Source organism: Taudactylus pleione, unplaced genomic scaffold (assembly GCF_031769625.1).
Source record: "Taudactylus pleione unplaced genomic scaffold, aTauple2 ptg001956l, whole genome shotgun sequence".
In the NCBI taxonomy this organism is placed as follows: Eukaryota; Metazoa; Chordata; class Amphibia; order Anura; family Myobatrachidae; genus Taudactylus; species Taudactylus pleione.
Window position 1 is genome coordinate 5,844,290 of NW_028286352.1, and position 72,089 is coordinate 5,916,378.

General features: G+C 42.6%; 1 protein-coding gene across 1 annotated transcript; it reads right to left on the reverse strand.

Moving 5' to 3' along the window:
* Positions 1-4,497: 4,497 nt before the first annotated feature.
* On the reverse strand, positions 4,498-25,528 carry LOC148436139 (embryonic protein UVS.2-like). Its single transcript, XM_088465281.1, has 11 exons — positions 25,460-25,528; positions 24,155-24,182; positions 22,025-22,084; positions 21,124-21,258; positions 20,913-21,030; positions 15,897-16,075; positions 15,702-15,783; positions 15,406-15,533; positions 12,509-12,624; positions 5,525-5,750; positions 4,498-4,568 (listed from the first exon to the last, which is right to left on the reverse strand). Exons 1-11 carry the CDS (start codon positions 25,526-25,528, stop codon positions 4,498-4,500), a joined length of 1,212 nt encoding a protein of 403 aa, XP_088321407.1.
* Positions 25,529-72,089: the final 46,561 nt, after the last annotated feature.

Consider the following 72,089-nt stretch of genomic DNA (forward strand, 5'->3'; position numbering starts at 1 on the left):
CTCCATTTATGTTATATTCATATATACGTGCGGCTAAGGCGCACACAAACACAGAAAATATTTTTTTATTTTTGTTGGAGACTAGTGCACTTTGTGGGTTACACCACCCTTTAAGAAATGAGCCAGCCGGCCCTTTACTTATGGGACACAGGCGCACGCTTGGCACTGCTCCTTTGTTGATGCACATGCAGCCACAGTGCAGACAATTCACAAACACAGAAAATATATATTTTTTTTGTTTGGAGTGTACTTTGGGGGTTACAGCACCCTTTAATGGTCAAGCCAGCCGGCCTTTTACTTATGACACAGGCGCACGCTTGGCGCTACTTTGTTGATGCACGTGCGGCTACTGCGCACACCATTCACAAACACAGAAAAAATATTTATTTTGTTTGCACTTGGGGGGAGCACCCCTGATGGACTGAGCACCCCCTGGACAACACTACAGCACCCCTTTAGGCCTGGGACACTACACAGGACTCTGGAGTGGACACAGCCCCTATGGACAACTGACTGCACAACACAGTCCAGCCAGCCCCTATAGACTTTGGAGGAGTGGACACAGCCCCTATGGACAACAGCAGCACAGCACAACATAGCCAGCCCCTATGGACTTTGGAGGAGTGGACACAGCCCCTATGGACAACAGCAGCGCAGCACAGCACAACACTACACTGCACTACACAGCCCAGCGAGCCCTAACTCCCACCCTCCCTCTTCACTGTCCACAGCCGAGTGAGAAAATGGCGCAGACGCGGGTACCTTATATAGAATCCAAAACCTGCGAGACCCGGAAGGCGGGATGATGACGTTTTGCCTCAATTTCAGATCCGAGTCAGGCGGGAAAAATCGAGCCTGACTCGGATCGGGGGGGTTCGGATTTCAGAAATCCGAACCCGCTCACCCCTAATATATATATATTAGTGTCAGAAATACATAAATCTTTCAAAACTCATGTCAATGGGTAGACAAAACCTTACTCCCTATTATACTCCTGCGGTTCCAACCACATCACAGAGCACAGTTAATTGATGCTGTTATCATCACGGTAGTATTTTGTAATTTACAAAGTGAATTCTGGGATGTGAAACTCGAAAACCATTACTTTTACCAAACTTCTTTTACATCTCTGTGAAATGGCCTATTCAAATGAAAGTCAGTTTGATTGGTTACCTTTTCTTCAGCCAAAATGGTCCAACCTTTTACAATGACTAAATGCAACCACCATGGATAAGCAACCGATACAAGGATGTGACAAAAATGTTTACGAGAGACCACTGGTATATCAAAACAAAAACACCAGAAATCCAGCCCCAAACTCACCACTTGAATAATCCTGTTGTAGTCATGGAATATTAAAGATGGTGCTTTAATATAATATCACACACAGGTATATAATATACATTTTTATTGATTTCCACATACTCGACTGACTTTGCTTTTACAGTTTACCAAGATGTAAAATACATTACAATTCATAATAAGAGACATACAAATAACATTTCCAATGTGGAATACATTACATTATACATGGGGAGTAAAGTGTTTTACTTTTTAGTTCTTTTTTAAACTTTTAAAGTCCTCTGACACATCCCAAAGTGAAAAGTAATTATACTAATAATTTGGCCACAAATGTGATTTGGCTCCAGTTGTGATGTCAGTTTGTTTCCAAAATTAGTGATTTTTCTATCCTTTCTTGTACGCAACAATTTTCTTCAAAATTACTGTAGTGAAAGAGTAATAAACAGAACAATTATGAGATACAATCTATAATAGCAAAAAAAGTATCTTGTAATAGCAGTCAACATAGATCATGTTTTATATGTGACAGTTGCAATGTACGTATTTGCAGCAAACATATGGAATGCTATCCCCTTAAAATACGGTACATTTACTCAGGGACATATTTACTCAGGGACATATTTGAAACCTAAAGTGACTCTGGAAAAAAAATCTGGAAGTGGCCTCCTATGGGCGGGACCAAATCAACTGTAGGCAGAGTAAACCAAAGGTAGTTGGGCAAAATTACAGTAACACAAGCTTACAGTATAATGCTAGGCAGGTCACATGCCCCTAAATGCCATCAGACCCATCCACATACCCTCTACGACATTAAATACCTTTTATGTCATCAGATCCATCCATGTGTGCCCATTATGCCATGATGTAAAACACTAAAATGATTTGGATCTAAAAAAATAGTAATGTTGAGTCATGTCTGTGTTCCTATGTGAGAATGTCCAGTTACAGTCCAGGTGGAAATGTTATTGAAATGCGTAGGACTCTACATTGCCCATACATTTGTATATTTTTTTATCTTTATGCCATTGTATAATTATTTTTATCTTTATGCCCCTTCACATGCTTCTTATATGCCACCAGACCCATCCACAGGTCCTTTATATGTAATTAGACCCATCCGCATGTCTCTTGAATGTCACCAGAACCATCTACATACTTTTTATGTCATTAAACCCCTGCACATGCCTTTTACATGCCATCAGACCCCTCCACATGCCCCTTTTATGCATGCAGACCTCTCCACATGCCACTTGTATCAGACCCCTTCAAATGACCATTTTATGCAATCAGACCCCTTCAAATGACAATTTAATGCCATCAGACCCCTCTACATGCCCATTTTATGCTGTATTATACAGCTATTCCTATGCGAGAATGCCCAGTTACCGTCCAGTTATACACCCACTGTCACAAAATTGAGATGTGATTAAAATGTGTACAACTCTACATTACCCATACTTATGTACTCTTAGATCCAGAGCATGCACAGAAAACATGCAAGATATGCTCTGCAATCAGGCTTACATAAACTCTGTACGCAAAGGTTTAGTAGTTGGGAAATACAGATAAAAACACTAATAATTATGCGAACTGCAAAATATGCCACTGAAATAATGAAACCACTTATATAATACAATATATAACTTAGAATTATGCCCCCTATATACTGCAGCGAAGTTATGCATCAAGTTAAATATATTAATGTGGCAAATGCTCAGTTGATGGTGGCCACCGTCTCTATTAAACTACATAAAATAAAAAATATTTAGCAAAAATCAGCTCACACATAAAATGCTGTATATGTAGCAGACATTAAGAAACCTTTAGCCCCATATGCGTGCGCAGAATCCGGCACAGGTGCTGCCACTTCAGCATAACCAACCCAAACTGCGGGGTCATGGTCTACCCCATCCCTCCACCCTCCTGGACTTACACTACTCACCTGCACTCACCTGGCCACCAAGGTGTGTAGTCTATGTACCGGTGGGAGGGGAGACAGGGTAATCCATGATCCAGTGTTGGCTTCTGCAAACGCCTATGTTTAGCCCTCTAACTTTTTGCAACTACATCCCTGTGGAGCCACAATAACTGAGATCCTTACAGTAGGTTGCCTACCTTTGCTGTACAGTTCCTTATGATTAATACATGCAACTTTTATGGGCTGATGGAGGAACAGGAAATGTTTCCCCTATATGATTTTTTAGCTTCACCTGAACAGTGCTTCTCCCAACCCCATACTGATCTGTGGAGTGCAGTGCTTCTCCCAACCCCATACTGATCAGTGCAGTGCTTCTCCCAACCCCTTACTGATCTGTGCAGTGCTTCACCCAACCCCATACTGATCTGTGCAGTGCTTCTCCCAACCCCATACTGATCTGGGAAGTGCTTCTCCCAACCCCATACTGATCTGTGCAGTGCTTCTCCCAACTCCTTACTGATCTGTGCAGTGCAGTGCTTCTCCCAACCCCATACTGATCTGTGCAGTGCAGTGCTTCTCCCAACCCCATACTGATCTGTGCAGTGCAGTGCTACTCCCAACCCCATACTGATCTGTGCAGTGCTTCTCCCAACCCCATACTGATCTGTGCAGTGCTTCTCCCAACCCAATACTGATCTGTGCAGTGCTTCTCCCAACCCCTACTGATCTGTGCAGTGCTTATCCCAACCCCATACTGATCTGTGCAGAGTAGTGCTTATCCCAACCCCATACTGATTTGTGCAGTGCAGTGCTTCTCCCAACCCCATACTGATCTGTGCAGTGCAGTGCTTCTCCCAACCCCATACTGATCTGTGCAGTGCTTCTCCCAACCCCACACTGATCTGTGCAGTGCTTCTCCCAACCCCATACTGATCTGTGCAGTGCTTCTCCCAACCCCATGCTAATCTGTGCAGTGCTTCTCCCAACCCCATACTAATCTGTGCAGGGCTTCTCCCAACCCCATACTGATATGTACAGTGCAGTGCTTCTCCCAACCCCATACTGATCTGTGCAGAGCAGTGCTTCTCCCAACCCCATACTGATCTGTGCAGAGCAGTGCTTCTCCCAACCCCATACTGAGCTGTGCAGAGCAGTGCTTCTCCCAACCCTCCCTGCCACAGGCAGGTTCATTTCTTGGGCAGATTTTCTGTCAATTTGCGGTCAGTTTATGGTCATTTTTAAAACTGTCCATTAATAAGATCATAGGTCTGATGTACTCAAGTCAGCTTTTTGGTCTGTCTTCTGTCGAATGTGTCTTTACTAGTATATGTTTGCTTTGTAAAACCGACTGAAAGTCACCCAAAAAGCCAAAGCTGACCTTGGTAAATCTGCCCTTGAATCTTTTGCACGGAAAGTGAACACACCTATGTAGATCTATTCAGACATCATGTTTCAAACCTTACAACTGGAGAGGTGGAGTCATTTATCGCCATTTTGTTACCAGCTCTGTATTAGAACCAAAATCTCTACAGTAAATGGCACCATAGGACTAAGTAGAGAATTTAGGGCCTGATTCAGACCCACTCGCGAGCGGCTGTCCGCTCGCAAGTGGGTCGATGTTCTGGACTGAGCATGCGCACGACGGAGGGAGCTCCGTCGTGCGCATGCGCCAGACGTGACGAGCGAAGGAAAGTCCTTCGCTCGTTGTGTCCGATCAAAGGGGGCGTGCTGTCAATGTTGATTGACAGCACGCCCCCTTTGGTAGGCGTGCCGGGGGCGTGCCTCCCTGACGGGGGCGTTCCCACGGGAACGCCTCCCGTCAAAAGCCGGCCCACTGACATCACTAGTGATGTCAGTGGGAGTGATTTTGGCTCTGATAGAGCCAAAATCACTCCGGAGCTTGCGGTTGAAAACCTCAACCGCAGGCTCCGGCTCGCAATTTCGATGGTCGCGATGGTCGAGACCATCGCGGCCATCAAAATGCACGCTCGTATAGCCTGTGGGTGGTGACCCACAGCTATACGAGCGTCCAGAAGGACGCTCCATTTTCATGGAGGCCGGCCCTCATTCAGAGCGTGCGCTCTGCTCAGAGCGTACGGCTCTGAATGAGGGCCTTAGTCTTCTGTGACATCTCTATCTAGTTTAGCTGAAAATTCCATGTTCTAGTTATTTGCTAAAATTACATTATGCTGGGCCATGCCATTCAATGCAAGATATATTGGTGCATTTGTAGAATATTACGTAGGATTAGACCGTGGAAAACCATAATATTAAGCATTTCTATAACTTACAATAGTACAGTACCTGGGCCATATGTAGCTATGAAGTTGACCCCTGTATCGCTGCGGTCACTGACAAGTTCTACCAGCATCTGGTTAGTGGAAGCAATGATTACAGGGATTACTGCTGTCCCACAAGTTCTGTCCAGCAAAACAGGAGACGTCTTACTGGGACCATCATATATCTTGATGTAGTCAGAAGCACAATCTGGTGAGGACCGGACATTAAAGCCAATAAATGTCAGGTTAACCTAAATATAAAAAAGATGCATCAGAAAGTCAGCAATAGATGGAAATATTTCTACTTTTAGTTTCAGAAATAACAGAGTCAGAGGTGGCCGAAGGAGCAGTAGCAGCTGCAATTTTTATGCTAATGCCACAGCCGATGGGAGTCCTACTGAGAAGCCAACTGGCTGTGGCTCTAATCTGCTGCCGTGAATTGACAGTTGCACCATTGAGAGGACATCGGCCGCACCATATGACATTAAAGCAACCATTTGCTTGTTCAGACTGTCCAGCGGTACATGGCCATCGATGGCAGTGGATCTGCAGCTTTTGACGCAGTCCCTGACACTAGTGTGCCCATGACAAGTCCACCGATGAAGTCACCATCCAGGAATGCTTGGATGGATGCATGTCAACATTTTGCATTTGTCGACATTCTGACATGTTGACTTCAACAATGTCAACATTGGGGAGTCAATATTATGAATGTCAACATTGCTATTGTCAACCAATGGCTGCATCCCTACCAGTCCTATTTGTGGTGCAAGAGATATATCTGAAAACAGGTGTATCTTTGCATTCATACTACTCTATGGAATCGTTATGGAATCCCGGTGGCTGAATAGCCACCGGATCAAATACTGACAGTGGAAGACCAACGGATCAAAATCCCGACTGGGGCTAGTAAGCACCCTAACCCTCCCCTCTCCCTACCCTAACCCTCCCTTAGTGGTGCCTAACCCTAGCCTTCCCACGTCGGTGCCTAACCATAACCCCTCCTTCCTGCACCCTAAACCTAACCCTCCCAGGTGGTGCCTAACAGTAACCTCTCCCTAGTGGTGCCTAACCCTATCCCCTCCCTTCCCTAGCCTAACCCTCCTGGGGGGTGCCTAACTCTAACCCTCCCCCCCCCGCAGCTACAACCTAAGACACCCGGGTTACCTTCCTTTGTAGGTATACAGGGAGCCGTGATTTATGCGTGGGGCTAATGATAGGCATCAGGATTTTGTCACCTATCTTTAGTCCCATGTCGGTCTTTCACTGTCGGGTAACTTGCCTACATCCCTACTCTATATTGCCTGAAATTACATTGACTTGCTTTTGTTAAACACATTCTTCTATATGGAAACATCCTCACTCCACTTACTAAAGTTACTCCCCTCCAGCCACAAGTGGAAATGCGACTAAATTGCTGATGAAGCGGAATTACTGTACCTATAGATGTGTACACAGTCCCAGTGCATGGTAAGTGCAAAAACACACAAGATCCATACGCAAAGCTGACTTGTATTCAACTCTGCATCAGACTCTATATTGGTATCGAGTAGGAACACTTGGTCTTCCACTTCACATACCAGTAGGGCTTATTTACTAACAAAGCATTTTCTAAAAAATTGTTCTAAAACCGATCCACAATTCTCTTTTCAGTACAAATTTTGCTCTTTAAAGCACAGCTAGTAAGAGAAGCATATCTCATATCCATACTATTAGTAAGCATTATTTACAGTGTGCTCCAAAGGCATTGTATACAGTATACAGATACAGTGCACACAAATTGGATATAAAGGGGCTGATTCACTACGGATCGCAGCTATGATTATGCATGGAGGTCTGCTGTGAAAAGATGCTAATGACTGCAATCGCACAGCCAGCATAGAGACGCCCACTGCCGCTGTCTCCCATACATAATACCTTGCAGTCCTGCGTATACATCATCGGTAACATCGGCCCCTCATGCGGAATTACGGCAGCCCTGACCTTATTCAGAAATCGCTAACATCATTGCCCGCAGTGAGTACTCAAGCTGCGTATATCATCGCAGTGGCTAATTTATGCATACCCATGCAATGGCGTTCAAACGGACAGGCACGCCTGTGTTTCACCGACAACCCCCCCGTCACCCCCCCCCAAACGCTGACCTCCCGTCACTCGCTCTGTGACGGCTTTCTTTCTGTGTGAGTGATCGCAGAGTGATTGCAATGCCAACTCACTCTCTCTTACTGCAGTGCATATGCATGCGCAGGACGGACCATAGATCAATCTGTGTATCTGCGTACGCTGTTGCATTTGCAATCCATGATGAATCAGGCCCAAAGTGCATAATCTTAACATGTAAACAAGTTACTTAACAAATAATTGTGCATAAACAGTCATACTGAAAACAAAATCAGCACTGCGTGAAACTTGTACCATAGTTGATGGATGCAACAGACAGGTTGACAGCTACTATAGAACAAAAGGGGTGGCTATATTAAGGAGATCTGAAACACTTGGTAAAGAATTTAGTTTTGAGAGTATGATAGAAGTTTTGCAGAGAAGTGGACAGCAAGATAGGGAGAGGGAGTGAGTTCCAGTGGTAGGAAGCAGCACAGGTGAAATCCTAAACATGAAGATAGGTAAGATATGTAAGGTAAGACAGGTGAAGGTCAGTGGGTGAGACTCGTGAGTGTGTAGTTGGGTGAGATCAAAGATGTATTGGGGAGAGGATTGGGTGAGCACTTTATAGGCGAGTGGGAGATGTTTAAATTAGACTCTGTAGGGCAGGGATGGGGAACCTTTTTTCTGCGAGGGCCATTTTGATAAATAGAACATTATTTGCGGGCCCTGTACAGGCCATGCCCCCTCCTTGTGACATCATGCGGGGCGGGGCCACAATTGCTGATGATTACAGTAATGCTCGGAGCATCCTAAGGATGCTCAAGGGAGCTGTAAGGGCAGCTATGTGACCGTCTGAAGCTACCTAAGGACGCTCCAGGTGGCACTGCTGCATAGATTCTGGCTGCAGAGTGCCATTCTAGGCCCCCTGCTAGCCAGATGAGGCTAGCAGAAAAAAGCTCAGAGGGCCATACCAAATGGGTCCGCGGGCCTTATACGGCCCCCGGGCCTGAGGTTCCCCATCCCTGCTGTAGGGGAAGGAGATTGCGTTATTGAAATATTTTTTCCAGTATGCTTATGTAATTTCAATTTACTGTGCAAGTAACTATTTATGATATGATGTAAACTCATTTAGATAATTGTTATTTTTAATCCAAAGGTTGTGATAAGATTATGAGTTTCATCACCATCAGTTTTAATAACGTTGCTTGCCACATACGGAGTCTGTATGAAATCCCTGCGGTTCAAATACTGACACCAGAAGCCTGATTGTACAGGATCCCGACAGCGGTGGTACACCCTAACCCCCTCTCCATCCCCTAACCCTAACCCTCTCTTTGTGGTGGCTAACCCTAACCTCCCCGAGGGGTGCCTTACCCTAACCACCCCCACCAGTTGTGCCTAACACTAACCCCCCCTTCCCGCACACTAAACCTAAGCCTCCTTGGGGGATGCCTAACACTAACCTCCTCCCAATGGTGACTAACCCTTACCCCTCACACCCATAGCCTAACCCTAACATTCCCCGGGGGGTGCCTAACCCTGATCTCCCCCCAGGGGTGCCTAAACCTAACCTCCACCATCCCTGGGTATCATATTTACCCATCTTCTTACCTTCGGGATGGTGGGGGTCAGGATGCCAACGTCGGTATCCCTATCCTTATCTGGACATCAGTGTCGGAATTATACCTGGCGCCGGGATTCTGGCTGCCGGCATATTAAACGTATACCGTCATATACTTTTTAAATAAATGAAAATAGGTATAACTTATTGAACATATACAGATTTTGCCGACATCCTGTCTCCTTTCCAAACTATTCTCTACTACGGACAACTTACACCATACAGTTTTCTCCATGATTCCTTCTCACCTCTGGTGCTACATTACTCTATTTCATTCGCTAAATGTATCTATATATAGCTATTTTTGGATTCTTGTCATGATGTAATGCATATTGAACAGTGGGCAAGAGAGAAAAGAGAAAAAAGTACTGTCTCTTTGTTGGCGCACAAATAGAGAAATATGAATAAAATATAACTTTTAATATGTAAATATTTAAAATTCACTTAACCTCATTAGTGAAATATTCCATGTGAATAAAATGTGAAACACACATATATAAGTATAATTTATTGGTATTAAATAATAATATTGTGTTTATTTCGTGTCCTTATTCCGTTGTGTTATTTAATCATTCAATTTTATACATTGGATTACGTTGTCCTCATTAATAATATTGCACTCCCAGCTGCATCATTTCCAATAAGGAGCCCATAAGTGTGAGTAAATAATAATTGCTATCAGTTGACCTCATACGGTAAAAAGGTTTTTTTCCGATATATTGCTTCTATGCTTGATCAAAACAATATGTTCATACACATCTCCAATGGTATACTGCCATCTGTTGAATGTAATGTGTAATAAGATCTGTATGATATTGACTGACCTAAATTTTAATATTCACAGCGCCCTCTATAGGGGAGTATCTCTTCAGTTACAGAAATATGTCACATGGGAACATGCATCCATATTCTATTATAAGGTACTGTGCCCCCTATTGGGATAAAGTATAGTCAGCCATATAGTTATATTTGTACAATGATTGCTTAGTAATAGAAATTATGCCCTTTGTAGGAATAGATGAATCAAAATTGCTATAGCTCCCCCTGTAGGGTTATAGAATTATTAGACAAATACTATACAGAGTCCAGATAGTTGTCATATCAGTATAGAGTTAATTAATATTCCCCATTTCCTTATAGGTGCACCTGTAATTGTATACTAGTAATTACGTCCTCTATAGGAATAAATAAATTAAATATAAATCAAAATGGACCTGGTATTCCCATGTGGTCTCCCTTATTGTAGCTCCCCCTGTAGGATTATACAATTATTGCATAAGTACTGTGTAAATTCCAGATAGTTGCCATGTTAGTATAGTGTTAATCAGTATATTTGCAGGAGCATTTAAATTATATTACTCCAAAATAAATATTATGGCTCTCATGGACAGAACACGCGGCAATAGTCGCAAATGCTGTCCTCTATAGCAATAAATGATTTAATCAAAATGGTTATTATAGCTCCCCCTATAGGATTATAGAATTCTTACATAGGTACTATGCAAATTCCAAATAGTTGCCATGTCAGTATAGGGTTAATCAATATTCCCCATATACTTGTAGGAGCATTTAAATTATATCATTCCAAAATAAATATTATGGCTCTTCCTATAGGGCTATAAGGATTATTCACAATCATATATCAAACACACATAGATGTTACATTAGAACTGTTTTAGTCAGTGTATTTCCCCAAATTACTTGGGTTTAGCATTATCAAGCACAAGATATTAATTGGGTGGTAGTGATGTCCCAGCCACCATTTCAACTTATGCAGATTTTCCAATATCCTATTAGTTGGGTGCAAAATAGTGCGGACAGTCTCCCTATTGATCTTGTCACAACATGTACAGAACACGCGGCAATGGCCGCAAACGCCGACGTATATGTTTCACTAAGTTTTCTCAAGGCAACCCGATTGTGCCATCCGAGACGGCTTTATTGCGGTTCAGGAGCCAATCAGAATGCTGTAGCATCAACATGTGAGCCGCCCAGCCAATCACTGATCACCTCTATATTATCCAGTCAGAGCGCATCAACATCGTCATGCACGCTGCTGGACCAATTGATAGACCGCTCGGCAATCAGCCTCCTCATTTTGCATCACTGCTTAGATTAGCCAAACTAAGACTGGAGTCCCGAACACACCTTTCCACTATCTTATTATCATATATAAACAAACATTACGATCTGAGGCTCTCAGTATTCACATTTAAATCAGTATCCGTAATACAAAGCTTCTTAAAAACACATAAGCGGATATCTATCTACATTATATAGAAAACTAAATATAAAAATAAGTGTAAACACGATCTATACTTTAATAAATATTAAATTGACCAAAATTCAAATCATCCCATAATTTATATACACCAATTTTATATCTATACTCAAAAGTGAAAAATCAAAATTAAGAGAGATATTAATAAATCAAAATATCTCATTGTACGCAATCTTAATTTACTGATGAAATAAATGTGAAGTGAAAGTGAGGTTATTGAGTAATTAATGTGGTTTTAAATATACATAAAATCATATATAATTAATTATGCATGTTGGATATGTGAAAATATATGCAAAAAATAAATTAAGTGAAAAATTTAACTAAGTGAGTAACAATGAATACAAATAAATATAAAGTGAATGTGATGTGTGAAAAAATATGTGAGTGTAGATAATTAATGAATAATAACACCAATATTGTATTATTAACTATCATAAAAACCATAGTCAATTGGTATTGGTCCATCTTATGTGATTAGAGCCCAATTATAGTATATTAATTAATGGTAATATTATTTGTATTCCCAATACTGTTCAAACTAGCTGGAGAAGGTAAAAAAATCTGAAAGACCACCTAGTGCAGAGTCATTTACCATCTATGAAAAAATCAAGCTATCCAGTTAAGGGCTCATATAGTTGCAAAAATTGCAAAGCCAAAAATTGAACCAAGTACTGACTCGGATCACTTTTGGGGTTCTAAGTAGTACAGAATCCTGGCTCGAGTCTTCCCGCAAGTCAGATCTTGGATTTAAAAAACAGGATCTTGCAGGTTTTTGAATGCATGTAAATCCCTCTCTTGTGATTTCAAGTGCCAAATTTGGTCAAAATTGACTAGAAATTACTGTTAATGTTGTTAATACTGTAGGAACAAAAAGAGGTCCATGTTTCATGATTTTAGCTGTTTTTATCAATTTTTTATAGAAATCCAATACAATACCCCCAAAGTAACAGATTATAAATGTGTAATCTATTATCTGTGTTTGCACTACTCCCTTACTGTACCTGCCCAGACGGGGTCCTGATCAACCAAACACAGCTGGCACCATTGGGATTATCTGAGGGATAGTTGGCTGAGTTTACAGTTCCATTCTTATCATTCAGCAAATAAGCACAAACATCTAAAAAGGAAAAAACAATAATAAAAATCAATGACTATAGAAGTGATAAAGTGTATGTAGTTATTATGTCAGTAGGATGTTTACACAAGCCCTATCCCTGGTGCAAGAGGATTGAATATCAAAAGTGGTTGCAACATTTAGTTTTTTTCATGCACAGGGTGGGATGTATCATGCACAAGGCATATGCTATGCGATACATCCCGCCCCTTATCGCTTGCATGATAGCGTTTATTAATGCCGTATGCATGATTACTTATGCTCGGTTCAGATATTCTGATAAGAACAGTCTTTTGCAAAATTGTGACTTCCAGGATTATGACCCGAGGGTCCTATTGCACATGCATTGCCATCGGACAGTGCATGCTCAAGCTATGGTGGGAAGGAGAGGGATCCTTTGGGTCCCTCTCTGGGGATTTCTGCAGAAAGAATGCTACAGGCAATGCCATCTATATATGGCATTGCCTATTCGGCACAAGATCTGGAAAGTTTCTCTTTTCTTGTTGCATTTGGGCAATTTGCAGCCCCATAAAATTCTATGGGGACTGCTGTGATAGCGGTCCACAGCAGATACTGTAGCTCCGATATCTAATACATATGAGGAATCATATGTGTTGCGAAAAAACTACAAAAACAGCAGTTTTGGGAGGTTTGACCCAAATTTTTGTGCTTAGTAAATCCCACCCACAGACAGAATACTATGTGCTCTATAAGATTGTATGTGGTGAACAGTGCTCTGCATTTAAGCACATACAGTATTTGGATACCTGCCAGGACTGTGCATATTGGCTGACCTTGCAACATTAGCACAATACAAAACTGTGCAACAACATACAGTATAAAGGATGTATAGTTTATAACAACCTTAGTGCTACTCTCAGTCTCTATGTGAGTGGTGGAATGTATTACGAAGTGCCATAGGAATTAATCAGCACTAGGGATGGCCATCGGAGTGGCCTCCATTGATGGTGAAAGTGGCAAGAACCTTTGATGGTAACAAACTATGTGGTTCTGTGCCATTGATGGTTCACGCATGCACAAATGAGATAGCCCGTGCGGCTGGGCAGTTTCCTTGCACATGCATGGTGGCTGGGCAACTTCAATATGAGATATAGGGGTCTATTTACTAAGCAGTGTTAGGAGACAGAGTGAAAAGTGATAAGGTGCCAGCCAATCAGCTCCCAACTGTCATTTTTCAAACACAGCCTGTGAGATGGTAGTTGGGAGCTGATTGGCAGGCACCTTATCACTTTTCACTCTGACTCCTAACACTGCTTAGTACATAGACCCGTAGCTTAACAATTTCTGCCTCTGGGGTGGGGCCTGGGGGAGTAGTCTCTGTTCTCGGCCAGCACCCTAGCACACTGTATGTGTGTAAGAGCTGGGGGTGGTATTTGGCTGCTGACTGACAGCTGAGCCTGTCATGCCAAGTCATCTATAGAGCGAGGCAGGCCATCGGCATCCTGGCACACTGTATGCTTCAGACACATAGAGTATGCCAAAATGCAGATAGCCCGCCATCCTTTATAGTTGATATGACAGGCGCAGCTGGCCTGCACCAGCCCTGGATTCCTCTTACACACAACGGGGGTAACTGTAAGCACTGTAAGGGGGAAAAAACAACGGGCCCATGGCTGCCATCAATTGTGAGAAACCGGCTTATGCTCCACAATCAATGGTAAAACAATCTAACAATGATGGATGACCATTGATGGCTTCTAACCATCAATAGTCGATGGCCATCCCTAATCAGCACTACCAGTATATAGACCAACATTTATCAGTAACTATTATATTATACCAGGCACATTGTAGAGGAAGTACATAATAGGACAATTGAATAAAAGCCACAAAACTCATCTTTTAATAGTTTTTATAGATTTATCATTTATCAGCCCCATTTATATTTTGCAGCTTATAATTTGAGACACATCTGAATGGCTGGCGGACTTTAAGGAGTATATTTACTAAAGGGCAAGTTTTTAGAACTGGGATTGTTGCCCATAGCAACCAATCAGATTCTGCTTATTATTTATCCAGCATCTTCTGGAAGATAAATGCTAGAATCTGATTGGTTGCTAGGGCAACATTTCCACATCTAAAAACCGCACTTTAGTAAATATACCCCTATGGGGTCTATTTACTAAGCTGTGTTAGGAGATAAAGTGAATGGAGGTAAGGTACCAGCCAATCAGCTCCTAACCGCCATGTCACAGGCTGTGTTTGAAAAATGACAGTTAGGAGCTGATTGGCTTGTACCTTATCTCTGTTCACTTTGTCTCCTAACACAGCTTAGTAAAAAGACCCCTAAATCACTAGTTCACCTGGTTCTAATCTGCCACAGAACCTGTGTAATTCATGTGTCCTGAATTGATATGACGGGCGGGATGTAATCGAGTTCGAGTCTGCCGGAGGTTTGGGATGCAGACTGATCTCGATCGTTTTTTTAAAGTTGCAACTGCCTTGTAAATGACTGCAACTTTAAAAAAACGATTGAGATCAGTCTGCATCCCAAACCTCCGGCAGACTTGACCTCGATTACATCCCGCCCGGCAAGTCTAAATATACTGTAAGTATGTATGTATGTATGTATATTCCACTCCAGGGAGCATGTCAAACTTTAATCAAATTTAATGAGATATAATATGATTTGCTGTATCTTGGATGTTCTAAATGGGAAGCAGAGTTTTGTTTTATATATACCTAATTTTGCTGCATGTGCGGTCTATCAACATTTACATGTGTTCAACTCTTATTCAATTTCTATATATCTACAATACTTACTACACTGATACAGCCGGTTAATTTTAGAAACATCCAGGATGCTCAGTCCATTCCTCTGTCCAATGGGCACAGTTGGGTCAGGCTTGGGTACAATGGAGGGTTGTTTTGAAGTGTTAGAGTATGCATACCTGCCACATACAGTAGACGAGAGACATAACAGTATGAACAGGTTACTGGTACAATACAGAAATATACATTATACAATGGAATATCTGGCACCAATTAAATCTAATGACTTTCCAGCACCATAACCTATCATTTAATAACACTCCTCATGGCAAAATGCAACAACTTACTTGTCGTAATGCATCACTGAACCATAGTCATAAGCCAGACCCAGGTTGTTAGTATCCTGTGTGACAAAATTTATCATTTTATCTGAAACAGGAAATTTCTGATTACTACATGCAAATGCCACATTTTCGTATAACTCACCATTTTCTTTAAGAAACCAAATACCATATATTAGTGTCATTGTTTTGTGTTTGTACCTGGGGAGATGTACTGTGACATGATGTTGACATAGTCATCACGGTCACTCCTTGCATGCTCATGGTAAAATCCCAGGGCGTGATCTAGTTCATGTTGTATAATCCCTCTGGACATGCAGTCATAATTATCTAATCCAACCATCTGAGCTCCTCCTGTTCGTCCAACATATGAGGTACAGCTGGGAGAAGAGAGGAAGGTGTATCAGTCTGTTCAATGGTTTCAGCACATTTGTTACAGTCAAAAAGAGATACTTTTGAATATTAGGTTTAAAGTGTATTGTACTTAAATTACCTGTGTTTCATCCTAAAATGCAGATGAGATGTTTTCTTTTCTGGACCAGGGAAATAAACTACTTAAAAATTAAAATACCAGCATTTCTAAAGTAAGGTTTGCAGAGACTCAAGAACAGAATAACAATATTTTGTTATTAGAATCGTGATTGCAATCACGGGTGTAAATGAAGCCAACTTAGTCCAAAATAGAAGTTGGGGTACCAGCAGGCCCCATAATGCCCCACATACTTGTACTTGTGGTTCTCCAAGTACCAACATGTAAAAGACAATAGTTGTTTTATTCTAATTTTTACACCTATCAACACCGCACCCACCAGCCAGGGGTGCAGGGGATAGCCCCAGGCTTCATCCCCTGCCTGGGGTACCCTGGAGAGAAGGAACCCCTTTATTGGGGGTCTCCACCTCCCCAGGGATCTCTGGCCTGGGCTAACTAGTTGGGGGTGTGAGTGCTTTTGCCGAGGGACCACGTGAAGTGTGTCCCCTGGCTGTGGAATTACACCCCCACTAGTTGAGCCCAGTGCTGGCTCTAAAAATATGTGGAACCCCTACACAAATTTTTCCCAGTACTTTTAAAACCAGGACTGACTCACAGAGCCTGGTGCTGGTTAACTAAATGAGTGGGACACCTGCACATTTAGATCCCCATATTTTATGAACCAGGAAAAGCTCAAAGAGGCCGGTGCTGGTTATGTTCGACCCCATGTCATTTTACAGTTTTCCCACTTACATTTTACACAGTACACACATGTAGCCTGCACGTATCTCACTGATATGTGCAGGCTGCATGTTCGGGTGTGTTTGGCTGGAAACTCGGGTAGGAAACACAATCACGTATACCATCGAAAAACACAATTCAGCAGAACATGATTCTTGGTAGATTTGAGTGTTTCAGCTGACAAAAGTCTCCTGTGTCTCTGCTTCTATTCTGGACAGCCACTCCAGACTTCATAGAGATGGTCAATTTCATCAACAGTCTTGACTTTCCTATCAAATCCAAACACCAATGTTACAAGGTTGAGATTATGTTTCTTAATGTGACATAATATCACACACACACACGCCCTTCAATTAAGCAGTTTCTCAAATATTATGGTCGATAATCAACCGTGACACTAAGTTGCCATCCCATAAAGATAAATCTATCTTGACATGCTATCGCAGGGGCCATAACATTAGAAACTGACTGGTACACATGATGTGACATCTCTGAAATGATAGAAATGTTAGGCTGCATGATATGCAGCTATAAGGGCAGCACCAACCACTTCCTACATCCACATTCCGGTACAAAGTATTGACCTGTTACAGCAGTAATGTTATTTACATGATCACTTATCCATATGATTTATGGGGATGTAGTCAGCATCCCGGCATGCGGGATTCTGATGGGTGAAATACCTGTGCCGAAATCCCGACAGCCGGATCCCAACTGACGGCATCCAGAAGGTAAATTTAGGCATTAGGAGGGGATTAGGGTTAGGCACTAGCGGGGACGGTTAGGTCTAGGGTGCGGGGAGTGGGAGGTTAGGTTTAGGCACTAGAGAGGACTGTTAGGGTTAGGCACCAGGGAGGGTTAGGGGTAGGGGTACCTTCTTTCCTTATAGGTGTCGGGATTCTGACTGTCGGGATGTAGCTGTCAGAATTCTGACCGCCGGGATCTCATACCCAACCCGATTTATGCTACATTGGAAAAACTACATGTATGTTCATGGATCATAGGGCAATGCATCATCCAGCTATCTGTGCAGTGCTGGAGGGAAAGGATGCTGAAAAGCAAGATCCACACTCTCCTCAATAAAAAAAAAAACTGGTAAGTTTTGCCACCTCCAGTACAGTATTCCCTTAAGGCGCACATCCACTAGCAGATGAGACAATGACAGTACAATGACGACATCGTAATTGTCCTGTCATTCCCCATCCCCTGCAGTGCCTATACTGAAATATTAGTCGTTCAGTGTAGGCACCCTCCATCATCCCTGAACATGGTCAATCTGTTGTTATCAGCAGATTGACTGGCATGTTTGGGTGATGATTGATGTCGGAAACAACCAGCACCACCCTTAAATGCTGTTTGTGATCACACTGGACCTGTTCTGCACATACGATAATCAGGAATCAGCATTGCACATATGTTATATTAGTCCCAATGATCAATGATATAAGGGGGGAATGTGAAAGGGTCCAAGTTTGTGAAACTCATGTTTTTAGCGAGATTGTAGCCGCCATATATAAAAGAATGCAAACACAGCCTACTGTAACTTGCCAGAATCTTGACCCAACTTTTTTCATTGCTTCCCAAAATGCCCTCCAAGGGGTATATTCACTAAAGGTTTGCTTTTGTGTTTCTGGGGTTAAATCACATATTTACAAACCTAAAAAAAATAAAAAAATGTTTGTTAGCTAATGTGTGATTTAGCCACAGAAACACAACGTCAATAAAGATTGATTAAAATTGATCAAAATTGATTGACTTTTGGTAAATATACCCCTATATGTCTCTAATGTGAAACATACAAGATGCCGGGGGCAATAGCCTGCGAGTCGTAAAATAGCTGGAATACACCAGAATAACTTGCAAGACAATAAATGTGCCAGTGGGCAGCGAGATATCTGCTAATGCAGCTAGTTTGTTCTGCTTCATATGTCTAGATAGTGTTAAACATAAATAATGAAAATAAAAATACTGACACAGACACACACACACACTAAGTTAAACCAGTACTAGCACTTGTGCCTAGGCTGGTATTTTCCTTTACCAGCACTAGGCTTGCCCGGCCATGGCTAGTGGAACCATAAAGGGTATACTCACAATGTGAGAGTCCTAAACGATGATTACATCAGCACTGGGCTGGTTTCCCCAGTGGAGTGGGGCTCACAAAGAAAAAACTTTGGAGCTCCTCCCTTCCTCCTGGGTCCAGCCAGCCTAGTGCCGATAGCACTAGGGATCTTTTCTGTACCCCGGGTGCCGACTACAGAGATAACTGTTCATTTTAGAATTTTATTATTTCTTATATTTATTGGATTGATACATTTTTTTTATTGGTGAATTATTGTCCCCTTCTAGGCTGCCAGGGCATGAGGACACCAAGTGCCAGCATGTTTGGGAATCAAGAACTCGCTGCCACTTATAGTCCACCTATAAAAGATATATTGAACTGATTAAAGAACACTGTAGAAAATATGTTGTATTAAATAATTACACCCACTTGTTACTCACTCAGTCCAATTGGATGAATACTTGACAAAAAAAAAACCAAAACGTATATACTACGCAAATTGTCCCTTTTAGGAAACAGTCACTAATGAGTGGTCACTAAATCCTACATAATTCAATCTATATTAGAGTAGTTGAGAATAGCACAGTACTTTACCCTACCTGCCTGGCTGCTGTTCTTCCCTGAGATCTGGATCCTCGGTCTCTGTCTCACTCAGCCAGACTCTGCCTTGGCCTGCCCCTGCCTGTCCCTCTGCTCCTCGCTAGGTGCCGCTGGTGCGTGCTGCTGATGGCAAGCTGCAAGCCTGGCAGTCAGTGGCAGAGGCTGCTGTGCTGGGGGTGGGCTGGAGCTGGATGGGGCTGGTCGGAGGACCCGGTGACCCTCCTCCTCCCTCTTATGCACAGTCACTCTGTGAAAGTGCAGACAGCGGCGCTGCAGCGGGACCCTGGGAGTATAAGCGGGTCTTCGTGACATCATGATGTCACGCTCTTCTGGGATCATTTCGACTGGTCAGATTTCTTGGGAAAAAGGGGCCCATGTAGGGCCCCGCGAGTTAAAAGGGGCCCATCCATGGGCCCCTTGGGACTCGCGGGGCCCTAGGCAAGCGCCTAGGTTGCCTTGTTGGAAATCCGGGCCTGGATGGGCTGCCCGATCATCACGGCTAGCAGTGATTAAGGCATACTGGTGGTGGAGTCTCTGATATAAGCGGCTGCTGCACGATTAGCTTCCGGCAGCTGCCTATTGTGGTTTTCTGATTGGTTGCATCAGATGCAACCATGTCAGGAAAAGCTTAGGGGTCTATTTACTAAGCTGTGTTAGGAGATAAATTGAACGGTGATAAGGCACCAGCCAATCAGCTCCTAACTGCCATTTTTGCAAACACAGCTTGTGAGATGGCAGTTAGGAGCTGATTGACTGGTACCTTATCACAGTTCACTTTATCGCCTAACAGCTTAGTAAATAGACCCCTAGTCTGACGTGATGCATCTTATGCGACCATGTCTGGCAAGTGGTTAGTGGAGATAGAAGAGTTTTGGAGTTAAAATACATCAGATAAGGTTTTCTTTTTCTTTTATAAGTACGTATATTACTTCATTTTAAGATACATTGACAAAAAATGGGGAGATTCCTGCACAAGGCCTGTTATTCATAAAGACAAGACCGTTTATAATAAAGCAGCTGAAAACTGCTATAATGAGGGTCCAACGTCTCATTTAAAATAATTTGCATAAACAACAAAATCTCTGGTGGTGCACACTTGGAGTAAGGAGGTATCAATAGAGAAATGTATTTTGAGAAAAAGATTCCTGCGGTGGCACTCTTGAAATTAATGATAGTTTGTATATAAAATAAATGATGTATAAATATCTATTTATTGTTTATACGTGTGTATATCTGTGTGTGTGTACTGTGTACACATATTTATGCAATATAGGCAATCTCCAAATTATGCTATCACCTGTACTCTTAATAAACATCCTTTATGACATACAGAGCAAGAACATACCCACGTGAGGAGACGATGTTAAGGAAATCCTTCTCTGTTTTTCGTGGTACAAACCTCACACACGTCAATGTCTCAAACTCCTGCATAGAAGTTGTGAACAGACTGACATCACTGGCACCTGTGGAGAAGTTACATTTCATATTTATTACACTACGATGAAACATAGATAGCCTTGCTATATTAGTATAACATAAATGAAGAGGAAACTCACTATAATCGGAGGATAAATTGTACGGCACATAGACCATCCCATCCGGAGATTTGGCCCAAAGGCATTTTTTACAGTTGATGGCGCTGCGTCCAAAGCTTATCAATATGTCGCCTCCCTCTACAGGCACCATAATATCTACATTAATCCGGAAAAGGAGGTGAGACATTCATGTTAGTGTACTGTGGGTATGATCCGGTTAAAACATTTTAGGTCTATTGTAATTCTATCTTAATTTATCCCTAAAGCACCAGTCTATCCACTCAAAAATATTACATATACTATTTTTACAAGATAATTACTGTGTTTAAATCGCACAGTAATTTACAATGCAGAAAGCTACTATCTATCGATTTTATATATATATATATATATATATACATATATATGTGTACATTTAGAATCCACGTGGCGGCACTCCGTAATGAATTTCATTACGGAGAGCCGCCACGCAATACTATGTTTGGTCCGCCTAGGGCTGACTACGGAGGGCACCCGGCTTCTTTTGCTGTGTTCTCATTGAGTACCGGACTATGGACATATATATATGTAATGCTGCTCCTCACCTCTGAGAAGGCAATTCAAGTGAGTTTCGCACCGGCAGCCATAAGATGGCGCCAAACGGAGCAATTCAATTGTTGCACCATTTGGGCGTGCACATCCCTAGGCGCTGACATTTCTACTAGTAGCCCCCCGAGCTGGCGAGCAGAAATTACTGAAGAGTGAGCCGTTGGAGCACTCAAACGGGAGTTTTCGCAGGTGCAACAATGCCCTGTCATTTTGATGGGCTGCTAACTAGTTTCACATAAGCAACTGAAAGTACTATTCTTACAGATATAGCGTTGTGAACCTAACTTTAATTTGTATTTTAGCATTAACTGTATACATAGTAATAGACATATACCTTTGTTGGCTTCAATAATGCTGCTGAAGATGTTATACAGGTCTTGTGTATCTGTATCTTCTGTAAATATAAGCGCACATACAAAGTGATTACAGGTATATATCATTTATCGGTGTAGTCTCCTGAGTGCTGTTGTACAGTGGACAGATCTCTATCATTTGCATCACCTTACTGGGAATGGTCACCAGGTGCATATTTACTGTACATGTCAGTGCCCACATTCCATCATATCTTACACTTGTGACTCCTTACAACTGGAACCGATTACAGCAGGAGAGAATATTCCCAGTTGATTAATAAAAAGTAATAACAAACATTTATATTTTAATTCAACTTTACTACATTTTGTTTAATTTGTATTTGTTTTTGTATTTATTTATATTTTAAATGGTTAATGCTACTTTTGCGTTTATCAGTAACACGGTCAAGATACTAGTCTCTGTTCTGTACAGTATATGACACTTCACTTCATTATTCTATTGTGTACAAATAGGGTAATGTCACTTTTACATATAATACTAATATTTCCAAGCCACAATATAGCACTTCCCTGACTTATTTTCTGCTTCCAGGGTGATGCGCTTAGGGAGATATTTTTGGAATGCAAGGAGAATAAATCATGGTCATTGGACTATCATGTCAAAGATTGTGGCAGTGAGAATGAAATGTATAATCTCATCTAAAATCAGCAGCAACTAAGAAATAATTTTTACTTATACCTGTACCTATTCATATTATTAGTGTTTTATATCTACATTATTTTTGTTTAGTAGTCATATAGTGGTATATGTTTAACCAATGTAACAACAATTACTGTATTGCCTTTTTAAATAAATTAAAATAAAATGCAGGTGCACTCTAAGCACTCAGGGGTAAATCTACTAAGATGGAAGTTCTATTTAAGAATTCTCAGATTCTACTTCTCATTTATCTAGCACCTTCTAGAAGATAATACCTGTAATCTGATTGGTTGCTATGGGCAACATCACTTCTTAACAAAACTCCCATCTCTGTAAATTTACCCCTAAGAATACCCAATTTAGAGGGGTATTCAATATGAAACGTAAACTTCGCTGTCGAAGTTTACGTTTCATATCGGAGATTTTCCTGCGCCCGCTTTATCCCCGTATTCAATATAAAATCACTATGGGTACCCCCGTTTTAGCCTGCAAATGAAAGTCGGGGATTTAAATAGCTGCGGCAGGTGCTTTTTTCCCGACATTGAAAAAGTGATGCAGAAGAGCACTTAGGTTATTTTTTCGTTTTTTTAAGTGGTCCCATCAAATTTGGGGTACATAAAAATGGGTACTAGCATATTTTTATGTCCCTAAAGGAATTTTAAAAAAATTCTGCAACTGTGCACCTGCCGCTATTAATCTATTCTAGAATACACCTGACGCATAATAGTCCTGAACCAATTTCCCTATTTTTAAACAATTTTTTCCCTTTTTTTTTTTTTCACCCCAATTTTTAAATACATTTTTTGGGGTGTCCCAATTTTTATTTTTTTTTGACACATTTATTTTTAAAATGTCATTCCCAGGGGTGCAGGCTATTTTTAAGCCTGCACCCCTAAACCCCAATTCTGCACTTTTTTTCGACACCTATCAGTGGTGAAAAGTTATCCCCGTTTTTTTCAAAGACTTTTCGAACCTGCGAAAAGTATTTGAAATTGAACACAGTTTAAAACCAAAACCTGCGATAATTACGTCATAGGTGCGAAAACATCGCAAAAACTGAGTTTTCGACCCATATTGAATACCCCTATTAATCTCCATATTTATTGTTAGAATTTATGTATAATTGTTTTGATCATCAGTATTCTTAGGGTTTAGAGTGTGCACCTGCATTTTATTTATGTTTTTCTGCATGGCACTACAAGTCTCAGCATGGTAACATCTCTTAATATGTTTAAAATTAGGGTATGCAGTCCAGATTCCCCCCTCTTTTTTGTTTTCATTTTTTAAATAAATGCCAGAAAATAAGGAGCTTTTAAACTGTCAAGATATATAAAATTTCTAATGCAAGTGAATAAATAAGGTATACAAATTGAATGACGAAGTGGAAAGCAAAGAGAAAATCACAGGGGACATGAAATAAGTTAAAAAAAAAAATTAAAATGCTACTTACCAGAGTCATTCATGTCAGATGGGGAAAGCTGAAAAATAAATATTTTTTTATTTTTTTAATTTATACAAATTTTGCAAAATGTATTCACTGATCACACAAACAGTGCTGTTTTGGTTAGTTACTTTGTCAGTATTATTATCATTATTATGAATTTGTGTTACACTATGGGTCTCATGAAGTAAGAGCACTGTGTCACTTGTTGAGGTTATCTTGGTTATTTTGCACTGGCCATATTTAGAGTCTACAAACAGTATATACCACTTTTATACCAAAGTTCCAGGTCTGACCCGGGGTTGGAACAGGGTTCCAATCCGGAATTTACCCCTTTAGACTGCGGCGCCGACCCAGGATATTCCTGAGTTGGCGCCGTATACACTGGAGCCGGGTCTGCAGTGACCCGGCTCTTCCGGTGTTGCAGTGGATGATTGGAGATGATGTCATCTCCAAGCCCCACTGAAGCTGTCCAATCGGGTCACATGCGGCACAACCCGGTTTGCGCCGTTTACCCAGCAGGGTGGCACGGGAACAACCCATGGCCAACCCTGCAAAGTACCCAAGTTGGACCTTTGGGTTCCTGGACCCGGGTGGCTCCATTTACACTATATATGGCTGCAAAATACTCTAATTTTGAGAACAACTCTACACCAGCTTCGATGTGAGAAGCACAATGTCTGAGAAGTATATTTATTAAAGGGAGATAGGCCATACATATAGTGAAAGCCCCTGTTTGTTTCAAATTTGAAGCTTATTTCCCTATTTAACAAGCCCCCTGCTGGGGATTACTTTTTGCTAGCTTCCTCCCTATTTAACAAACACCCATACCAGCAGTAGCTGTTGCTGGTTATCAGGGCCACCACCATAAATGGTGGGGTCCGGCACTGACAATATAGGCAGGGCTCTCCTGGGAGGGAGGCACAGGGCAGGAAAGACTGTATGGGGGGGGGGCACAGGACAGGGAAGGCTGGAGTAGGGGGAGGAACAGGGCAGGGAATGCTGGCTTGAGTAGGGGGGAGGCACAGGGCATGGGAAGGCTGGCTAGACTTGAGGGGAGGGCGTAGGGAAGGCTAGCTGCACTAGGTGGAGGGGCACAGGGCAGGGACATTGTACTTACCAGGCTATCTGGTTTCTTCAGCTGGTCCAGAGACAGCGGGGGCCTGGGTGGCGGCGGTGCGGCGAGTACGCTGAGGTTTACTCAGCTGGCTGGTGGCCCAGTGCCATAGTGTGTACAGATGTGGAATTATAGATAAAATTAAAAATGATCTAAACAGGGTTAAATTCTAAGGTAATATATCCTCAGTGTCTCACCTGTAATGGCATACTTGCAATAGACCCAATCAGGCAGGCCAGGAAAAATACAACACCGTTTCCATCCATCTTGATCTGTAGTCTGTTATTAAAGCACTTGCAGTATTCAGTCTCTCACTACCTGTTTTCCCTTATATGAAGAAACAGACTAGACTATTAACCAATCAGCTACCAGAACAACATATTCTATAGAAAGTAAACATTTCCTCAGGGTATTTTTAGTCAAACAGGAATAGATAGATGGACAACCCAGTGATTATCTCAGTTGGAAATGACACGTTCTGAATGTAAAGTATCTCTATTGTCTCATTTAATTAGTCATTTAGGGGGAGATATATCAAAGCTTGGAGAGAGCTAAAATACCAGCCAATCATCTCCTGTGATTTTCCAAAAACAGCCTGTAAAATGACAGTTAGGAGCTGATTGTTTGGTGCTTTATCGATCTTCACTTTATCACTCTCAAAGCTTTGATAAATCTCCCCCTAAATTACAAACTAAATGAGACAATAAAGACACTTTACATTCAAAATTTGGAAGTCTCCCCCTTAGGGTCGTATTCAATTAGCCGCAAAAAGTCGGAAAGGTTTTGCCTGACGTACTTTTTGCCTACATTGCGTGTTTTGGCCGCGGAAACTTATCGGGCGCACCCCCGCTATTCGACGTATTCAATTCCAGAGGACGCGAAAACGCATCCCGGCGAAGCTCAAACAGGCGAAAAGTGCTGTAAAAAATGGGGAAATCTGCCTGACCCCCTGCCAAAGTATGCACTAACATTGGGGATCTAACATTGGGGATCAATACAGATGTCCCTGAATAGCCCTGCTGAAGCTATTTGGGGTACTTAAGTGCTGTCAATAGCTTCTAATTAGCGTCTTTGCACAAGTGGTGAAGAATAGCACTAAGCTGGGTTTTTTTTAAAGAAAATATGTAGTCCTGTCAAATTTGTGGTACTTGAAAATGGGTACAAGCATGGTTAAAAATCGCTAATGTGAAGTTTTAAAAATCATAAAAAAACCGCATCTTTAGCACCCACCTGTAATCAGAAAACCACCTCCTCCATACTTGCAGAACCTCCAAAAGTCTATTCCACTAGTTTTGTATGACGTTGATGCAAAACCTGCGCTTGTTGGTTGGTATAGGATAACGGTAGCTGCTGGCACTATGGAGATAATCCCAGATCTCCTACAGACAATGATAATATATATAGTTATAGTGCCTGCGCTACAGTAGTTTGCGTAATTCTGTAGGTGCCTAATGTGACAACCAATATGTGTATGTAGATCTAATAATACTAGGCACACAGGGATAATAGTTAGGTGGTTTTAATGGATCTAGTACATACTACAACAAATCAATTGAGAAGTCACAATGCTCTCTAATTTGAGGAGTAATGTATGCAGGATATGGTATAGGGAATGGGTAGTGTATAAGTATATGGTCACAATGAACGTAGAAAAAATGGGGGGGATAAAATAATAAACAGTGTCCTTTAAATATAGGAAAACATTTTAAATAATATATATTGCAGAAGGAATTAATGTCCTGGGGGGGTTGCGCTCTTGAGGGACGGCGTCCTGTGCCCTCCGGTCCGACAACTTACCCTTCTTCTTGCTGTTGATGTTAATCCTTGTGTGAAAGGTTCTTTCAGGTACACAGTCTCTCTGCCTCCGTTGGAATGTGTGCCAAGTTACACACTCTCTATAGGTCCCGTTGATTCACCAGACGCAGCGAGAGCACAGGGACCACGATCATAGTTTATCACGTGGTCACCGGCTATCGATCGCTGTGGCTGGCTGCTCTACCCACCGGGTGGTGGGGAGACTAGGTCCGTACGGAGGCAGTTACGGTGTGTGCCGTGTGCACACTTCCTGGATACTCTGGTTGGTCTTTCGCTTCCTGAATTTGAGCGAATCTTTGCGAGATCTTGCAGGATATCAGGGAACAGTTATTTTTGTTAGGAACACTTACCGGAGTAAGCACTATGTCAGCGTGTGTTCCAGAGATGGATTGAATGTTGTCCAGTGCGTTGCAGCCTTCCTCCTTCCTCAGGGACATGGATGATGGATGTGTCTTAATCAGGTTTAAATAGGCTGCTTCACCTACAGAATTATGCAAAATAGCGCAGGCACTATAACTATATATATATTTCACTAGTTTACAAGTTTGTACCCCCACTTTGCACTTTTTTGGCCCCATTTTCAAAGTCCGTTTTGGAGGTGTTCCTCTTTTTTTTGGTGGGGTGGTTAGACGCAGTTATGCTTTGAGGGGCTGTCCCAGCGGTGCAGAGTGGCTTCCTGATGTTTGCACCCCAAAACCGCAATTCTGCACTTTTTTTCACCACCTAAAATCTTTTTTGCCTATTGCATTGCGTTTTCGCGTATGCAAAAACTATTTGGAATTGAATACGGCAAAAAATTTGCGCCTGTCGAAATGACGTCATCCGATACTTTTTTGCAGAAAATGGCTTTTCGCGTCTAATTCAATACGGCCCTTAATCTTTTAAATAATTCAACAATTATACATACATGTATAGCCCACCATGTAATACCATAGGCCTATATTCCAAAACAGAAACTGTTACATGAGGATTTTCAGTATATGTTTAATTTATATAGTTTGTTAAACTTCTTTTATGTTGAAGAAGTAATTTTAGTTAACATACACAGATAGCAATATCTAAACACCAGCCTATAGCGCCAAAAACATTTGTGTACACTATTTATTTTTCCATTTATTCAGTAATCACCAGTATCAATTCATTTGGCTCAATGTTGGGCTCCTAAAAAAATACTAAGAGACATTAAAAAATATTTTAAAAGAAGTGTAGGTTAAGATTCCATGACATGCTGTGCACATGAGCACAATTACATTAGTTGGGGAAATCAACTAGTCTAGAATTACGTTTTCTGCAAAACTACCAGAATCCATTCAGGTGGCAGGTCATGGGTAATTGAATCATCCCCATAGTATGAGTCGAAACTTTTTGTCATATGAGCATGAGAGTATATTTGTACTTTGCAATAAAATTATATTATGTATAACAATTGTCTTGCTATTGTCTTAAAAAATGTCAGGTAAAAATTGGATTTAGTTGCAGAGTACAGTTACAGCAAAAATTACGAAGAGAGATTGCAAATATATCAGGAATGTTTGAGAGCTAGGAGTAAATCCAAATTGAAAATTATTCTCTTTGGTAAATCCCAGTTGAGCTGCACAGGGTGTGTTAAATTATGCAGGCAGACTTGCAAGGGAGGTGGTGCACATCTACACAATCACATCAGCAAATCAAAAGTGCCCTGTATTTGTGTGCATCATTCAAAAGAAGGTAGTATTTTAATTGCAATTAAAAAGAAAAGAGAAACTATTTTATCTTTTGCATTACAACATATAAATCCATCACACCACACCGGCATCAAGAAGTGCCACTAACTGACATTTTACTGATACAGCTGACTTTTTGGATCCTCAGCAGATTTTGTTGCATACTGTAGCTGGTCTTATATTGATAATAGATTCAAAGAAAGTCACAATACATTCAAAGTATTTTTTAATTATTGAAAGTCATTAATACATTTTATATGTTTAATTTCTAACTATTGTTCTTTATGATAGCTGAGTTTTAGCCGTAATAGTGTCCTTTGATGATACTTGTTTTAAAGCCATTACACATACAGTAATTAAGCAATACATAATATTGTAATCCTATCCGAATATGATACCTCACTGTCCTTGTCTCCAACATACCCCCACTCACTCAGCAGCACGGATCCTGTCTGTTCGCCTTCCCAAGGTACTGGGTCACTGACTGCTATTGTCATGCTCCAATGGATTGAATTTATTGTTATTTCCCTGTACGATGCTATGGACACTTTATGACACATTATACTGTAAATAAAAGATAATAATAATAATAATAATGCCCATATCTCTGGAAAATTAGTGTTGGTGCTATTGTCCCAGTGATTTCTCCATCAGCGGCCATAAGGTAAGCATCAGTGGTGACTCCAGGGTTGGGGCTGCAGCGCAGTCCAAAATTCAAATAGGGGAACCACACCAACAGCCCTACCCTTGGACCCATCACTGGTAAGCATATTAAATTAGTACAGGGTACGCAGTGTTGGCCCCCTTGTGTCAGGGGCCCATGTGCACCACACACTCTGCACACAATATGCCAGTGTCCTGCACCTTCCTTGGCATAAGTACATCTATTTATTATACAGGTAATTACATGGTCTTTCAGGAAAAATGGCTGGGTCTTCAATCCAAAGGCTTTTACCTTAGAAAGAAAAAAAATGAGGCTGATCTAGAGCCGTCTATAGATGATGCAGGAGTGCAAAAATCAACATTTTGCTTTTTGGATGACGAAAAGACTAAGATGTATAAAGATAAAGGGGAATAAATGGTACATTGGCAGAGAAATTCCCAGGTGTGCTGGATGGGATGTAGTTGGCATCTCGGGGCGTGGGATGCCGATGGTCGAAATACCGGCGCCGAAATCCAAACTGTGTTGGGATCCTGGCATCAGAACCCCAAACATCGACATCCCGAAGGTAAGTATCAGGGGTAATAGGAGGATTAGGCTTGGGCACCGGGCAGAGGTGGTTAGGGTTAGGCACTAAGACGGGAAGTTAGGGTTAGGTTCTTAGCAGGGAGGGTTAGGCACCGATGAGGGGGAAGTTTGGATTAGGCACTAAGGAGGGAGGTTAGGGTTAGGCACAAGGAAGGGAGGGTTAGAGTTAGGCACCAATGAGAGGGAGGTTTGGATTATTGACTTAGCAGGGAGGGTTAGGTAGCGATGAGGGGGAGGTTTGGATTAGGCACTAAGGGGGGAGGTTATGGTTAGGCAACAGGGAGGGAGGGTTTGGGGTAGGGGTAAGGGTTAGTCTTAAATTACTTAACTAAAAGTGTCAGGATTATGACTGTTGGGATGCCGCTGTCGGTATTCTGACCAGCGACATCCCGACGACACGGGGATCCCATACTCAACCCGTGCTGGATGACAGATAACCTTTGTCTCTCCACAAAAGGACATGATCTTTCCACCACCTCAAAGGTGTTGGAAATCAGGTCTTGTACTATACTGTGTTTTTAATGGTATCGTCCAGTTGCACGTCTGCAGAAAGACTAGGTAGGTGCACTTTGACCAATATAATATCAATGTAATACAAACATTCAAAAACACAATAACAGTCCTGGGGGGTATATTTACGAAAGTGCGGGTTTTTAGAAGTGGAGATGTTGCCCATAGCAACCAGATTCTAGCTATTATCTTCTAGAAGGTGCTAGATAAATGTTAATTACAATCTGATTGGTTGCAAAGGCCAACATTTCCACTTCTAAAAACCTGCATTTTATTACATATACCCCTGATGGGTCTTTGGTTTCATGGTTAAACAAAGGCTACACTGAGCAGTGTTTTATGGTAGAAGTGAAAAATGTTTAAACAAATAAAGGGAGTTGGCTCTAAAGTGTGTCATCATACACAAAGCATCAATACACCATACGGCGCAAGACGCCACTCGAAGTGTACTAGAGACGCTGGGCTGTGACTTTACAAATGTCGCACATCAGACTGATCAGTGCATTCTAGCCAAGTAGATTTGTTGCTTTAATTTTAAACAAGAAAGACACTCGGCATGGCCGAGTCGCCCAGGACCTGGTGTGCCGAGAGGGGCTGTTTTTGGCACGACTGATGTCAGAGTGTCGAATATACGTCTGTATGTTGTACGACCATTCCACTCTATTTTTCAATGCTCAAATGTAGGCACAAATTGATAGTTCCAAGGACCAGGAAGTGTGCACCATGAGTTGCTCTAGGCAGACAAGTAGGAACACACGTACATACAGTATAAAGAAGCAGTGTCAGTTTGATCTTTTGCAGTTTAAGTGATCCTTAGTATTGATCCTCCTTTTACCACTATAATTTCCTGTTAATTAGACACTTCAGGCAAAATAATGCATATCAGCGTAACAAATGCCTTCTGTTTATATCCATGGCATCAGATACAGTAGCAGAGGACTGCAGTTTAACATATGAAAAGGACTGGTGAAACTGCACATTAGTAGCAGTAGTCCCATTGTAGTGTCATTAAGTGGCTCTACTTTCATGAATTACTGTGGTTAGATGAACAAGTTAAGCAAGTTAAAGCAAAATCCTCTTTTGTTTCTTGAGCTGTTGATTTTCTAGTTGCTGTCTTGTTTTAAGCCAGGTGATCGCAAATCCTGTCCTCAGGAATCCCCAGCTGGTCATGTTCTGATGATTTATGGAAAACAGGTGGGATTACTGACCAGTGCAAACTAGAATAACTGACCAGTGCACAAAACAGGACCTGTCAGTGGTGCTCAATGACTAGCATTGGGAACTTCTGTGATGGAGAGCTAGCAGCACTGGAACTGTCTGGTTTTGCATTATAACATTCAATTAATCTATGATAAATTATACCCCTTTTACACCGGAGCTAAAACCCAGGTTATTGCAGGGTTAACCCGGGCAGCTCCTTGGTGTAAAAGGGGAGAGAGTTGGATCGCTGGGTCGAGTGACCCAGCAATCCAACCCAGGTAAATAGCAGGGTTTAACACGGGCTTAGCCCGTGAAACCCTGCTGTGTGTACGGCGCACTCTGGGTCACGATGACCTGGAGTGCGCCGCTAGCCGGCCGATTGGTCCGGCTTCAGTGGCGCTTGGAGATGACGTCATCTCCAAGCGTCCACTTTCACTCCACAAAAGCCGGGTCTATGCAGACTCTACTGCAGTGTGAGCGGCGCTGACTCGGGAATATCCAGAGTCGGCGCCGGCTAAATTCCTGGTCTGATCCTGATAGGAACCCTGTTCCAACTCCGGGTCAGACCCGGAATTTTGGTGGAAAAGGGGTATTACAGTTTCTTTCACAGTATATTGGCAGTTTTTGTTTCTGATTCTGAGTTGCATGCTTCTGCAACCGTATTAGTGCCTGTTGCTGTAGGCTTGAGTGTGACTTTATGCTCCTGCTAATATGAGCCACTCCTCTGATGTACAGCCATTCGTCTGAATGTGAAAAGAATAAGGGCCTGATTCAGAGTTGGGAATAGAGTGAGATCTCTCTCTCTCAACTGATCATCTTGGTGAAACCATACTGCACTGCAGGTGGGGCAGATTTAAAATGTGCCGAGAGAATTAGATTTAGGAGGGAGGTGTCCAAACTGACATCTAAATTGTAGAGTAATAATAAAGTTGTGCAGTATTTGTGGGCTACATGTAAAAGCAGCCAGTATTTACCTACATGCAAAAAAAAAATAAAAATATGTATTTACACCCCTTGCATTGCAATATGGTTTGTCTGGGTACACAGTTAAGTGCTATCTCTCTCTTTATTCCCAACTCTGAATCAGGCCCTAAGAGCACATACACAGGACGATATTGACATGATTTGGCCAAATTAGAATGACAAATCGGGCGTATCGTGCAGTGTGTGCCCGATTTGCGCGCTCCCGTGATCGCATGCGATATGGTGTGAATGGCCGTGCTGCACGGTCAATCACACCATATCGCATATTAATGAAGGACGGAGCAGTGATCATTCCATCTTCCATTAAATCTTTTAAGTGTGTACCTGCAATAATGCGATGTCCAGGGTGAAGGCAAATCGCCCTGAACATCGGCACGATTGCTGGTCGTTTAGGTGTGTACCCACCCTAAGATGCCCGCTTTGAGCATCTTTAGACGATAAAATTGTGCTTGTTACGCCACCTTCGACACTTGCAACAGCTCCCTGCAAATTGCAAATCTCCGCCAGAGTATGGCCTCCAACGTGAGTGATGAAGAGGTCTATTTACTAAGCCTTGGATGGAGGTAAGGTACCAACCAACCAGCTCCTAACTGTCATTTTTCAAGCACAGCCTGTGACATGGTAGTTAGGAGCTGATTGGCTGGTACTGTATCTCCATCCAAGGCTTAGTAAATAGGCCCCTAAGTGCCTGAGTTGGCAACCAGTTCAGTGACACTTCCATGACACTCATAACACTGTACATCTCCATGCCTGCATAATCATTTCCCAGTCATTGCTCGGGAATGCCCAGTATATCTCCAATATATTTCATACACCGCGCATCTCAATCAGTTCTGCGACTCTGTGCGTACACACATAGTGTAACGCATGCGCCGAATGAATTTTTAGGGATTTTTGCACATGTGCAGTAGCAAAAATAATCGCATAATTCCGTGAATATTAGCAAAGTGTGGGACGTTAAAACAGATGCCATTGATGGAGAGGGCAAATGGCTTGTATACAGATTATCACATACATCCTTTGTCTCCATCATCCCCATATGATACAACTTTTCAAACCTTTTCTGAAAATGAATTGCCTAATATAATATTATTTTTGAGACCTTGGGGTAAATGTACTAAAATGAGAGTTTTTAAAAGTGGAGATGTTGCCCATAGCAATCATATTCTAGCTATTTTCTTCTAGATGGTGTTAGTTAAATGTTAAGTAGAATCTGATTGGTTGCTATGGGCAACATCTCCATTTCTGAAAACTCTCACCTTTTTAAAATTACCCCCTTGTCTCCACAATCTGATAAACAATGATTTCTCTGTGTTTTACACAATTGAGAAATGTTCACTACAGATTATATTTTTGAACATTCAAAGTTTGATGAGGATGCAACAGTGGTTCTTTCTTAATTTATTTAATACCCCATATAGAAGGTTGTTTCTATCTTTGTACTATTATCTTAGATGTAGGGTTGTCTGATTCAGTGAAGATGCCCATCTCCATGCACTTGTTCAATTATATAATCAATGGGGAATGGGTACGATATGCCCATAGGCAAATGCAGGGGGGTTTCCATCTGCCTGGAAACCCCCCTCCCCAGCACACACCATGACCATGCATGTTCTTCTCAGTATCACAAATTAAATTATTAGCACCACTTGTGGATCTTTTAAAATGTGTCAGCTAGTAATAAATATACCTGTGCACCAACTAGGACATGTAGAAAACATGCACTGTTAGGGGTGCACTGCTATAGACCATCAATAGGGTTAATTATTAATACTGTATAATAATACACTATCCAGTACATAAGGAGACCAATATCTACATATATATGTCCAGGGCAGTACCAGGTTCTTCTGCCGCTCCCCAGACTCCCGGACTTGCTCCAATGCAATGATGGCCACATCTGAAGAAAACCATTCAGCTCAGGCAGGATGGCCCTACTGCCGCATCTAATGGCTTACTGTGATCGGTGGTCCTGTATATGCTGGAATTATGACACACAATACACTTTGTATGATGCATATTAAAGCTGGTTAAGTACTAAGTCTACCCACTTCATGGACTTGTCACACTCGCTCTAAAATCAAGCATTTGGAAACCCCCCTCTAGAAATCCTGCATTTGCCACTGATGCCGGCGGATGTATTGCCGGGTATTCAAATCCCGACGCTGGAATCCTGATGGTGAAGTATGCTGACAGGGGCAGGTAAATACCCTAACCCTCCCCTCTCCCCCCCTAACCCTTCCTTGGTGGTGCCTATCCTTAACCTTCCCTGGTGGTGCCTAATCCTAACCCCCCCTTCCCGCACCCTAAACCTAACCCTCCCCGGGGGGTGCCTATCCTCCTCCCGGTGGTGCCTAACCCTAACTCACCCTCACCACAGCCTAACCCTACCCCTTCCCGGGGGATGCCTAACCCTAACCCTCCCAGGAATGTTCCTAAACCTAACCTATCCCCGGGCTAAGTGTAATACCCGCAAACTTACGTTCGGGATGCCGGCAGTCAGGATGTCAGACGTCGGTATCCTGATGTATTCGGGATGGCGGCATCAGCATTATTCCGGGTGTCGGGAATCCGGTGTCGGGATATCGACTTCCAGTATCCCGTCTGCTGGTATCTTGAATGCCTCTCAAAAAATGGAAATAAGAGGAGGATCAGATGAAGATTGGATTGGTTCCTTTGTGCAAATTACTGATTTGTCTATAATATGCTACTTGAGATGTTAATATATTGCTTGAGTATTACTACACTTAAATAGCAAATACCATAAGCGACAAGTGCAGGTGCAATACAATATGTTTATTGTGATTTATTTATTTTTTCAAATGTCCATCTGTTAAAATAGAAAAAAATATATATTGCCTTGGTAGTTGAAAACAATCTATGGGATAAAATAGCTTAAAAAAGACATGTATATTTAAAAACCTTTGAAGTGCACCTTTATGGTAGCTGCCTATTATGGCAAAATGAAATTGAGAATCGAAATGGAAATATGATGTTTCCGTTGTTCTCTGTATGACGCTCCCCATACTAGTGTATAGGGACGCAATTCTAACACTAAACAAGGGAACCGCTGGGCAATCTTAAACTTCTCCACGGTGTACCCCTTCCTGAATACCAGGGTGAAAAGCCCAGTTTTCTGCAGTGCTTTATGAAACAGGGCTTTTTGTTAGGGATGCGCGCCAATCCCCGTGTTTGGGTTTTGGTATTGGATCTGGATTTTTTAAAATAAAAAATAGATAAAAAGTTTTAAAAACAGCTAAAATCATGTAATTGATGCAATTTAAAATCCGAATTCCGAACTGCAAAAAAGATCAGAACTGCGACCCGGATTTACCTGGATCTGCTCAGGAGATTAGAAACGCGATTCGGAGTTATACGGATTCACAAAATTCGGGTGGATTTGGATTTCTGGAGAACCGAACCGCACATCTCTACTTTTTACTACTGCAGGAATAGACCCCATACAGGGGCGTAACTAGATAATTGAAGGCCCCATAGCAAAAGTTTGTAAGGACCCCCTTGTACAGATGTGTCCTGCTACATATTTGCCGATCGAACTACAAACGTGTGCACACATCGCGCCACACGATTACCCATAGCAGCATATGCTATGCTTTGGCACGCACTGTGATCGCACATGTATCCCTATGTGCCTAACAGTCCAGGTTTTAAGGATATCCTTGGTTGAGCACAGATAACTAAATCAAAAGACTGAGATACTGTTTAAGTCACCAGTGCCCAGCATGGTTATCCTTAAAACTTGGACCGTTAGGGTGCCTTGATGACCGAGTTTGGGAACCTAGTGCCTGCTTCAGACCCGCTCGCAAGCGGGTCGATGGCCGGGCAGTGTGCACGCGCGAGCCCCGGTGCGGGAGACAAATCACTAGCTCCGGAGCTCACAGCAAAATGGGGCGGCTGTCGATGTGTATCGACAGCTCGCCCCATTTTGTTGGCGGGGAGGGGGTGGTGACTGGCCAAACGGAGGCATTCCCGAGGAACGCCTGCCATTTGAGGGCGGCCTTACTGACATCACCAGTGATGTCAGTAGTGAGCTTCCGGCTCTATTGCGGCAGACGAGACCCTACCATAAGGGTCTCGTCGCAAGCCCAATGGTCGCGATGGTCATGACCATCGCGACCATCACCTGGCCACTCACAAAAGCTGAGGGTGGTCACCCACAGCTTAGCGAGCGGCCAGAAGGCCAGACCTAAAAAAAAAAAAAAAACGCTCTTCAAACCTGCGTGCTGCCTCCGAATCAGGGCCCTAGTGCTCAGTGTGGTTGCTAATTACTCAATTCACTGTTTTTATTTTTAAGTCCCTCCACCTAAGCTTTGATAATATGGGCTAGCTTAAGACACACAAATGAACTGCTATAGTCAGTTATTAGCTTAGCTACTGTGACAGTAATGTTTGTTGCATATCATGGATCAATAATGTTGATTCAAATCAATATACATTGAATACAAACCAACCACCTGTTACTTCTCTCCACAGACTTCCATCGATGATGCTCTTCTCATTCCCTAAGGTAAATACTACACCCAATTGCCTGTAGGTTAACACTTTGTATTCAAATATGTTATAAATACAGATGAAGCATATTGGGATAAAGGGTCTGATTCAGAGCTGGACGCTATTTGCGTTCGCTCGTCCAGAAAAAGGGGCTGGCTATTCAAATTGACCGTTCGCTCTTTGCGGTCTATTGACGCCTCTAGGTCTGAATGAGCAAACAAAACATGTGGACGTTTTTTTTTTTAAAAACGCACCCTGGCCGCTCGCATCATATGTCATCTCCGCTATTTATTAGATTAATCGAGTACATCGAAAGGCGAATGAACTGCTCGCTATTCTTGTGGTTGCATTTTCCTACCACAATCATGCGAGCAGTTCTGGCTAAAAGACAACCAAGTGACGTGGTCGATGACGCTGCTTTGTTAATTATGCACACCCATAAAACGCCCGTTTTGACCATTTGGCACCCCTGCGTTCGGATCTCCACTCCCCGTTTTCAAGCACCTTCCCCTGTTACCACCCACAAACGCCTCACTCTGTCACTCAAATTAGCAGGCATTCGCTATATTGCGAGCACACGATTTCTGACCGCACTGACTGGTTCGCGCATGCGTACTTAAACCCATACGCATGTGCAGATGTGCGAACATCACTCGGAACGAACGAGCGGCCGCTTACGAGCGGCTCTGAATCAGGCCCAAAGTTCAATACATATATAACACTCAGTTACTTCCATATGCAAATGGAATAATAATTAGTGTAACAATCACAGGATAGTATCTTATCGCTAATAATTATGCACAGTGCTTTGGTTTCTGCACAAAAGTCTGTTAATGTAGCAGATAAGGGTCCTTAAAATGTCCACAACATCTCGGCAATAATTCTAGTGTCACTTAGAGGCGCAAAAGACAGTACAAATCCCCTCAAATTTCAATACTGACTTTCTTAGTAGTGCTGATGTAAATTACATTCAAATACACTGACAAAAGTTATAATCCTTACATATTAAATCTTAAGAGGTAAAGCCAGTGCTATATTATACAGCTTATGGATGCTGCTTTCCTTTGTGTTGTAAGTAGGATATCAAATCCAATATCACTAGTCTATGTTATCCAAAAGGTAAGAGGCTCAATTTCTGTTGATATTTGTATCCTTTCTTCTAATACACAGCTTTAGCTATATTCCATAGAAAGGAAATAAATATTTCACTGAGTGCTTTTAATACTCCAGGGCAGTGGTTCCCAAACTGTGAGCCGCGACACTCTGGGGTGCCTCAGGTTGGTGGTCCAGCACCAAATCAAATTCTTTATGGTCAGTGTAATGTAAATATCTGCACGAACAGAAGCACAAACCTGTCCACCACTATATAACCAAACCTAAGGATGACAGATAAGCACAATTTACTTCACTATATTTGCTTCTGAATTTCTCAATAACAAACTTTTCTTTCATAGGGGTGTCGAGAAAACACTGCTGATACTAAAGGGCGCCGTGATTCAAGGAAGTTTGGGAACCAATGCTCCTGGGGGTAAATTTACTAAGAATCGAGTTTGGGAGAGTTAGCATTCTCTGGAGAGTTTGGGCATTTTTTTACACTCGTAAATTTACTAATGTTAAACTCGGGAGAGAGATCTCCTTTGCTACGAGAAAATACTGGAGAGTAAGCAAACTCTCTTCAATTCACCATCGGTTAAATTCAAGGAACTTTTCACTAGTGAAGATAGGATTCGGGAATTTACCCAGCAGAGAGTTTCTAAACTTTCATCAGATGGGACAACTCTCCTGTAAAAATTTGGGAAATAAATACACCTGTCTGTGATATGAGAGTTTGGCAGAAACATAAACAGATCGCTGTGATCCATGTATGTTTCTGCCTGTAAATAGAAAAAAAAAGGGTTGATTTTTATAGAAAATGCAGTGACTAACCTATTGGTGAGTATCTCTTTCTCAGTGACTGGTAACTGAGATTGTGCTTCATTTTTGGAAAGTAAATGTGTTTGTTTGTTTTATTACTACTTATGTGCACCCAGGTCAAATTTCCTATCAGGAGGTGAAGCCTCTCTGGCAAAGCCCAATGGTTGGCCCAAGGTCACAAACAGTATCCATCTATCTGTGTTTACTTGTGGGTATTGCAGAGAATGATTCTTTATTTACTTTGTTGCACTTTTTTATATTTGCATTTAAAGACAAAGCTTCATTCAAATTTGACTTTTTGTAATCACACTTGGGTTTGTTAAATGTGGTGCATTTTTACAGTATTTAGAGTTTGCACATTTGTGTTTACATTGTCAAACTAATTAGCAACTTAAGCCTATGTGTGCAGCATTTGTCTACCCATTTTTCAAGTATTCTTTACATTTTTTGTCTAGTTCAGTTTTCATACTATTATTTTGATATCTTTTCACTTAATATGTAACCGTTTATTGATCCACAAGTTTTTGCATGTGTGTTTTATATTTTACTGGTTTTTGTTTTTACATTTAGGTAGACACTTTTTCTTCCTTATCAAGAATTGTTCATTATGTTATTTGAAAGTTTTAATTCTCATACATTTATTTTGCTTTTTGAAATTTTTATTAGTTCTGCCACTGCCTGGACATTACCCATTCATACTTCACTACAGTTTCTAGTCATCACTTCCCTATCTATATTCTAGACTTTATATTACCTGTGTACATGTCTTCAAGTTCGCCCATTAAAAAAAACACTTTTCAGTTTAAATCTGTTCAGGTGTCTGCCCCTGTTACCACTCCGGGTCCCCAACAAACCCAGATCCTAACACCTGGTTCTAAAAATATGGTGGGAAAAACCTGTAGGGTTCCCCTGTATTTTAGGAACCAGAACTGGGCTCCCAGAACAGTCCTGATTTTAAAAAATGGTGAGGGGTTCTCCCTATTTTTAAAACACTGGCACTGAACTCAAATCTTGCCAGGGTATAATACCACAGCCAGGTGACCCTTTCACCTGGTCTCCCCGGCCAAAGCATGAACACCCCCAAGCTAGTTAGCACAAGCCGGGGATCTCAGGGGAGGTGAGGACCCTCCCAATAAAGGGGTCCCTCCTTTTCTGAGCACCCTAGGCTTACGCTGAAGCCCGGGGCTCTTCCCTGCACCCCTGGCCGGTGGGTGCAGGAGTAATAGTGTGAAATATAGATTGGTACTATTGTTTTTTACAGTGGAACTACAGGTGCCAACGTGCCTGCCCCTTTAGCACTTGTGGAACTACAAGTGCCAGCAGGCGGTCGGCACCCATACCCCCACTGTAAAATAAAAAGTAAAATAAAGACAGTACACACACACTGGAAATGTTTTAAACTTTATTACATACCTAACACACTCACACATACTTACCTGCTGCCAGTTGTTCAGTCCTCTTCTCCAATTAGAATTCCCTCATTTTACCTGTGAATAAGAAATCCAATACTCACCTACCTCCTCTGTCCCCTTCTCCAGTAGTCTTCACGGGTCTTGTAATAAAAACAAAATGCCATCGGACATGTAGAGATGCATGTGTTCACATATGCAGCTTTATCTCGGTCAATGACAGATACCGCTTGGTTTCTGTCATTAGCCGGGCCCACCAGCCAATCAGAGGCCACTCTACAGTTAGCGGCCGCTGCTTGGCTGTGACCCTCGTTGCTGTTGATTGTGTATCTTATACAGTGTGAAGAGATTCATAGGTTTTATAAATCTGCCTAGTAACTGATAAAGTATAAGAAAGAGTGTATAAACACTATTGGGGGTCGCTTCTTCATTTTAGAGCTGTCCTCATACCCAATGAACCTAGGCCCTGATTCAGAGCCGGACGCTCTGACCAGAGCGCTCGCTCTGAATCAGGGCCCACCTCCATTAATATGGAGCGTCCTCCTGGATGCTCGTATAGCTGTGGGTCTCCACCCACAGCATATACGAGCGTGCAGGATGATGGTCGCGATGGTCTTGACCATCACGACCATCGAAACTGCGAGCAAAAGCCTGCGGTTGGGTTTTTCAACCGCAAGGCCTGGAGTGATTTTGGCTCTATCAGATCCAAAATCACTCCCACTGACATCACTAGTGATGTCAGTGGGGCTGGCTTCTGACGGTAGGAATTCCTTTGGGAACGCCTACATCTGGCAGGCACGCCCCCAGCACGCCCACCAAAGGGGGCGTGCTGACAATCAACATCGACAGCACGCCCCCTTTGATGAGACACTCCGAGCGAAGGAAAGTCCTTCGCTCGTTGGGTCTTGCGCATGCGCACGACGGAGCTCCCTCCGTCGTGCGCATGCGCAGTGGGGACCATCAACCCACTTGTGAGCGGACAGCCGCTCGCGAGTGGGTCTGAATGAGGGCACTGATTATAATTGGATTAATTGAGATTTCTGTATCACACCTCTCCTAGGTGTTACCACTAACCTCCAGCACTGATGACACATGCAGGGAATTACCTATCCACCAACCACTATAAAAGCCGCCTCAGTGTATAAGTATCAGTTGTGTTTTCATAGATGCTCCTGCTTCAGAACTATACTTTCCAGTAATGTTTGAGCTCCGGTTTTCGGTCTCCACGACTGCAGCACATCCATACCTGCATGTCCATCACTGGTGTTTCCAGGCAGAGTCCTCATATCACTAAGTACTCTGTTGCCTTCATGATGGGAACCAACTACACTGGGCCATGACCTGGGTCCTCACTGAGTAAAGTCCATATCCTATTGCAGGGAATCCTGGTGAAGTCCGGTGGGGATCTTAGACTCTGCACCTGGGTATTTGGTTGTGCCAATTTCATCTGTTTTGCATTTATGATCTATGTGCATGTGTGTACACTGATACACTTACTGTCTGGTTTTGTGCTCGAGGGCTATTGCATCTACTCTAAGTATCTCATTGCATGCTACACCCTGTTCCCATAGTGCCAACACATCCAGGCCTTTCATTGCACTTTTTACGCGCTGTTCCCAAAGTGCCAACACATCCATACCTCTCATTGCATGTTACGCACTGTGCCCACATCTGGGCCTTTCATTGCACATAATGCACTGTGCCCACAGTGCCAACACATCCAGCCTCTCATTGCAAGCTATGCACTGTTCCTACAGTGCCAACACCTTCGTGTACCTTATTGCCACTACGCAATGTACAAACAGTGCCAACGAACACGTGTTCTGTATTGCATACTACCAAGCTACCAGCTCTTGGAGGATCCCAGCTATACCCCTTTCGGAGTGTTACCCCCTATAGAAGCAAAATCCCAAGGCTTCACTGAATACTCAGACCTAACTAAATATTTTTTCCCTTTATTAGTAGGGATCACATTTGCCTTTAGTAACAAGCATACACTTGTATAAATCATTTGTAAATAAAAGTAATTTTGTACCCACTGCTGCCTTCGCAAATCCACCCAACATCATGCACCAGCGTAAACATCGGTAACATTGACGCAGATCGGGCAGCCATGCATCATATGCGACGAGTCTGATCTGTCTCACTGCAGCTCTCCTGACACACAGAGAGCTCTCATGTGCGAAGGAGATAGCAGCGGCTAATTTATCCACGCCCATAAAATGGCGTCACTTTCCAATTGAATCCTCTGTGTGAGCAAAGTCTCAAAACAATCCCTGCACATGCACAATGGCAAACTATTGCTCGATTTGTGTAAATAGCGATATTACGTACATCTCTGAATCAAGCCCACTATACGATGTATCATATGTTATATCATTCCAACGAGGATAGGAACAATATATCATACACATTGTATAGTGGGCCTGATTCAGACCTGGTCGCTAGATGCGGATGCTCGCTCCCAGCATATGCAAATTCAGCTAAGTGACGTCAAGGCAGGCGATCGCACGGCAAGGCATAAGCACGCCCACTATGTCTTGGCATGCGATCACTTTGTGTATGCAGGCGCCCACCAGCCTGTCTTTAGCCGCCCACTAGCGCACGCCATCTCCAGGAAGTGTATGCAACCACCGGTACATCGGGTTCCATCGGAAGTGACTGCAGCGCTTGCGGTTGACTGTACCCTACCACAAGCACTGCGATCACTTCTGTGTGAAATATAACCAGGTGACGTGTACTATGACGCTGCCTGTTAATTATGCACGCCTCTGAAACGGCGTTAAGATGCTCAGGCATGCCTGCCTTTGCACCTCCACGTCTCCGTTTCCAGTGGCCTACCCATGTTACCACCCACAAACAGCTACTCCTGTCACTCATTCAGCTGGGCTCTCTCTGCTGGGCGAGCGATTGCTCTGACTAGTTCGCACACGCGCACTGCAATGCATACGCATGCGCACTTTACAAAACATTGCTCGCTATGAGCGGGTCTGAATCAAGCCCAGTGTGTATGGCCGGTCCGTCATTCACGACGGTCGTCCATCGCATCGTCGTATCTGCTGTTCTGCACAGCAGATGGGATGAAGCAATGAACGACACAGTGCTGACAAATCACTGTCGTACACTGGATCAAGCAGTGTGTAAGATCTATCGTCACATTGCATTGCACCATCGCTGGGTCACACATCGTACAGTACAGAGTGAACCCAGCTAATCTCAAACCATGGTTGCCGACTTTCTGGCTGCCCCTTCCGGGAGGGAGCAGCCAGATCGGCAGGGCAGGGGGGGCATGGTCAGGCACAAGGGGGCGTGGCCAGATAGATGATGGTCATTTGTGGGCGGAGCGTGGGTTAGGCCACGTGATCGCGTAATTTTGGCCCTGCTATACATGGCCGATATTACAGGCATTGTGAAGCAGGGGGTAGAGCCAAAAATTACACGATTCACGCTGAATCGCGCCATTTTGGCCCCGCCCCCTGCCACGGGGGTTTCACAGGTAGTTGCGGGGGGGTCGGGAGGCTTGCCTGCCTTTCCGGGGGGCCAGGAGCTCGGCACCCAATTTTTGGGAGGCTACCAGCCGAATTGGGAGGGTAGGCAAGTATGTCTCAAACTGACAATGCAACTCTGATACTGACTAGGTAAAATACCGTACCAAAAAGGAATTTAACTTTTCTTTAACAACTTGTTATTTTAAACTTGTCTACTAACAACATGCAGAACTGTGGCATTTGCTTCGCACGCAATAAACTAATTCGTCCTAGAAATATATTATAGAAAGACCTAATGATATAAAATAAAAATTGTATATGTTTAACATGCAAATGTATTAAGTTTTATGAAATACATATCTGTACATGATTTGTAAATTCAAATAATGATATAGGAGGTATGAAAATATACTCTTTATTTAAAGTGACTAAAAAAATTTGACAGCCGTAAAAAAAACAATTATACATGTATAAATACAAGAGATGGAATAAATACTCTGCATCCATATTACAGGTCTTTTTTGGCTTTTATTTCATTTTAATGTGTAAATATGTAGTAACCCACAGTGCCAACACATTCATCCCTCATTGCCCTCTATGCACTCTTCCTACAGTGCCAATGTCTCCATGTACCTTATTGATGTTACGCGTTGTACAAATAGTGGCAACAAATTTGTGTACTCTATTGCATGCTACCAAACTACCACCCACACTCTTTCACTATAAGATTATGGTTATCTCTTCACTTACCTTTTCATCATCCTCTTTTGATTATAACATTAAAAATCTTTTTATATGACTTTTTATGATTCTTAGGGGTATATTTGCTCAAGGTCGATTTTAATCAATTTAAAATCGATAACAATCGATTAATATCGATGTTGTATTTCTGGGGCTAAATCACACATTTACAAATTATTATTAAAAAAAAAAATAAAAATTGTAGTAGCTCCAGAAACACAACATTGATGTTAATCGAATTGATGTTAGCAAATATACCCATTACACCAGAGGTTTTCAAACTCGTTCCTCAGGACCCCACCAGTCACATTTTTCAGGTCACCCAGCAGCTGCACAGGTGTAGCCATTACTCACTGACAGAACGATAGGGGGAGATAATTATTTCACTTGTGATTCTGTGAGGAGACCTGGAAAACATGCACTGTTTGGGGTCCTGAGGACCGAGGGCCTGTTTCAGACCCGGATGCTATTTGCGGCCGCTCGCTGGCTAAAAGGGGCCGGCTGTTTAAATCATGCGCTCGCACTGCGTCGTGTAAAGCCGCCCACTAGGTAATGGCGAGCGACCGCACTATGCGCTCGCACCTGTATAAAGATGCCACTTTGCCACTTGCAACACACGTCATCTCCGGCAGTTGTAGGATTAATCGGGAGCATCGAGAGCCATCAGAGCTGCTCGCAGCACTTGTTGTAGCCTTTTCCCACCGCAACATTGTGAGCAGTTCTGGCTAAAATATTAATTATTAATTAATATTAATTATATATAATTATGCATACCCATTGAACGCCGTTCTGACGGTCGGGAACGCCTGCGTTCGCACATCCACACCCCCGTTTACAAGCACCTTCCCCTGTTACCACCCACAAACGGCACTATCTGTCACTCAAAATAGTGGCCCGACTGCGGGCTACGGGCGAGCACTTTACCATCGCACTGACTGGTTCGTGCATGCACCATGTGACTCATACGCATGAGCAGATTGCGAAAAATTGCTCAATGAGAGCGAGCGCAGCATAGCGTCCGGGTCTAAATCAGGCCCTGAGTTATACAACCTGTGCCTTAGACTACGCTTTGTGAATTTACCCAGCTCATGAAGATGCTAAGAGTAGTCTAAGGGGTATATTTGCTAAAGGTCAATTTTAATCGATCAAAATTGCTTAAAATCGATGTTGTGTTTCTGGGGCTAAATCACACATTTACTAATTATAAAAAAAAAAAAAAAAAAATGTGTGATTTAGCTCCAGAAACACAACATCTTTGTTAATCAATTTTGATCGATTTAAAAAAATCTGGACTTGCATTTAACAAAACTCTACAATAGCAGTGGTGTAAGTAGCAAAGATGATCTGTTTCTTTGTTCTGTAGAAGTAAATACAGGTAATGATATCTTGCAGATATCAGACACTGCAGCTCATTAGAGCGACATCGAGACAGTGCCTAAAAAGCTTTACTGTCCGGCTAAAATGTGGTTGGGAGGTAAGCCCACAGGGCTGTGATATTCAACATGCAGCCCTTCTGCTACTGTGGAACTATATATCCAAGCATGCCCTGCCACAGTTTGTCTGTGCGGCAGCACCCAACGGTCACACAGCCCTTCTGTAGATTGCTAGTGTATGGTAATGAACAGCTGATTTGCCAACCGTTACTAGCAAAAATCTAATATAGTAAATAGTGACATAGTTGCTATAGTTTATAATCAAATTCTAGAAATGATTCTCTGTAAGCAAATTCTTCTGTTATTTCCCAAACTCATCAAATACCAGCTGATAAACACAAAGACACTCCTGAAAATAAACCAATTACAATGACTGCACAGACCACGTACAGAAAGAAAAAAAACTCTGTAGAGGAGAAAAAGCGACAACATCCCAAGAAATACAATAGTGAATATGAATTGAAAAATGTAAGTAAAATCTATATTAAAAAAATCAAGTGCTGATGAAGCACATTTGCAAGTCCACCAACACCTCCTAAACAAACATAAAATAAAATAATTACATATTATGTCCGGATGGAAGATCGACAGTCAATGGGTCGACACCAGATGGTCGACAGATAATAGGTCAACATAGTCAAAAGGTCAACAGGTTGAAATGGTCAACACACAAATGGTCGACACAAAAATAGTCGACATGTATTTTCCCCGTTTATAGGGTGAGGGATTGGCACTTGAGAGAGGTTTAGGTTTAGGCTGCTGGAGAAGACAGTTGGGGATAGGACAGAGTTAGGCTGATGCACCAGTGGGTTGGTTAGAGTTAGACACCAGGGGGAGGGTTAGTGTTGAACATTTGAACATGTCGACCGTTTAACCCTGTCAACCTTCTGCACTGTTGACCATTTGTCAATTGACCTTTTGACCATGTCGACCTATTGCCTGTCAACCATTTGGTGCTGACCCATTGAATATCGATCTACAGTATTATCCATACCCCATTAGATTTGCAATGCACACACATATTGGCTAATGCAGTTAGACAGTTTAAGCTATTCAGGCGGGATACCTTCTAGATCTATCAACTGAAAACCCTATCTCCATATGGATTGAACATTGACATCGACCCCCCGTGCATTTCTATAACCATGTCTTGCCCATGCATCACTAACCCATTTTTACCCTTGATTTTTAGGTCTTTGAATTTTTTTCATTTTTTTAAAACTTATTATTATTTATTATTTATCACTATATGATAAGCTTTTTCACCGTTTGTGAGTTCAACTTATTTTAGTTTTTTCCAGAATACGCCATTTTTGCTTTTATTTTCAGTTGGCAATTTATCATCTCTACTACATTCTGCTGTTTTTTTACGATGTCTGTTTATTAATAGATTCACGTTTGTGACATTAATATACTGTAGCTTTACTAACTGTCTATTATTATAATTTATTATACATGTATTCATGAACATATTGGTCATGTATGATTTACTACACTATATAAGGTGCAATTCTACATTCAGTTACATATTATCACTGTGTGCACATAAAATTCTCCAGCTTCACAGACCATGTACACATATATATATTTCACTTAATTTACATTATTTTATATATTTTGTTATCCACAATTTACATGTAGGGTTTCATATATTACTCTGTCCAAATTCTTTATTTACATCCTATATAAGGTGTATGCCTACAAAGAACACAAACCTTATGTTTATCCCTCTGTCATTATTTTATCCTTTCAGTTACATCACTTTATTGATAATCTCACAATCTAAATCACAGCTATGTATAATGATCCATTTCAAACCCCCTCCCCCTCTTCTTTGTTTGGTCCGCACTTAGCAACCATATCACCAATTCACGGCTAATGGTGCATACACACGGTACGATTTTAATGAACGTTAATTATATCGATCAACAATAAATCATTCATATCATTCATTTTTATGCAGCAAATGATCAACGAACGACTAACAATGCGCTTTCCCGCATGGACGATAACGATATCTGTGGTCATCCGTACATGCAGGCCAACTTGGACGATTTCAACACAATTTGCATGTTAAGAGATGATGTCACTGAAATATCTATCATAGATATCTATCAGTGGAGATCAGTATGTTTTACCACTTGCCGTATGGCGGTTCAAATCCTGAAGCCGGAAGCCTGGCAGGGGTGAAGATGCCAACAAGGAATTTCAGTAAGTAATATTATCCCTACCCCACCCTAACCCTCCCTTAGTGGTGCCTAACCCTAACCTCCCCTCCTAGTCCCTAACCCTAACCCCCCCTAAACCTTACCCCCTGTCCCCGCAGCCTAAACCTTAAGTCTCCTGGGGGGATTGCCTAACCCTAACCTCCCACTGATGGTGCCTAATCTTAACCACCCTTCCCCTAGCCTAACCCTAACCCTCCGGGGGAGGGTGCCTAACCCTAAGTCTCCCCCAGGAGCCCCTAACCTAACCCTCTCCCCCCCCGTGGCTGTCCGTGCTGGCCACCCGACTTACCTTCAGTCGGTATGCCAGGCGTTGGGCTCCTGGCGTAGAGATAATGATAGGCGTCAGGATTTGGATGCCTATCATTAGACCCCTGCTGGGATTAGACAGTCAGGAAGCCAGTGGTCGGCATTTCGACCATCGGCTTCCTGACTGCATCCCCTATCAGTGTGTACACCCAAAATCGTTTGCCCTGCACTACAGAAAGTTGAAGGGAAATCTATCAGCGATATCGTTGGTTGTGCAGGTTCCACCGTGTGTATGCACCATAAGTGTTATAAGCTATTTGGCCCCAACCCCTTTTGTTTAGGTATCATAACCATGCAGCCATCTCCCCAATCACAATGTCTACCGGCGCATCACTATTCTGTCTTTATCATTTTGACTAGGAGCCTGACTCTTGTCATCTTGACAGCAGTTGACTAACTATGGAGCAGAGCAACACTAAGCCTGCTTCAGCCCCCATTTCCTTGTCCACAGATTAGCATTTTCACACTGGATGTGTATAAGATGAGTTGCTGTCAGTCAGAAATCAGTACAGCCATCCCTGCGGTTCCATTGTTATTAGGGTAAAAGTCCTCTTTTTTTCATTAGAGGAATGGTCTAACGTATTGATTTCAATTCATTTATGTCACATTTGCACAAAAACATTTTTTTTTTCATTATAGACATATTAATCTTTCTCCTGTTTTTTTCATTTCTGTTTATTATTATTATTATTATTATTATTATTATTTTTATTATCATTTGCACAAATTTGTTTTGCATTATAGACATATTTATCTTTTCTCCTGTTTTTTATTATTTCTAATTATTGTTATTATTATTATTATTATTATTATTGTTTTTTTTTAATATACATACAATATATGTAATTTGTTTGTGTGTATATGAAAGCATCTGTGTGAATATAGTTATTTATATACTGTATAAAACTTTTTTCCCTACTCTTAAATCATGAATTGAAAATAATTTAATTTATATCTTAAATATTTTTTTCTCAATTTTATATATGGATTTCAATATGTGCTAGTTTCACTTTTGATTATGACTACTGGTACTAATTCCATGTTTATGAAAAGAGGAGGAAAAAGACAGAGTAGATGGAGAGAAGGGAAGAGTGGAAAAGAAAAAGAAAACAACGGGAATGTGTCAGTAGGAGAAAAATAAATAGACAGGGAGGGGAGTGAGATAAAAAAGAGCTGGGCACAGTGAAGAGAGAGAGGAGGAAAGAGAGATACAGGAGGAGAGCTACAGGGAGAAGAACTCAGGCAGTGCCGGGGACAACAGATAGTTTAAAAATAAATGTGACCAAGACTAAAATATTGGAATTTTTTATATCCTCAAAACTTAAAAAAATTACTGAAACTTAAATAACCCTTTAAATGGCATAGCTCTGAAATAAAAAAAAACTTAATAATTAATATCCCGGATGCTAATACTTAGCACATCCACAGAAACTGTGAACACTGGGCCTGATTGAGCAGTATACCAAGTGGATCGTAGATTCCCAAGTATGGGGAGTCCGCGCATGCACAGGATCCATTCTGCGAGTGGGCAGAATGGGTCCTACGTAGATGCATACAGACCCTTCAATGCCTCTGTCTGATTGACAGGCAGAGGCATTTAAGGGGTGGTGCGGGGTGGGATCGGCTGACCTTTCTGGAAACTAGGGCATTTCTGCCATGTTTTCCGGGAGTGGCAAGCCCAGGATCTGCACCAATCAACTCAGTGTCCTTGGCTCGAAAGCTGGCCAGCCTGAGTAAACTGAGGCACCATCCACCATAGCAACCGTCGACCACCAATGGTCGCGATTGCGATCCCAGCCTGCGACCTCCATCACAGTGCTGGGTGTCATACACCTCCTAAATAACCCTTAATTAAATAACCCTTTAAATGGCATAGCTCTGAAATAATAAAAAAACTTAATAATTAATATCCCGGATGCTAATACTTAGCACATCCACAGAAACTGTGAACACTGGGCCTGATTGAGCAGTATACCAAGTGGATCGTAGATTCCCAAGTATGGGGAGTCCGCGCATGCACAGGATCCATTCTGCGAGTGGGCAGAATGGGTCCTACGTAGACGCATACAGACCCTTCAATGCCTCTGTATGATTGACAGTCAGAGGCATTTAAGGGGTGGTGCGGGGTGGGTTCGGCTGACCTTTCTGGAAACTAGGGCATTTCTGCCATGTTTTCCGGGAGTGGCAAGCCCAGGATCTGCACCAATCAACTCAGTGTCCTTGGCTCGAAAGCTGGCCAGCCTTAGTAAACTGAGGCACCATCCACCATAGCAACCTTCGACCACCAATGGTCGCGATGGCGATCCCAGCCTGCGACCTCCATCACAGTGCTGGGTGTCATACACCTCCTGCTGAATTTGCATATCAGCAAGGATGTAATTGAAAAGCTGCCTGTGTGCATACATCATATCTATAGCCTGCGAGCATACATCATATCAGCTTTGCAATTTCCATCCTTGCAGAATCACCCCCACTAGTTGGAATATCCTACTTGCATCCAAACAGCGTACCAAGAAAAAAGACATTTACCCTGTTTTGAGCACCGCATACAATTATCTGACGCCATGTTGTACTGTACATAGAGGGCTTAATTCGGAGGTGTGTGCAATTAAAACACAACACCATTGTTCACGTAGTTGAGGGATTATTTGCTACTAAGCATGCACGAAGAGCCCTGATTACCCCTGTGATGCATGCGTTACACAGAGTGTACGCTCAATTATTCTATTTCGATCAGGAGAGACTGTATCAGAAATGGGCAGGCAAAGTGATGGGCTTTCCTGGTGGTGGCCTGTAGTGAACAGAAAAGACATATGTTTCATGGTCTTGTTATGGAAGTGTCAGAGGCCTCGTTCAGATGGAGAGACTGGTGCAAGTATCGATGATGGGAGTGATGGTGTGCCAATGGTTGCAGTTTTACAGGGTGCAGAAAGTTGGCATTTCAGGGTTTGCACAAGGGGAAGGCTGACACTAGTATTTGCATATTATTGCTGCCGTGCCTCAGCAAACAGACACAAGCTTACGCAGCAGTGCTCCCTTCTGACCCAGAGTGCAACTGCTCTTTCATGCAGGCAGCACTACAGTAGTTAAAAATCAGGTGCGCAATATAGTCTGTGTGAGAATTTAGTTGTGCTACTAAGCAGCCATCAAAGTGGGATCTGCAACCCACTATAAATATAGAAAAAAGAAAGAAAGTGTAGCGCTGGTAGACAACAATAATAAATTTAATTGACACAATTAGACATACGTGCACATAGAATAGTACATAAACAGAATTGAACCTGACCAATGCCTATTGTAATTAGCCAAGCTGCTGTAATTAAAAGTTGTTGGGGAGGTTCTTGCAATATGTTTCCTGACACAAATCAGTCCAGGATTAGAAACAATAATGATTAGAATTGTCTCACCCAAATGTAGAGGCTCTGAAATGTCTTATCCACAGGGCACAAGGGAGAGAGTTCCCAATGATCTCTACCTGTACAACACAATGGAGTCCGTGTGGCTCACCTCAACCAAAGTACTGCAATAGTGTTTAGAATATCCTTCTTATACCTGAGCGCTATGACAACATGCTGTGTAATATCAAAATAATTATTATGTTAATTGTCATGGGTTTAGCCTAATTCAATCATTTCAGTCTGATCCGTAAACACTAAAGCTGCATACACACACAACGATTTTTTTTAATGATTATCGTTAAACGATATCGTTTAACGATAATTGATGGCAAAAATCGTTCACTTTCTGAGTCAAACGATGAACGATTATCGCTCATGCGCGTTCACGTTTGTAGTTTGTCGTTTGTAGTTTGTCGTTCAGTCAGACTTGTCAACTCAACGATTTTCATTAAGGGAATATGCAAAAATCGTTTGTAGTTCATAAAAATCGTTCATGACATTTAGTAAATGAACAACTTTAGTAAACGATTTTAGTAAATTTTTTCAAGGGAAAAAATCGTTTACTCAAATCGTTCATTAAAAAAATCGTTGTGTGTGTATGCAGCTTAAGACATTATTTTCCAGAGCAGGCAGAATGACTGGGAATAAAACATATTTTAAAAAGATCTTGGATGAGGATACTGGAATCTAAATATATTGTAATTTGCATTTTAGTACATCAGATTTCATTCCCATATCACATAGCATAGTACAAATGTCACATGAAAATATACAGGTAGCAGATGTCTACTTCAAACTACACTTGGGCCAGTGAATGCAAACAACTTCTACAGTCTATTCAAACAAGTTGTCTTCCTATTCATTCATCTTTGTTGGTTATGCTGATAGGGCTATGTTTTTGCTTTCTGCCCCAGGAAACATGCAGCTTTAATATGCTTTTTATTTTTGTTGCAGACTATCCCGTCCTGCAAAATCTGGCTTTCTACCTGGCCCTGTGTGCACGTCTGTATAAAATTGTGCACATTAATCAAAGATGTTACACTCGCCTACAGAAAATGTTTCCCAAAACATTTAAATGGATTCTGATTTCAGCTGTCCTGATATCATCTGTGATCAGTGGAGCTCATTCAGAGCCGCTCGCTAGATGCATACGCTCGCACCCAGCGTATGCAAATTCAGCTAAGTGACGGCATGGCAGGCGATCGCACGCTAAGGCATAAACACGCCCACTATGTCTTGGCGTGCGATTGCTTTTTGTATGTACATGCCCACCAGCCTGTCTTAAGATGCCCACTTGCGCACGTCATCTCCAGGAAGTGTATGCAACGACCGGTAAATCGGGTACCATCGGAAGCGAACACAGCGCTTGAGATTCACAATACCCTACCTCAAGCACTACGAGCACTTTAGTGTGAAATACAACCAGGTGACGTGTACAATGATGCTGCCTGTTAATTATGCACATCTCTGAAACGGCGTTGAGACGCTCAGGCACACCTGTGTTCACACCTCCACTCCCCCGTTCCTAGCAGCCAGCCACTGTCACAACCCACAAACGGCTTCTCCTGTCACTCACTCTGCTGGGCAGTCTATGCGCAACGAGCGACCACTTTGCGATCTCTCTCACTGGTTCGCGCACTGCGATGCATACGCATGCACAGATTGCGACAATCGGCCAGCTACATGCGAACGCATCCTATAGAGCGGCTCTGAATCAGGTCCGGTGTCTCTTCTGTGTGGGGCTGTCCTATACTTACTACATGTAATATCAGTGACTATGATCTACCAGCATATGAAAAACGTTTATCTTCAACTGTATTGTGTAGTGTGACTTTTTCTGTGTCCTTTGTAATTTTATTTACTTCAGCTCTGACAAATATCATCTCTATAGACACATGAATAGGATACAAGACAATGCTGAAGGCTCCAGTACACCTAATGTGGACGCCCTTGTTCGGGCTGCTAGAACCATTCGCTCTCTCAGTTGCCTTGATAAAGCAGCCAGGCGAAATGTGCATCTGCATTTCTATACAATCTTCACTGGTTACACCTAAAATTATATTGGGATGGCTGGGTTTATGATATAAAAATTTACCAGCTCGCAGCACTGTGGTAGTGAGGACAATGGACTTCATTCAGAGTCTCTCGCAAGCACTGTATGCTCGCAAGCGGCCCAATGGTTTGTGAACGCGCATGCTTCATTCTGCGCATGCACAAACTACTCTGTGCGATCGCAGCCCGCTCGCTCACCCAGCAAAGACAGCCCAGTGAAATGAGTGACAGAAGAGGCTGTTTGTGGGTGGTAACAGGGGCAGGACACTAATAAAGGGGGAGTGGAGGTGCGAACGCAGGCGTGCCTGAGTGTTTCAACGCCGTTTTTAAGGTGTGCATAATTAACAGGCAGCGTCATAGTACACGTGACATGCTTGTTTTTTACACTGAAATCCTCGCAGTGCTTGCGGAAGGGTGAGGCAACCACAAGCGCTGCGATCGCAACCGATGGTGCTCGATGTACCAATGTTTTAATACACTTCCTGGAGATGACGTGCGCAAGTGGGCATCTCAACATAGGCTAATGGGTGTAAGCATACACAGAGCGATCGCTTGCACAGCCAAAGTAGGGGTGTGCTTATGCCATGGTGAGCAATCGCTTCCCATGGCGTCACTTTGAAAAATTTGCATACGCTGGATGCGAGCGAGCGGCCGCTTGCTACAGACTCTGAATGAGGTCCAATATTCTTATACTTGTGGGCTATATTGTCAAGATCACGGACATGAACTATGTTTAATATTTGAAGCGTTAAATACACATAACGAGCAGATCTGACATCCGTTGGGAGCATCATTGAATTGACACTCGGAGAGAGAAAAAGTGTTACTGCTGTAACCTTCTTAAGACAGATGATTATAAAACTATATTTCAGGATTCACTGAGCGAACAATGGGCCTGATTCAGAGCCGGACGCAATTAGCGCTCGCTCGTCCAGAAAATAGGGGTGGCTATTCAAATGAACCGTTCGCTCTTTGCGGTCTGTTCACGCCTCTAGGTCTGAACGAGTGAACAAAACTTGCGGCCTTTTTTTGGGAAACTACGCCCCCTGGCCGCTCGCATCCTACGTCATGTCCGCTATTTATTAGATTAATCGAGTACATCGACCAGGGTATGAGCTGCTCGCTATTCTTGTGGTTGTTTTTTGCTACCACAATTTTGCGAGCAGTTCTGGCTATAAAATAACCCAGTGACGTGGTCAGTGATGCTGCTGTTTTAATTATGCACACCCATAAAACGCCCGTTTTGACCTTTTAGCACGCCTGCGATCGGATCTTCACTCCCCGTTTTCAAGCACCATCCCCTGTTACCACCCACATACGCCTCTTTCTGTCACTCAAATTATCAGGCATTCGCTATTTTGCGAGCACATGAATTTCGTCCACACTGACTGGTTCGCACATGCGTATGATGATCCGTAAGCATGCGCAGTTGGGCAAACATCGCTCGGAGCAAACGAGCGGCCACTTACGAGCGGCTCTGAATCAGGCCCAATGTGTGAAATGCCATAGACAGTTGAAACGGAACCTCTTGAATGGGGATAAAACAGTATATATATATATATATATATATATATATATATATATATATATATATATATATATATATATATATTAGGGTATATTCCCGCAAAAGTGGGAAACACATAAAGGCAGTTAGCCTATTACACACAAAAAATATCAGTGAACTTCTGTTAAATAGAAAGCTACAATGTGTTATTAATGTGAAAATTCTCTGAGTGTTTGTCGTGACCTGATACATTTGAATATAGTTACACAAGAGTGTGAAATCCCAGTAGCTGAAAATACCTCACAGTTAATGGATATTGCTAATATGGGGCAATGAATATAGTTTGCTAAATCTCCTATATATAGCATCCTATAAGACTGTGAGGGGACGAAACAAATAATATTCTAAACCCAGTCCCAAAGAGATAAACATATTTAACCAGTGGTAATAATTACAAGATTTAAACACAACTTCTTATTTCTTCTTTATGCACAAATCTATCTAGATCCTAGACCTTGTTTTAAATATTTGCCTTATCGGTAACCTTATACATGATTTTAAGATGTATCCAGGGCCAGCGCCACCACTAGGCAAACTTAGGCATTTGCCTAAGAGCGCCGGCCCTGCAGGGCGGTAGTGTGGATCGCACATAAGTTCAGTCCGCACTACCCACTAGGAACAAACACACAGCTGCCAGCGCCGGCAGCTGTGTGTTTGTTTTAGCAGCCGATGACAGTCAGACAGACTCTCATCGGCTGCTGCGCCCACTGCCGGAGCCGGGCTGGAGCTCACTCATGAGCTCCATCTTCGGCTCCCGCAGAGGTTGATGGGAGAGACATCATGACGCCTCTCCCATCATGCAGAGCGGGCCCGCCCGGGGGGACAAAGGAGCGGACGCTTAAGGTAAGTGGAGGTTTTTTTTTTTTTTTTTACGTGTGTGATTGGCTGGGATCACTGCTGGGGGGGGAGGTCACTGCTGTGGGGAGGCTACTACTGGGGACACTGCACAACTACTACTGGGGGCACTGCTTGGGGGGAGATCACTACTGGGGGCACTGCTGGGGGGGAGATCACTACTGGGGGCACTGCTGGGGGGAGATCACTACTGGGGGCACTGCTGGGGGGAGTTTACTGATGGGGGAGATCACTACTGGGGGCACTGCTGGGGGGAAGATCACTGCTGGGGGGAGGTTACTACTGGGGGCATGATTACTATGGGGGCATTGGTGGGGGGGAGGCTACTACTGGGGGCATGACTACTACTGGGGGCACTGCACGGGGGGGACTAGTACTGGGGGCACTATATAAGGGGCACTGAACAGGGGGGGACTAGTACTGGGGGAACTATATAAGGAGTACTACACAGGGGGGACTACTACTGGGGGTATTATGTAAGGGGCACTGCATAGGGGGACCACTACTTGGGGCAATGCGTATGTGGGACTACTACTGTGGGCATTATATAAGGGGCACTGCGCAGGAGGACTACTGGGGGCATTATATAAGGGGCACTGCATAGGGGGCCCACTACTGGGAGCACTGCATAGGGGGCCACTACTGGGGGCACTGTATAAGGGCTTGTGTAGCCATCTGAGGGTGGGGGGGGCGCAAGGCGGAAGAAATGCCTAGGGTGCCAAGAAACCTTGCACCGGCCCTGGATATATCAATAAAGATTTATTATTTTAACCATGTAATTAATGCTCCATGTGGACCTTACATAAGTGCACCTAAATAATACACTTCACTTTTTTCTTTATAAATTTGTTTAATGTTCATCAGTTAGTCAGATCCTTTTACCTTGGATCCTTATAAAAGGAAACAGCAGCTAGATGGAGCAATTCAGCAAGTATTACATGGCTGCTTTTGTCCCCGGATACCTAATGGTACATAACATTGTGATACTTTATATAATGTACCAGGGGATGTAGTTGAAATCCCGGCCGTCAGGATGCCGGTGCTTATAATGCTGGCACAGTAATCCCAATACCAGTGAGAATCCCAACTGCCGGCATCCCCAAGGTAAGTAGAATTGTTAGGGTTAGGCAGTAGGGGGAGGGTTAGGAGATAGGCACTATGGGGAAGGTTAGGCTCTAGGATGAGAGGTAAAGGTTAGGGTGAGGGGAAGGAGGGCTAGGGGTAGGATACTTACCAACAGGTGTTGGTATCCTAACCCTGTCAGGATGCTGACGTCAGTATTCTAAATGACAGGATCCTGAGCGCCGACATCCCCTACCCGGCCCTGTACTTTGAACTGGTATGCACATTATTGTATCCACATTGAAGTACATATTTTCTTTGTATTTATTTAGTTGCTTTTTATTCATTTCTATATATGTATTGAGTATTTATAATATATCAGTTAACTTTTATTTTGTGCTTTATTCTGTTTAAACCTTTCAAATCATATTTTGTGATTGAAAATATATACTTTCTTGTTACTGTCAATGAGGTACAGTAATAATTTAGGCTGAAATCTTCTGTCTACTACCGTAGGGCAATTGTAAAATTACTGAAAATAAAAATGCTGACAACGATATACCGAAGGACATTAGGATACCGGTGTCCTCATATCAAACGTCCGGGCACCGGTGAGTACAGCACTGTTACCGGGCATGGGGGGTTTAGGTTTAGGCACCACAGGGGGGAGATTAGGGTTAGGCATCCCCTGGGGAGGGTTAGGGTACGGGAAGGGAGGATTAGCGTTAGGCACCACTGGGGGAAAGTTAGGGTTAAGCACCCCTCGGAAGGGTTAGGGTTAGAGTGCGGTAAGAGAGGGTTAGGCACCAGAAGGGGGGTGGGGGTTAAGTTTGGCACTAAAGGGGGAGGTTATGGATAGGCACCAAAGAGGGATGTAGGGGTTAGGGGGGAGAGGGGTAGGAATAATGTACTTACCTCCCCTGATGCTTCCAGCATGGGGATTAGAACTATTCAGCCACCGGTATGTAATACCCATTCACGTAATGTTTTGTGTTTGTATATTAGTCACTTGAAAGTTCTAGGTATAGTGCAGGACACACTAGAAGGTACTCTGAACCTCATTCAGAGTCGGTCGTTGCGGCTGCACGGTCGTACGGGAAAAGGGGCCGGATATGCAAATGATGCACTCGCATGTTGCGTCCCTAAGTTCGGATCGTTAGCTGCCCGACCAAGGGGAGGAAGCGGCCGGAAGATAAAAAATATGCCCCCTTCTCGTACGCATTACACGTCATCTCCGGCCATATAAGGATTAATCGAGACCATCGGAACTGGTCGTAGAGCTTAAGGTTGACCATACCCTCTCTTAAGCTCTACGATCATGTCAGTGTAAAAACCACCCATGTAACGTGTGCCATGACACTACTTTGTTAATTATGCACTCCCATAAAATGCCGTTCGCATAATTTGGCACGCCTGTGTTCAGATCTCCACTCCCCCGTTTTCAAGCACCTTCCCCTGTTACCACCCACAAATGCCTCAATCTGTCACTCAAACTACCGACCTGGCTGTGTTCAAGGAGAGAGAAATTTCTGATCGTAGCGGCTAGTTTGCGCACGCGCATTGCAAACTTTACGCATGCGCAGTTTATCAAACATCGGTGGCGTACGACCGTGCAGCCGCAACGACCGACTCTGAATGAGGTCCTCTGTGTGTTGCACTGTATGGCTTACTGTATGGTGTAGCGGGTTAGGCATGGGATCCCAGCAGTTAGAATGCCGGCGATCGCAATACCGACAGCGGCATCCCGACAATCAGTATCTCAACCCAACTAGGTAAGTACCCTACCCCTCCCCATTACCCTACCCCCCAGCAGCCTAACCCTAACCCTTCCCCTAATGCCTAATCCTAAACCTAACCTTAATAATTACCATTGGGATGCCGGGATTCCGATTTCTGTCGAAATTTCCACACCGGTATTTTAAGCGCCAGCATCCCGTCCATGAGGATGCTAACTACATCCGGGTGTAGAAGGTCACTAGAAGACTCTTTCAGTGCAGGGGTCACTGAAGTGCTCTACTTTTGGAGCACGGGTAACTGGAAGACTTTCTGCATGGTGCAAGGGTCACAAAAAAGTTATCTAATTATGTAGATGACACTGAATGGCTTTTTATTCTGCAGGGGTCACTTCAGGGCCATCTCTTCCATTGGGCTTGTTGGGCAGTTGCCTAAGGGCCCAAAGCTTGTAGGGGCCTGCCAATTTGCCCCCCTGCAGCCGCGGCCATATTTTTATAAACCAGCCACCGGTGCACTGTATTCTGATCTAACCTCCCCCACCCCATCCCCCCTGGTGACGAGTACTCACCTCAGTCCCAGTTTCATTTCATCCGCCGGCTTCAGACCAGTCAGAGACTCTCTGCATGTGTGGGAGGTCTGATGTGCATGCAGGAGGGTTTAATTTTATTGACAATTTAAAGTTTTTTCCCGTGAAGGGGTGGGTAGGGTCCCCAATGCATTGCTTTGCCCATGGCCCACGCTGCCGTTAAGACAACCCTGGGTCACTTGACAGCTATTTGTATTGGGAAGTAGTCATAAGAAGTACCTCTGTATCGTGCAGGGGTCACTGAAAGATGCACATTTTCTGAAGTGGTCACAGGATCACCTCCTTCTTTATTGCATAGGATTCAACCTGTATTGAAAAGGGGTTGCTGTAAGACTTTCCTTATGGCGGTGATGTCACTGGAAGCCTCCTTTTATATGGTTCATGGTTAACTAAAATGGCACAGTGTGGTTCAGTGGTCACTGAAAGGCTCCCTGTATTGTACATCAGTCACTAGAAGATCCTCTGTTTAATGCAGGTTTAACTGAAAGGATTTCTGTATGATCAAGTGGTGACTGGAAAGTGATCTGTGTTTTGCAAAGGTTACAAGTACTTTGTAATATTTAATGCTAGACTCTCTCCATATTTCAATAAGGCTACTGCTTTCATATGGCGAAGAGGTCACTGGAATGCTCTCTGTGTGGTGCAGTTGTCAACTGAAGGCTCTTTCTTTGTATGGTGCAGGAGACCATGCAAAGATCTCTCTATGTAGCAGGGTCACTGGAAGACTTTCTGAAGAAGGCTATCTGTATTATGATGGTGTCATTGGATGGTTCTTTGTATTGTGCAGTGGTCCCTAAAAAAACTCTCTTTATAGTGAAGGGGTTACTTGTGGTCTATCTGTATTGTGAAGAGGTAACTGGAAAGTTCACTGTATGGGGCAATAGTCAATGGATGGCACTCTTTATGAAGCAGGGGTCACTAAAAGGCTTTCTGTTTTAAGTAGGGGTCACAGGAAATATTTCTTGTATTATTTTGGTGTCACTATACTGCTCTGGTAACCACCACCCATAGGTACCACCAAGAAAAGCCCTTCAAAATTGTATGGATCTATCTGCATCTCTGGGCATGAACCAGAGATGTACCCAATGCATATTTAAGCAGTTGAGTGATTATCGGCCAACTGCTGATGCGTCCCGGTCACACTGCACATGTGCCAAAGTACCTCCCTTGGTATCACCCCCTGTGTGTCATATGAAAGAAGCGGTTTGGCAAATGAGGGAAAAGCTGGTTAGCAGATGATAGTATGTGATAGAATAGATATGATTATGATGCCAGTTCTTTTGCTTTAATTAACTTGTTTTTTCATTATTATTTTTAAACCTTCAACCTCAAGAAATCCATTTGAACCAGAGTCCATTTGTCCATGTTGATCTTTTAAACCTGTTGATATTTTGCACTGTCAACCGTTTGTCAGTCGATTTTTAGTACCTGTTGACCTTTTGACAATGTTGATCTATTGCCTGTCTACCATCTGGGGGTATATTTACTATGGTTCGATTAGAGATTCATTTTTATGAATCACTGAAATCTCCTGAGTTCGAATTGAACTTGAATAGCAAAGTCCCTCAGTAGATCTCAAATTTACTAAGAATGGATTTTGCTTTCAATTTTCAACTCAAATTCGATCTTGTTTCAGTTTAAAAAGGGATTTGCTGTTCGATTTTGCATGTTCATGTCCAAATCGAACGGCAAATCCCACTCCAAAATGAACTGCAAATCCCCAAATGAATAGAACTGCTTCATGCTTTAATTTTCAGCATGAGCAGTTCGTTTTGACACAGATACATGCATACATCAGTGAGATGCCTACATGTATCTTATTGTAACAAGCTGTTAAAAAAAATTATGTGGGTCCCCTTCCTAAATACACAACCAGCCTAGGACTTTTCATAGCCAGTCCTGGGTGTGTAAATACAGGGGAAAAAATTGCTTAGGGTATCCCTGTACTTAGCACAACCATCACAAGGCTCTGGAATTACAGGGGAAAAAGCATAGGGTTTTCCAGTAAATTCCACAACACCACCGGACCCTTTCTATTGGGGGGGCTGATGCCACAGCCAGGGGAGCCCTTTCACCGGGCCCCCCAGCCAAAGCATCAGTCCTGACCACTGTACTTTGCACAACCAGCACTGGGCTCTGATCCGGTCAAGTTTTGGAAATACAGGGGAAAAATATTAGTTGGGTCCCCCTTTATTTTCCAGAACCAGCACTGGACTTTCTCTAGCAGGGAGCTTATGCCACAGCCAAGGGAGCCCTTTCATCAGGCCCCCCAGCCGAAGCATCGGCCCTGGCCTGGGCAGTTGGAGACCCCCTCCAATAAAAGGGTCCCCCTCTCCAGGGCACCCCTGGCCTAGGCTGATAGCCCTGTGCTATCCCCACCATCCCTGGGCAGTGGGTGGTGGGTTCATAGTGTAAGTGTAGTGTAAACATTTTCTTTACAGTAGAATTGCAGGTCCCAGCAAGCCTCCCCCGCATGCTGGTACTTGGAGAACCACAAGTACCAGCATGTGGGGCATTAAGGGCCCGCTGGTACCTGTAGTTCACCTGTAAAGAAATGTTTAAAAAAACACAATACACACACCGTGATAGTAAAGTTTTAATACATACATACACACTCACACATACTCACCTACATTACCTGGACTGGTCCCCTTCTCCCTGTTGGCATCCATGGGCTAGGTAAAATTAAGAAACGAGTAAAGTGATCCATGCAACAAACAACAACCACGATGGTTATTACCTCCCGAATGAAGAGCTCAGATGTGGCTTCTGCCTTTGTAAAGCCATATCTGAGCACTCATTGACTGAGAGAGGTCAGCCCCCACCTCTCTCAGCCAATGAACGGCTACAGGGGCATTACTACTGGGGGCACTACTACTGAGGGCACTACTGCTGTGTTCATTGTATAAATGGCACTACTACTGTCGGCATTGTATAAGCGGCAGTACTACTGTCGGCATTATGTGTATTACGGGCACTACTACTGTGGACCTTGTGTATAAGGGGCACTACTGTGGGCATTGTGTAAAAATTCCAATACTGTGTGTCATAACATGAATAAGGGACACTACTATGTGGTATAATGTGAATCAGGGGCACTATGTGGGGTGTAATTAGAATAAGATTGTGCTACTATGTAGCGTAATTTGAATTGGGAATACTACTGTCTCTAGGACCACTCTAAGCACTGCCCAAAACCATTGGTCATTTCCAACTGAATCGGGACTGCATGCGGGCCAAAATCAGGCTAAAATCAAGATTCAAGTGTAGCATTCAGTGACAGATAATTTATAAAATACCATAAATACCTGCCTACAACAAATTAGTTTTATTTACCCAGTTTATTTAGTGGGGGGGGGGGTATTTATTAAATGGATTTAAAAAAAACAAGGAGATGGAAGGAGATCTGGTTAATCAATGGTTTTTGTATTCAAAAATACATGATTACAAGTGATTGAAATAATTAGGAATTTCATAAACCTATTGATTACTGAAGTTGGAGATCAACCACTAGACACAGAGGACAAAAGTCACTTGCATCAGGCAAAGAACAATACAAATTGGAGTGTTACCCATATCTATTAATTTAAAAAAAAAAAAACTCCTTGGCTTGATAATTGATCACAGTGGCAATACATCTTTAGTTAAAAAAAAATAGATTGATTTGATTGATCGTTGCTTTTGGGAGCAATTATTGCGTTTTTTTTTTAAATTACAGCCCCATTTTCCCAACGAACCTTAATATCAGCAGCATACCTGTATTTTGTTAAGTATCGCAGTGATACTAATGAATATGTCATTGGTATCTAACATTACTTATCCCTCTGGCGAGGTCCAGCAATGTCCCCCTAGACGGCGGTATCCTCTGCTTTGTTCCAGGCAGCCTACTGCTGCCAGCAACCGGCTGCTGTCATGCTAATGTGCGACGGCCAGTCTACACAGACGCATAACACTTTCCACCGGCAGGGACACAGCAATGACCTGGAAGGCCTTACTGAAGCAGGAACGGCTGTTGCTTGGTCCCCATTACCGTTTTGCTCTAGCCATCTGTAGATAGTGTAAGCGAGACAGTGACAAACAACGATAATCATGGTTTACCAATGTTTGTTAAATACTGAAATGAGGACATAAGTCCTTCAGGATGATTTACTTGGGGAATGATTTAGAATATAAAATTAACCTAATGTTGCTAATGGCAACCTCATGGTGCCCTGATGGCCTGCAAGTTGTGTTTTCTTAATACAGTGGCTCACTGCTCCTGCCCACAGCCCAAATCCTCTCCCTCTGGTCTAATATGTTAAATGGCACCCAATCAAGATGGAGGGACTTTTATATGCAATCAGGACCAGCGACAGGGGGATACAAAGGGTACCCCTGTCCCGCCCGGGCCCCAGGTTTAGTGGGGCTCAGAGGTTCAAACGGGGCTATAGTGCCGCCAGCCCTGAGCATGCCCCAGGATCTGACATCGCTGGTGGGGATCTGCTGCTGCCGGGTGATGTCAGTGTCCTCTCCTTACTATGCTCGGAGCTGCTGTGTACACTGCCGGGATGAGGAGCCAGCGGCTGGCCTTTGCGGGGGTTGAGAAAGCTGGTGCTGGAGGCTGAGTTCGCACTCACTCACTCTCTATGTATGGAGGGGTCCCCCACAGAGACATCATTGTATTGAGCCCAAAGACTTCAGTTGCCGGCCCTGTATGCAATCCAAAACATGCAAGATCTGAAACAAGAAAGATTATGTTTTTGGATCCAAATTTGGCGGGAAGACCCAAGCCAGGCCTGGGGTTCACTCGTTTCTCCTAAGCGCAAGTTTGTTTGGTTTCCAGGAAACACATTTCTATTACATACTATGGCTTTGATATACAGTAGAACCTCACCCACAATCTTCATGTCTGCTTGTCTCATAGGCTTCTAATACCCTTCAAACCTACTACTGAGTACATTTAGGGCAATATTTACTTAAGTGCGGGTTTTTAGAAGTGGAAATGTTGCCCATAGCAACCAATCAGATTCTAGCTATTATCTTCTAGAAGATGTTAGACAAATGTTAAATAGAATCTGATTGGTTGCTATGGGCAAAATCTCCACTATTAAAAACCCACAGTTTAGTAAATATACCCCTTAGTCCTAAATCAGGTCTGAAATGAGCACACATAAGGAAACCTAAGTCTAATGACCATGGATTAACATTTTTTTCAACCTGATTAAAACAATAATACATTATTTTCTGCAGCAGGCAAAGTGGAATAAAACACATCTGTTAAATATCTTGGATGGGGATACTGGATAAGCATATAATTTGCATTTGTGTTTATCAAATTTCATTCCCATATCACATAGCACCGTATAAATAGTTCAGAGCATAACTTAGAAGTACACTTGTGTCATTGCTTCTATAATTCATTCAAACAAGATGTCTTCAAAACAATTTCATTTCGGATGGTTTGATTTGGCAATTTTTTGCATTTCTGCCCCGGGACATCTATTCATTCTGCGGGTGAATTTTGTGGATGCAATCCATTCTAAAACACTTAATTTAAGTGACCAGCTGATCTGTAGCATCTCTGTAGTCAACATATTGCATCAATTCTTATATGTATTAGAACTCATACTTTTTTCATTAAGAAAAGAAATGGAAAATACTGGTGATCCAGCTAGTATATGCTTTTTAATTTTATTTCAGACCTTAACGTCCTGTAACATTTGGCTTTCTACCTGGCTCTGTGTGCACTTCTGTATGAGAATTGTGCATATTAACCACAGATGTTATACTCGCCTACAGAAAATGTTTCACAAAACATTTAAATGGATTCTTATGTCAACTGTCCTGGGATCATCTGTTATCAGTTTCCCAGCAGTTTGGGGCCATCTAACTTCGTCTAATATCACCGTCAGGGAACAAGATCAAAAGTTTTTTCTACCTGCAGAAGAATTCTTTTCCCATGCATTTTATAGTATGAGTTTAGTGCTGCCCCTTGTGATTTTATTTACTTCAGCGCTGACAATCATCATCTCTCTCTATAGACACATGAATAGGATACAAGACAATGCTGAAGGCTCCAGAACGCCTAATGTGGACGCCCATGTTCGAGCGACTAGAACCTTTCTCTTTCTCTTAGTAATTTACAGCTTTTATTTTGTTGAAGGCGTTCACTTTTTTGCTATGAGACACTCTCATATTTTTGAGTATTTTTCAATTATATTTTTAGCAGTCAGTCATATCCTTAATCCTTGGATCCTTATAAAAGGAAACAGCAAACTAGATAAGGCACTTCGGGAAGTCTTGCATGGCTGGTCTTGTCACCAGATATCTAATGACGTATAATATTGTCATACTGTATATACTGTTCCAAGACTTGTATGCACATTATTGTATCAACATAGAATGATTATTTTCTTTTTATTCATGTGCAGATGTGTACTTGTACATGCTCTACGCCATACATCGCGAGACGTCCAGCGCAACTGAGTTACTCAGAGATGACTAACGGACCATATTTTTCTTAAAATTTTGCATTTTAGTTGCATCACCGATGCAGCAAAAAGCCGTTCACCGTATACGAGAGACGCCAGGCTGTGACCACATAGGAAACGGTTATATACATTTACAAAGTTGCAGATGAGGTACACAAATCAGCATGAGGAAAAGCCGTGACTACTCACATTGAGACCCAGTTTACACAGATTCTGACTGTACATATTTCAACAGTGGTCAGTGTTAAGCTATAAATTCAGTTTTTTCACTTCCAGTTGTTTTATATTTGAGTATAAATTGTGGTGCAAGTAGGGTGGTACAGGCTGGTTAGGCATGCCTTTAAGAAATAAGTAGATGGTACGCTCTATGACCTTACCAAGGCTGCCATTAGCTGCACTGCCAAGATAGTCACAGCTCTCCGATAGGGCCCAGAGGCCCTGATTCAGAGCCGGACGCTCTGACAGAGCGCTCGCTCTGAATCAGGGACGGCCTTCTTGTTTTTTAGAGCGGCCTCTTGGCCGCTCGCATAGCTATGGGTGACCACCCACAGCTATAGCGAGCGGCCAGGAAGATGGTCGCGATGGTCAAGACCATCGCGACCATCGGGCTTGGGATGAGACCCTTGTGGTAGAGTCTCGTTGCCGCAAGCCCCATAGAGATTTCAGCTCTCACAGAGCCGAAATCTGTCCCACTGACATCACTCGTGATGTCAGTGGGACCGCCCCCAAACGGAGGCGTTCACATGGGAACACCTCAGTTTGGGCAGCCACTCCCCCGGCCCGCCCACCAAAGGGGGCGTGCTGTCACTCAACATCGACAGCACGCCCCCTTTGGTACGAGACCCTGAGCGACGGTTTGCCCGTCGCTATCCGGGTCTCGCGCATGTGCACGATGGAGCCGGCTCCGTCGTGCGCATGCGCACTAGGCCACCATCGACCCGCTTGCGAGTGCATAGCACTCGCGAGCATGTCTGAATCAGGCCCAGAGTCCACAGATAGTACCAATAAATAATAAAAATTATTTGCACCTCTGCATATAGGACACATAGGACAAAAAATATATTTATCATGTTTTTCATTGATTTGTATTATTTTTTATTTTATTTTTTAAAATATTATTATATCACTTCACATTTTTCTATTGTGTCTTATCCTTTTTAAACCTTTAAAAGAATTCTGTATAGTGGCTAAAAAAGATAAACGAAATGACTGTATAGGAGTGGAGAGGGTTAAACTTCCTAGGCTGGGGGCAGACCAGTGTGGGGAATCATGTGATAATTAGGGCCTATGGGTTCTTAGGATTGTAGGTTTTAGCAGGGATATTAGAGTTTGTTGGAGGCGGAGTCAGCCTCTTTTGTTCCTGTCTTCCCACCCTCCCTCCCTAAATTTTATGTTATGTGCTCTCTTTGATTTGGGTTTGGTGATTTCTTCGTTGGCTATTTTAGGCAGGAAAGAACGGCAGGTTACCTATTAGCACTGTGAATATTGGTTTACTTTTTGTTTCGCTCACCTTCGTTGACTGTTAAAGTCTGCTGGACCACCCCGCCGGGGGCAGCATCATCACCTTTCCGGGTGGGTAGTCAAGGTAGAAGGCTTGAGCGTATTGTGTTGTGGTTAGAGTGTTTATAGTGTTAGGTTTGGGCTGTTGATAGCCGTTCTTTCTTTGCCACCATATTTCAATTAATTTAATTAATTTTAGTAATTAATTCATTATCTGTTAATTAAATAAAATAGCTAACAATTCTGCCAAATACAAGTCTCTGTGTCTTTATTTCAATTGAGTATGTTTTATTGTCAATGATTCACGCACTGGTCAATCCTCAGACGATGGGAGGTTTATATGCTTTGTTGTCTTTGATAATAATTTGTATGATGCAATAAAGTAGACTGAATAATCCTGGCTACTACTGTAGTGCAATTGTAAAACTGGTTTATATGTACACTTAAGTTAATTTTATAACAGTCTTGTGGGTTGCACAATACCAGTCTGTGATTTTCTGAATACTTAATGACAAGATGAGGAATTCCCCTTTTTTTATATTATTATTTATTTTATATTTCAATACTCTGATGCTATATAGGAATAACTGTCATGTGTTTTTATGATTGACTTGATGCCAAAATATATATATATTTCAAACCTTTGTGACATTGTGATTATTTTTATGTATATTCTGTTTTATTGGTTGTAATTGAAGCCGGGACACACATGTGTTGCTTATGTGATTGAAAGGATAAACTGTGATTGGTCAAAGGTAGTATAAAAAGGGAAGCTTGTGAGCCCTTAATTTGAACTACCCTCTGAGAAAACCATTGCTTGATTTAAATGGAGAAACCAGTCAGGGTTAATCTCTGCTGACCAGTGGAGACATAGTCACATCCAGGGAGACTTGTGCAGGACAAGTGACTGCTAAAATAATATTGCCGAATGGTGACTGCGGAGGACTGCAAATGATCCTGGAGCTATTGGGCTGGCTGTTTGCACAAAGAACTGAGTGATCATTCACAGCCGCAGGTGTATTATCTGCTGTACTTATTGTTGCAGTGATCCATCTAATACCTCTTTTCCACCAAAAACCCATGTCCGACCTGGGTTTTTGGACATGGATCCAACCCTGGTCAGACCCAGGTCAGACCCATTTACACTGCACCTTTGATCTGGGTTACTCCCAGGTCAACCCTGTTCACACTGAACTCAGTTCTGCCCTGCTAAACCTGTGAGGTCATAAAAAGTGGGAGGTGAATGCTCCACAACCACCAATCAGCTCATTTTAGGCATGATCCAGGTCAGATAACCCGGGTTGCACCGTTTACACTGCACCATTACCTGGGTCCAACCCTGGTAGCTACCTGGGTTGGATTGCAGGGTCACTTGACCCATGTTATTTTTCAGGGACCCTTTTACACTGAGCTGCGACCCAGGTAGACCCAGCAAAAACCCAGGTTTTTGCTCTGGTGTAAAAGGGGTATTACTGTCTTGACCCAAACTATCAGCGGCAATAATTACAACTGCATGTCATCTGATTGGTGCAACAGCGATCAGCTACGGATGCTTACCATACTGCCGGATTAAAATCCGCATACCATTATATGTTGTATTGGACTCATCTCCGATCTCTGAGGATAATAGGAGGTGAGCAAATTGACAGTTTTAGTAAGGAGAGAGACCCATTGTTATAAGATTGGACCATTGGTGTTTGTATTATTGGATGTGTCCTTGGCTGGTCTCAGTATATTACCGATTAGCTTTAACATATTTTATTCATTGACATCTGTTGTCTTCTATTGTTGATAAAACCTTTTTATTGTTTAGACAGACCATTGTGGTGCCTGGTTTAGCATTAGTATCCCATTATGTGAAAGTTTTTTACTTCCATTTTACTGCTCTTTTTAATTGATGGTTATTAGGTAATCCAGACTTACCTACAGGGGAGCTGCTTTTAGCATTAGCATTAGGTTTGATGTGTGTAAACCGTAATAATCTATTAATTGATTGTGCCCACCTGAGGAGCTACTTCGGTAAACCTGCAACCCGGCATCACAGGATTGGTGAAATCCAACATGTTGGATTTCACAGATTTGCCGATCATGATCAAGCTATGATTGTGATTGGCAAATCTGTGAAATTTAACATGGTGAATTTCACCGATCCTGCAACGACTCATGGAACATTGATGGCCATCGGTCTGCATTTCTGGCCGGCAGATCTGCGTTTCTGATTGCAGGATCGCTCAATCCGCCGGCAGATGCATGGGGGCCTTAACTCCCTTTCCATAGAATTTTATAACAATTGCATACACAGATTATGATTAAGTACAAATATAAATTACATCTTTAGTGCCAATTTATTTAAACTGGAACTATTTCTGTGAGATTCCTAATTGTTTGAGTGTATGTGCATCTATGTTTTTGCATGCTAGCCTATAGAGAAATGTATGCAGTATCGGTATCATTTTTTTACCCATATTGTTGTTATAGCTTTTTATTTTTAGCCATGATACACGCTGGAGCAGCAAAGTAGTCTGACAATTTGCTGTACGGAGTTTGTTAACATTAATCATTCTTAATTCACATAGTGGTAAATCTGCAAATGTGTGTAAAACATCTCCATAAAGTCCAATCTAGATGTATAAACAACCATTAAATAAAGTCACTGTAGAGAAGCATTTTTCCCTGGATGATATTTGTATTTATGATATATAAATGCAGAGCTAAGGCACAATGGTTAGCGATGTCACAGTGTTTTGGTAATGGTTTGAATCCCCGCAAAGGGCTCTTTAGAAATATGTAAATGCCTTTGAGTCAAATTGGAAGAAAGACACTATGGGGTAAATTTATTAAAGTGAGAGTTTTTAGAAGTGGAGATGTTGCCCATAGCAACCAATCAGATTCTGCTTAACATTTAACTAGCACCTTCTAGAAGATAATGGCTAGAATCTGATTGGTTGCTATGGGTAACATCTCCACTTCTAACATCTCTCACTTTAGTAGATTTACCACTATGTTAATTAAGAATGATTAATGTTTTTGATCAAACTGACTGAAATATAGTAAATTGTTAACAATGTTTGTTGCAAAGCCAAAATTAGATATCAATTGTATTGTAACAATGGACAATATGTTGCACTTTAAATATCCTGAGAGTAGAAATGAGAAAACAATTCAAAACCAAGTACAGGACCACACATAAATTATTTAAACAAGCAGCAGGTTCTTTCAAGCTTTAAATTGTTGGAGGCAAATCGAATATACTTGCTTCAACTCGCTCTATCCAGAGCCAGATTCCTGCAGTGTCTGCATCATTTTATGAATTGTTGCTATGTACTAATAGCACAGCAGAGTGCTAATTAACACTGCAGATCGCAGTCCCCGTTGTTATCAATGGGGACTAAAATCTAATCCCTAATCAACTACAATCCAATCCCTAATCAACTACAATCCAATCCCCATAAAATCCCTTTGTACCAAAGGGTTGGGTATGGGAGACTGGCAGTTGGGATGCCGGCTGTCAAAAGACCGATAGTGGCACCCTGACAGGGGGTAGGTAAGTATACTAACCCTCCCCCCTTCACCCTCTAACCCTAACCCTCCCTTCCTGCATCCTAACCCCCCCCGCACCCTTACTTTAATGCTGAAACCTAACTCTCCCCCCTTAGTGCCTAACCCTTACCCCCCCAGTGGTACCTAAACCTAACCCACCCCCGGGGGTGCCTAACCCTAACCTCCATCCCCCGCAGCCTAAGCTTAACCCCCCCATGGTGCCTAAAGCCTACTCTTTACGATCGGGATTCCAATGCCGGCATCTCACCTGATGTTGAGATTCCAGCCCCAGTGTTGTGGCAGTATGTTGAGATTAAAGCGCCAGGATTTTGCCCGCTAGCATCCCGATCCTAGGTAAATTAACTATAACTACAACCTGTACCAAACTCTGAAAAGTAAAGTTTTTTGTAGTTTATCCCTATTAGTGTACACCATCTTCAGATTCTCTCTTTCGCCGCCTCTGGCCGGCAGCGGAGACTGACACTGTGCACATGCGACACCCTTTCACTGGGGCGAGTACAGCACATGCGCAGTGTCAGCTTCCCCTGGAGAAGTCTTTTACAAATGACTT

Bases quoted from the DNA above. Each gene is read 5' to 3' on its own strand.
- LOC148436139 (XM_088465281.1), bottom strand. From the start codon at position 25,528: ATGGATGGAAACGGTGTTGTATTTTTCCTGGCCTGCCTGATTGGGTCT. The intron at 22,085-24,154 runs GTAAGTAGCATT...TTATATTTACAG, and splicing joins ATCTGACATGAATGACTCTG to AAGATACAGATACACAAGAC. The intron at 16,076-20,912 runs GTATGTTCTTGC...CTCTTCTCCCAG, and splicing joins AACATCGTCTCCTCACGTGG to CTGTACCTCATATGTTGGAC.